Source organism: Bidens hawaiensis, unplaced genomic scaffold (assembly GCF_021521415.1).
Source record: "Bidens hawaiensis isolate Kalapana, Puna unplaced genomic scaffold, B.hawaiensis_p1.1 tig00004551_1, whole genome shotgun sequence".
NCBI classification, from domain to species: Eukaryota; Viridiplantae; Streptophyta; class Magnoliopsida; order Asterales; family Asteraceae; genus Bidens; species Bidens hawaiensis.
Genome location: NW_027491277.1, coordinates 2,172 through 74,260, shown reverse-complemented (window position 1 = coordinate 74,260; position 72,089 = coordinate 2,172). Strand labels below are relative to the sequence as shown.

General features: G+C 36.4%; 3 protein-coding genes and 1 pseudogene across 3 annotated transcripts; 3 read left to right on the top strand and 1 right to left on the bottom strand.

The window, feature by feature from the left end:
• The first annotated feature begins 6,214 nt into the window (after positions 1-6,214).
• LOC143626935 (zinc finger protein 1-like) lies at positions 6,215-7,434 on the top strand. Its single transcript, XM_077096864.1, has one exon. It carries the CDS (start codon positions 6,481-6,483, stop codon positions 7,246-7,248), a length of 768 nt encoding a protein of 255 aa, XP_076952979.1. The 5' UTR covers positions 6,215-6,480; the 3' UTR covers positions 7,249-7,434.
• Positions 7,435-39,800: 32,366 nt separating this feature from the next.
• LOC143626934 (uncharacterized) lies at positions 39,801-40,539 on the top strand. Its single transcript, XM_077096863.1, has 3 exons — positions 39,801-39,874; positions 39,953-40,215; positions 40,300-40,539. Exons 1-3 carry the CDS (start codon positions 39,805-39,807, stop codon positions 40,534-40,536), a joined length of 570 nt encoding a protein of 189 aa, XP_076952978.1. The 5' UTR covers positions 39,801-39,804; the 3' UTR covers positions 40,537-40,539.
• A 3,845-nt stretch (positions 40,540-44,384) lies between these two features.
• Positions 44,385-45,291, top strand: LOC143626963 (uncharacterized; annotated as a pseudogene).
• A 410-nt stretch (positions 45,292-45,701) lies between these two features.
• LOC143626933 (uncharacterized) lies at positions 45,702-55,731 on the bottom strand. The gene is made up of 5 exons (XM_077096862.1): positions 55,526-55,731; positions 55,172-55,434; positions 54,144-54,355; positions 53,719-53,986; positions 45,702-46,164 (listed from the first exon to the last, which is right to left on the bottom strand). Exons 1-5 carry the CDS (start codon positions 55,614-55,616, stop codon positions 45,853-45,855), a joined length of 1,146 nt encoding a protein of 381 aa, XP_076952977.1. The 5' UTR covers positions 55,617-55,731; the 3' UTR covers positions 45,702-45,852.
• Positions 55,732-72,089: the final 16,358 nt, after the last annotated feature.

Below are 72,089 nucleotides of genomic sequence, written 5' to 3'. Positions count from 1 at the left end.
CCGCAATTTCCCTTCTGAAAAGTCTGGTTTTTCTCAATCGAACAAAGCATATAAAATCCCGTTTTCATTTTATTCGAGATTGCTACAACGACGAGGTTAATGTTGAGCACATTAGTGGGAAAGAGTAACGGGCCGATATCTTCACTAAAGCACTCGCAAGAATCAAGTTCACGGAGATGCGCGAGTTACTTAGAGTTTAAGACCTCACGAAATCCGATTCGGAAATTAGTGGGGTGAATGTTGGTAATTAATTAACCAAGTCGGGCCTCGGCCTAAGTATCTCATTAAGTTGTATGGGTTAAGGGGCTTTAGGGTTTAATTAAGATAACGTGTTGGCCAAGTTGGGTTAGCACTATAAATATATCAATCAAGTTAGTGTTATGTATTATGAAAGTTATTGTAATCAAGTTTTTTTGAGTCATATTTTCCTGGTTATAATAAAAGTCAGATCATTCTTCATTGTTCGTTAATTATCGTTTATTAACACTAGAAAGATTGGGTACTAAAGTTTAAAAATCACATGCATGGGTACTAGGGTTTTAATTTTGTAACAATATTAGGTACTAACATTAACTTTCGTTAAATGTTAACCAAATTGACGGGCAATTGAAAAAAGTTAAGGGTATTATTGTCATTACACCTTCTCACTCAAATTGTCGTACTAATCAGAACGCGTATATATTTAGGCCTGAGATTTCATGCAACTTAAACGTGAATATATATTTGTAAAGCAAGAATTGTTTTTTTTTTATCTATTTGTCATCTAAATATGATACTTTTTTTTATCGTACGTGATATCAATTGCCAATAACGTACTAGCACTGTGACTAACATATCCCACGCTTATTTGATGAAAACGTTGAAAATAAACATTTTTTTATCGTAAACAATGCCGAGTACGGGCACCACAACCCCCAACGAGTTCTGTTTGGAATACTGTATTATTTTTAACTCGTAAAATATATTGATTGCCGCCAGCAACAAATCGAGCTTAACCTATACTGGCCGAACAATGTCTATACTGGTTTTTTTGGAACCAGTGCCACATTTGTTTTTATGGATTTCGATCGAAGTAACAAATTTTATTTTTTTTAGATATGTTTTATGACTTTCCGAATATACTTCTTTTTGTTTAAGTTTTTTTAGATATGTTTTAAAACTATTTTTTATATATTTTTTATATGTATTTCAAAAAAATATCGTATGTATTATAATTAGATTTTGATCAATCTTAAACTTTGTGGGCCCAAACAAAATTTTGTTCAAAATCCATTGATTAAAATTTAGGTTATTAGAATGACAAAAACAATAATAAAAAAATTAATAATCAATTAAAAAAGAAAAGAAAACGCTGATTAGCATCAGGCCTTTGGCGACGCTTCGCCGTTCTTGGTCCCCTTCCAAGTTACAACCCTCATTCTTTAGTTCCCTGCCACCAGCCACCACCACTCCAGCAGTCAACCATTGTTGGCGCCACCAAACAGAACACCAGCCACCGCCATACCAACTCAGTGACTCACCAGGGTATGATTTTAAGTTTTAACTATTTGATAATTTTATTTTACGGTTGTTCCGTTATTCGGTCGAACGATTGGATATTTGGATAATATAAACAACGAAGAGGTGATCGAACAATTTGTTGTCAAGAATGTTAGGAGAGTTTACGAATTATTGATTAGCAGTTAGCTATAATTGTATTTGATTTTATTACTATATTTTTGCTATTTTTATTGTTATAACGTTAATGTCGTTTAAAAATTAGCTTATATATTTTTGTTTCTTGTTAGAGTCTACAAGCTTTTTTCTTTTTCTAGCTCAGCCAAGATATTAAAATTCACAAAGAAAACCATAAATGGATGTATTATATTTGTTAGCAAAGAATTTAAATCTCTTTTCTTTCTTCTTTAATTAGACAGGGCTCGACCTCCCATTTCGCATTAACCGAAAGGCAGCCAATTATTGAACTTTAATATTACTGTTCACAGCTTCTTGAAAAAAGGTTACGTTCTCGTTGCCATGATGTATGTCCCATTTTAACCCAGCCTTTTGTTTGAGATCAAGATTTCTGTTGCTTTAAATCTATTCACTAATCTTCTCTAAATACCCCTCTATGTTAACCAATCCCCCCATCTTTAGAATTTGATCTCTATTGTATAACAGTTTCCTTTAAATTTATCTTTATACCCCCACAATTTTGCTAAGAGCCAATTAACTCAAGCCACGTAAAGCTTAATTTTTTGATCAATTTTTAAATATATTTTATTATTTTTTTCCTTTCATAACTCAAAACTCAGTTTTCCTTTTTTTAATCGTGATTTATGCTATTTTAACAGCATTTGGAATTTCCCTAATACCTAAGGGAGCCTTTTTAAGACGAATTCTAATTGTCCATGCTGATTTTAACTCTATAGGCTGAGGGGTGTGGGGCTTCAACGGGGGCGCTAGAGCCCCTCCGCTCGCGCCCCCAGGCTCTAACACCACACCACCGGGGCGCTAGCGGGGGCGCTAACGGGGCGCTAGCGTGAAAAACAATGCAGGCGTGAGCCGGTTAGCAGCTGAAGAGAGAGAGAAACTTGCATTGGGTTTAGAAAAAGAGGCGTTAGGCTCTTAAATATTAAAAAAAAATATTTTCTTAAACTATAAATATATACCTTTATAAAATATACTTCATTTCACAATTATACACCTTTCCTCCTAAAATCCTCTCAAAACTAACACAAAAAAAATGTCGTGGTACTCGTCTGATTCCAACTCCTCCGAAGAGGATGATTTGCTTCTTCATGTAGGGGGAGTTTTGACCGCAACCGTGGTGGATCTCTTACAAAATCAAGCCCATCAACCTCGAGTCTCGAGAGTTAGAGCACCACCTCGTGATCGTGATCGATCGGGTGCTAACGATACTTTGATTAGGCATTATTTTAGCCCTCAACCGGTATACGAGGAGTCGGATTTTCGAACTTGTTTCCGAATGAGCAGACAATTGTTCATGCGTATAGCAAGTGATTTAGAGGCACGGTATCCCTTTTTTCAACAAAGGGAGGATACTAGGGGTCTCCCCGGTTTTACCTCTCTTCAAAAATGCACGGCTGCTATCCGTCAATTAGCGTACGGCATCTCGTCGGACGCTTTGGATGAGTATTTACAGATGTCGAAAAGGGTTGCACGTGAATCCCTTCATTTTTTCTGCCAAGGTAAAAAACATTAATTTTAGTTTTTATTAAATATTTATTACATTTTTTAATATATATTATATGTTTATAGATTATTTTATATACGTAGGAGTCATATCGATTTACTCTCGGAGATATCTGCGTAAACCTACAATGTATGACATCCAACGCATATATGAGGTGTACGCAGAAATACATGGTTTTCCTGGGATGCTAGGTAGCATCGATTGTACGCATGTTGGATGGGCTATGTGTCCAACGGCCTGGCGAGGTCAGTTCCACCGTGGTGATCATGAAGGGCCGACCCTTATACTTGAGGCGGCTGTGTCACAGGATCTTTGGTTTTGGCATGCTTTTTTTTGGTGTTGCTGGGTCAAATAACGACCTTAATGTTATCGATCAGTCATATTTGATCAACGACCTTATCGACGGGGTTGAACCACCTCAATCTTTTGTTGCAAATGGAGAACTCTTCAAGTACGGGTACTATCTGGTCGATGGTATTTACAACGAATGGGCTTTGTTAGTTCAAGCTTTTACAGATCCAATCGCCGATAAACGGAAGTATTTTACGAAGAAGCAAGAGTCTGCTAGAAAAGATATTGAAAGAGCTTTTGGAGTTCTGAAAAAACAATATTATGTGCTGGCGAACCCGATACGTTATTGGACTCGGGAGAGGATAATGGATGTCGTCTACACGTGTCTGATCCTACACAACATGACGTTAGAAGACGAGGGCAAAGCTATCTGCCAAAACTACCAAGGTGACATTCCGCCACAACCGTCCACAATCAGTGATCAACAAAGACTTCATAACATAGCAAATATCAAGAGCCGTGAGATACACGGGAATCTTCGACATGAGTTGGTTGAACATTTGTGGGCGAGGCGACCCGATGATCTTGTATTAGATTAATGTTATTATTAAGTATTATTGTTTGTTTAATTTTTAGTATGTTTTTTTTGTAATTTGAATTTTAGATATTAATGTGTTTTTTTTATTAATGTGTGTTTTTTTAATAATTTATGAGTTTTTTTAATAATACGTTGTTTGAATATATTTATAAAAAAATAAAAAAAAAATTTCGCTGGAGCCCCTCCACACCAGGGGCCAGGGCTCCAACAGGGGCTCCAACAACCCCCTTATCCAGTTTCTCTCTCTGCCACACGTCATAATATTATTGGTTGGAGCCCCCACTAAAGCCCTCATTAAAGCCCCCCACACCCCTCAGCATTCTCCAAAAGTAGTGGCGTGTTCCTTTTTAAGAAAGATGCTCTTCCTTAGATGCCAGTTAACTTGTGATTGGATGTCTTCAAAGTTCCCACCTGCTGTTTTGTTATTTGTCCAATGACAAATGACTAAGAGACAGGTCTTGTCACCATTTTATCTAACTTTAATTATTTTAACTAGATTAATAAAAGAAATCATACCTAATTTACATAGTGGTCTTCAATCTATTTCTTTCACCTTAACGTGTTGGTTTAGTGATACGGTGTTCTATCTGAATATATGAAATTTATAAGCTAGGTTCTTATAGATACAATATGTAAAAAAATATTTTACTATTAAAAAAATGTTTTCTCTCAAACTTTATAAATTACGCCACTATTACATTATATTTCTACTTATCCTTTAAAACACCATTTACATTATATTTCTACTTATCCTTTAAAACACCATTTACATCCTTTTTCAAATATCTTTTATAAAAATAATATATGTTATAAAAATATTGGTTGTGTTTCTTTGCCCCACTCCCCATCTAGAATTCAGGACGAACTCATTGCATGTTAACTAACACCACGTCTACCCCTTAGAGCGATGGAGGTGCTATTAAGAGCATTCGTAACAATCTTGGACATTCTTCGTAGTGAGAGATTATGTGGTGGAAATAAGGAGGCTCAATATTCTTGTTTAAAAATATGGTGTGTGTGGTTGTGAGCGGTCGAGGGAATAGGAGGGAGAATACATTTTGTTAATCTAGTTTTGATCAAAAGAGGAGCAAAGCCTGAACATAAAAACATGCTTATACGATCAATGTTGTTGAGACTGTCGAGAATATTGTAGGTATTCTTACATGATGTATTTCAATACATATATATTTTATGTTTTATAAACTAAATAATTTACGTTTGTCTGTTAACTTCTGACGACGAACGTGACTTAAATCAAAAGAAGCATGCCAAGTAAGGATGCGAAGATATCAAAGATCTCGATTATTATTTGTTAGCTATATAATATTAATAACTTCTTTGTTATACATTTATTTTATATATCTAATAAAAAGGACGTAAACATATTTAATTTCCATTTCTCATGTTACAACGCACGTGTCAGTCATAACATATATACGTTAAATAATATGTTAAACGGAATAGGGTTTTGTGCATTCATCTTTATTGGTGCAATTAATTTATATTATTTTTTAAATAGAAAAGACATTAAATTTTATTTGTATGGATACAATAAAAACAATTCTTTTAGAGCACCACAATAGCAGGCCTCAAACTGAGTTCACGTGGACGCTGTCCAAACTTTTTCACTCAACTTAAACCTGCTTGAGAACATAAGTTTGCTTAAAACCAACATGGCAACATGCATAAAGAGAAATCATGATCCCAAATAGATGATAACGGAAGTGTTTCTGTTGGACCGAGTGTTGTGGAAGGAGGGTTTTTTTATTGAAAGTGCCGTCACGTCACTGCCACACATGCAAATGGGGATTAAGTAAGTAACTGCTCTTTAATGAAAGCATTAGTTTAACCAAAAATTAATTATATTTTTAGTCTTGTTATCTTTCGATAAAAATGTGAGTGAGCTGGTATTTAACCCCCAAAATAATGATATAACAGTTGGTTAATGCTCGTAACACTTTGTCTCTGTAAAACCATCAAATACTTAAGTTTAAAAACATAAAATATAATTGATTATGAAATAGCTTTAGTATATTATGACAAAGCTAGATTAGGGCTATATGTGCCTCAGGTGAAACCTTTTTTTTTTTCCTAGAAGGCTATAATTATGTTGATGCTTCATTTCAAAAGTGATTAAATCTATGTTAGGGTACAACTTTAAAAGCATAGAGTATAAGTGCAATATTCTAACTATTTGTGAGTCAGATGAAAAGCTTTACCTAAAATTATACTGTACTTTAACTCAAATCATGTCTCTTTAGTCTTTATCTAGGAAATCACTTTCACATAGTATTTTTCCACTTAAAGCACAAAGCACTCACTTTCCTCAAAACTATTGTCAATCTCACATGCCCCTTCAAACCAAGAGAGAGGCCCTAAAGCACTGCTTGTGGTGATGGAAATATCATATGAACACCAAGATCATGCCGAACTCCCGAAACCGAAAAAGATTGGCTCTTGCGACGCAGATAACGAAAATGAAGACGGAGACGAAACAAAGATCCAAACTTTAGATGGTGGTGAAGAATCAAAGTTGAATCAAGAACTTAATCTTATAGACAGTTTAAACATGGGTGTTGCATCAGAAAGTACAACTCAACAACAAGCATCAGATTCAACTGAACCTAGGGTTTTCTCTTGCAACTATTGTCAAAGAAAATTCTATAGCTCACAAGCATTAGGGGGTCACCAAAATGCCCACAAAAGAGAAAGAAATCTTGCAAAAAGAAGCCAAAGATTAGGGTTTCTTTCCAACCCTATGATCTCAGCAGCTGCAGCTTTTGGCCACACATATATGCATCAACAACAAAACCATCAAAATTACGGTTCTACCCTTTCTTCACTTCCTCTCCATGGCTATAACTACAACAGCAACAGATCACTTGGAATTCAGGTACACTCAATGATCCACAAACCTGCTAATTCTATGTTTTCAAGTTCTTCATCAGCTGGTTTCAACTTCAAAAGCTTTTATGGACCAAAAGGATGGTCATCAAGACCCCATGTGGATCAACAACCAGCTATAGGAAAGCTTAAAGTATCAACCTATCCCTCAAACCTGGCCGCAGCCCCTCCGTCCCACGGCGGCGGTGGTTTATGGTGGCCGGAGTTGAAGATCAATCAAGATGAGTCCCAGAAACTTGATTTGTCCCTCAAGCTTTAGTCAATTTGATCACGCTTGACTATGCATTCAGTTACATTTATATTTTTTGGCTTCTTAAATGTTTCTGGTTGAGGATCCATGATACTTATGTTTCTTTTCCTTTACTTTTTGTTTAATTTTTTTGAAATTGAAAATAGTGTGTATATTTTAGATCTTGGAAAGATTGTTGCAGATATTGTTCTTTTATGTATTTTGTTGGTTTTCCTATTTCCAACCCACCATATGATGGTAACTGATAAGAAAGAAGCATAGTCCAAACAATCAACCAAACTAGTTTGATGTTTTCATATATTATTCCCCACAAGTCTAGTTTTAAGTTTTTAAAATTCAACTTTTATCTTATACTGGTCCATTTGTTTTTTTTACTTTACATATTGTGTAGTTCTTTTTACTATATATTGTGGCATTGATATAGTATCAATAGTTATTGATTGAACTAAAAAAGTTGTTTTATTTAAGTTCTAAATGAAACCCTAATTTTGATTTTGGCATTGTAGAAAAGATTATCATCTGATATTATTCAGTATAGAATAGAAGGGTTTTTTTAACGAATGAATATTTGGAAGGCCACTAGTGACGGTGGCTCCCGTCTGTAATTCATTGGTGATACCCCGAAAGTAAATATGACGTGGATAATTAGTTTATTGGCGGATTAGAAAAGTGATCACCACGAATGGCTTTAACGAGGATTACTGAATACTATTATGGCGTCAGAATGGAGATGCCTTACGGAAAGATTATCAAAGGCCGTTAACAAGACTGGCATTTACCAACGCGTTGTTTGAGACATTACCGACAAATGTTCTCTCTTTAATTCATTGGTAATATTAAAAAAATATTATATATATAGGGGTGAGTTATTGTACAATAATGACTTATCATACATTACGTACGCGACACTGCTGGTCATCGATTTCAATTTCACGCGGTGACAGTTTGGTAAATAACCCAAACAGTAGTTCGCGATCAAATTCATCAATTTAAAATCGATTCCGATCCAAATTCAGAACTCCTTAATCTATCTCATCCAATATCTAAACTCTAATCACAACTTACAGTATGAAATCTCAAGTCAAAACCCAAAATTGAAAAGAACGTCACTGAACATTAAAAATTTTCAGATTGATCAAAAATTGATGATTTAATCAATCGAATTGATGTGTAAGAGGCTTTAGAATCATCAATCGATTATGAAAATACAGATTAACACACTTAATTGAGCTATGATTAGGGTTTATGTTTACACGTTCTGCTCAAAGTTTAAACGTTCTGACCAAAATAAACACCAAAATGATGATTAAACAATCAAATTGATGTGTAGAAGCATTTAGATTCATCAATCAATTATGGAATTGCAGAAATAACGCACTCAATCGAGCTCTGATTAGGGTTCAAAATATTATGTTTAAACGTTTCGAAACAAAACTGAAGACCTTTAAACGTTCTGACCAAAAAAGAACATCTTTAAACGTTCTAATACATTCAAAGAAGTTTTGGGTTTTAAAAAAACGAAAATCTTTAAGCATTCTAATACATTTTAAGAAGTTCAGGGTGTTTAAAAAAGTATTGAAGTTCTGATAAAGTTTAGAAGTTCTAAGAAGTTTTGGGTGTTCAAACTGGTAAAGTTTAGAAGTTCTAAGAAGTTCTGGGTGTTCAAAACTGATAAAGTTTAGAAGTTCTAAGAAGTTCTGGGTGTTCAGAACTTCTAAAACTAACAAAAAAAAATTAAACACCTGTAAACATGAAATTGAACTTTGAAATCACTTCATATAATCTCATAATCATCAAACAATCGTCAATCGACCGTTAATTTGATCATTGATTCGATCATATGAACAAAATATGGAACGTCTGCAACTGGGTTTACTCAAAACTCAAAATTGATTAACTGAAAGTTCAAATTGATGATTAATTGGATCAATTTCAAAGTTTAATTGATCAATTAGTTCAACAATTTCAATTTCAATTGGTCACTTTTATCAACTGACCTGTGAAAAAGGCGTGACGATGAAGATGGTTGTAAGGCCCCGTTTCCGGTACCTCACATTTGGACGTTGGATTTACTCATAAAAAAAGTTCTTAGAAATCAGAGTTACTTAAAAACATTCGCGTAACATAAAACTTTCATGAAACATTACTTAATTTGTCTTAAACAAACATCTTTGTCTTTTAAAATAAACAAAACATTAAACATAAACCGATAAACGTCTTGAGTCTTCCGATGCCAGTCTCTATTCAATGCACGTGTCCCCCTCAAACGAGCTGCTTCATTCTACTCACTTGCGTGCATACTAAAAGTCAGGTACGCTGAGTGAGTTCTAGTTAATCAGGCAACATACAATTTATTCTCATATATTTCTTAACGTATCCGAAGACATGTATTAATACTTTATCTTTGTATAAATATCCATAAGAGTAACGTCACATAATATCTATTAAAATATCTATTACTATTGCCCATGATATATATTCTCCATAGAGGGAACACTCTACACATATATTATCCATAGAAGGAACACTCTATATATATTATCCATAGAAGGAACACCCTATATACTTTCCATAGAAGGAACACTATACTCTCCATAAAAAGAACACGATACTGTCCATAGAAGGAACACTATACTATCCATAGAAGGAAAATGATACTATCCATAGAAGGAACAATATACTATCCATAGAAGGAACACTATACTATCCATAGAAGGAACATTATACATTATCCATAAAAGAAACTCTATCTATTATTCATATAAGGAACACTGTATATAAGCTATTATTTAATATCCATGTAAGGAACTAACCTCTTCCCTTGGAAATACGTGCAATATCCGAAGATCGTTCACGTACCGACAAGAAATCAATCGTATCTATCACATATATCATACATGGCATACAGTTACCCTTTAAGGTAAGTGTATTAACTGTCACATCGAGTATGCACACAGCCCCGAAAACATAACAAGGAAATGAGGCTAGAAACTCACCTGGATCCTGCTTCTTTCTCCGTTAATCGTTAATCCTTTCTTTATTTGAGCTCTGCTAACTGTTTATAAATCACACGCATTAAAACTCGTCCTATATGATCGTTTGCCAAAATGGCTAAGTCTAGTGTAATCTAATGCTTCGTCTAGATTACATTTACTTAGATTATTTTATTTATTAACTTTTATGGTATTAGTCTTTTAATTATTTAATATTTTTAATTTCTATGTCCGTCTTTTCTTTATCGTTTTCCCGGCATGTGTTTATAAGTTTGTTCGCATTTAGACGTATGTGCGTATATATAGGACACTCGGGTTGTAGTCGGGCTTGGCTAAAGTTTGGGCCGTGTACTAATAGTTAGAATAAAAGGCCCAACCTGTCCAACCCATCTAGTACCCCTTCTGGCCCACTCTTTCAAGCCCAATACTCTCAGCATGTATGCGTATATGAGCAGTCCACTGTATCTGTATTGTATGCGAGTCATGTATGTAACGAGTCAAGGTACAGATCCAAGGTGTAATCGGGTTTCTGCTAGCAAACGACCTGGTAGATGTAATCAATGCTCATTCTAATCGGGTCTCTGTTGTAATCGAGGTTAAGGTGCTCGATTACAGGTTGTAATCGATTAACTACTGTAATCGATGTATGAGTCCGTACATAGTGTAATCGAGCTGCTGTGCGAGTTACAATGAATGTAATCGAACCTTGATTGTAATCGATTCCTGTTTGTAAGCGAAATCTATTGTAATCGAGTCCTCACTGTGATCGATGCTTCTTCTAATCGGGTCTATGTTGTAATCGAATTAAGTGGGTAATCGAGTTTATTGATTGTAATCGATGTACACATTTGTAATCGATTTCATTTATGAATCGATTACAATTGTAATCGAGTCATATGTATGCGACCACTAATGTAATCGAACATAGAGTAATCGAATTCGGATTGTAATCGAATTGTGTGTAATCGAAGTCTGTTTATATTCATTCAAGTACTGTAATCGAATTTCATAGATTTGTATGCGAGATTAATTGTATGTATTGTAATCGAATTGAGATTGTAGCGAATCTGAGATGTATTCGAGTTACTACAGTAATCGAGTTCTGTGAGTAATCGAGTTATCAAAGTGATTGACTCCCATGTGTAAACGGGTCTGGTTGTAAACGAGCTAGCCTATTGTATGCGAATGTATAAAATGAAATTGAACAGGCTGCATATTCTCGAGATACAGTGGCCACGGTTTGGACTTTTAAGTCCACACATATATTATTATTATTATTATTATTATTATATCTATTTTATTTTCTTTAAATCATGAAAACCTTTACTTAAACTATTATTCATTCCGTAAACGTTCCCATGGATATTTTCGGATAAAACGGGACCCGGAAATTCATAAAGTTTGAACCTTAAAACCTTAATTGCTCAAACTAGATCTTAGGGTTTCTTTTAAACGAGCCGTTCATATTTAAGGGTTCATTTCTTTCATTATTAACATCAAGTTCGTTACTTTCCTTCTTGTTTGGACCCGATCCACTTTCCGTTCAAATTTCAAGACTAATCGTTTATTAAAACATAAACTTTAAGATCAAAAACATACCTTTATGGGTTCGTTTGGTTTCGGCTAGCTTGTTTATGAACCTTAAACCTTGGATCTAACTTGTATATTGAAGATCTATTAATGTTTAACGTTCGTTTGACCTTGAATCTTCTTCTTTCTCTTGCCCGTTTATGAATAGTAAGGAAGGTGTGTGTGTTTGGAGTGTGTGTAGAGATTATAGAAAGATGAAATGAGAGTTAGGGTTTTAGGATGGTTTTAAGGGGGTATTTATATCCCTTTAGGCCCATGGACCTAAGGCCCATCCCACCATCTTGATCCATTTTAATTACCCAAGTCCATAATTCTTTCTATATTTAATATTAATTAACTATTAACACTCGTTTATAATTTCATGGACTTTCTTTTATCTTATTATTTTATTCTTTTATTATTTCTCTACTAATTCGAGTAACTATTATGCCATAAATAAATTATATATTTAAATATTATTCTTTGAAAATCCGGGTGTTACAATGGTGTTCACGACGGTACCGTCGACGGTCGCGGCGGTAGATGCAATCACTGGACGGTGACGGTGAAGGCGTACGGAATCAATGGAGCAGTGGAGCAGAGGATCAGAATGGTCGCGTGTTTTTTGAAAATCGATGGTGAAGAAACTCGCGTACGTATTGTATGATAAGGGATTATTGTATTTGATCATTTATCTATCTATATATATATACATATATATATACATAGGATAAAGATTAAATACAAATAAAAAATCTGTACTAAACATACGAACTGAACAATTTCCCCTTCTTCTCCAATAAAACTAATCACCAACCCTGAACAATTTCCTCTTCTTCTCCAACAAAACTAATCACCAACCCCAGACCCCATCTCCATCTTCTTCATCATCCACCACCGAACTCCGATTACTCCACCGCCAACCTCCGCCCCCACTTCTTCAACCACCGCACACTTAAAAAACCGTTATCTCCACTGCTTCGCCACTGGCACTAAGCGTTGTTCCGTATCTACAACGAAGACAAATATTCCGGCGACACTTTAACTCCGGTAGCGGCATCGTCGTCGTTTTCCACTGCAACACACTCGCTCTAGTCAGGGGAAGCGGCGGACGACCATTAGAGCTTATGTATCGTTCCGGTCGGAAGTTAGATATGTGCGTCTCCGGCGAGACCGGATTATTGTGATTATATTAGATAAGTGTATGTTTACAATTTAGCCGATTTGAAACCTGTTACGACATATTGAAACAAGAAAGTGTGCGATTTGCCAATCAATTTGTAATTACAGAGGTGTTTTTGAAGGACGCTATTTGAAGAAGAAGAAGAAGAAGATAATGATTCAATAATTACACTACTCACAAATAGAGTAATAAAATTACTCTAGTTGAAACAACTACTCTATATACAAATAGAGTAATAAAATTACTCTATTTATTAATTACTCTACTTGTAAACTATCTACTTGTAGAGTAATAAAATTACTCTGTTAGTAAATTATAATTACTCTATTTGTAAAATATATAGCGTAATAAAATTACACTACATACATGATTTCCACTTATTTATAAAAATGCCACTGTCTTAAATTTTGTTTTAGTTCGCACGTTTCGTACAAATTTTCTATTTGTATGTTAACCCTACCCTATATACATATATATTTACCAGAAATAAAAAGAAATTATAAATTTAAAAAATAAAAAAAATACAAAAGAAAGCTATATGATAACTTCGTCTTTGAAATAACTATATGTATCAAAATGGTGATGTAGGTCCCTAGATGGATCGGTAACTGGATGGTCACGAGCTTTAAGAGTGCTGAATCCTCATAGTATCCGTTAGCGAGTGTAGTTATGTATTAGAACAAGTATGACAATGAACGGGTGAACACAAAAGCTTCTTGTATTGATTATAACTCAGTAAGTATCAATACAATGCTAATATACAACTTGGAACGAATATTACTGCTATAAAACCCTAAGGCCGACTTAACTTATATTCCCATCAAGTTTGCCTTAGTTATAGACCTAACGAAGTTGACTAACTTCACCACTTCCTGACTTCGTCCCAACATTTTAAAACACAAACTATGAACGTAAACAAACACAAAACATATTGTTTATTGCAGTCATGATCACAACCATAAACATGTGAACTAATGGCACAAACATGCACCGACAGTCTCCTCTTTGGTAGTAACTTCACTTGTTTCTTGTTTGGCTTGCATCAAAACCTATAACATAAACTTTTCATTTTAAACTTCCAGCACTCCACGTCTCACAGAAACCGAGACAACCTTCTTGTACTTCTTCTATTCTGACTTCCATGCATTAATATAGAAAATATTCTTCTCATGAAGCACTCCATGTCTTATCCTCTATCACTGTTTCAACCGTATCACAAGCTACGTACCACCATTTCATGTTTCCCATAACATCCTATATCATAGGCTTCAAAGGAATTTTCTTTAGACACTTAACGAGTTTGTATTTTATCATCATCCATGGTCTCGTGTTTCTTTGACCCCTCTCTTCTTATATTCAACATATTTTCCCACCTGAGGTTTTAGCTGAGTAAACTTTTTGTCTCTCACAACCTCACTCTAGATAATATTGTCAACCCAATACTTTGATCTCACGTTCAGGCAAAGTATTGGAAGATCTCAAAAATTTCTGAAAAGTATTAAACTCCATCATATCTTTTCAGCACAAACAGCTTCAAACTATTATCATACAACCAACATATGCTACCCTTCCTTGTATCACTTACATCATTAATATCATAGATTTTCTTGAATGATGGTGAAATTGCATCGTTAAAAAACATTCTCCACCTTGGTTCCTTTTCCCATTCACTCTCATCAGATTAACCTTCTTGGCAACATCTATAACTTCACTAGGATCATTACCATCACCATCAACCCATGTTTGTTCACGAATCGGAGAAGGCACACATGCTCTACTCCCTCTTCAACAATTGGAGAAGGCAACACATGCTCTACTCCCTCTTCAACAATATCTCATTCTTCTATTGTCTTATCAGTGACAATAAACTCACCTATCAATGAAAACTCTCGAACCTCCACCAGGTTAACTAGACTCCCCTAGGGATGTAGCTTGTTGTAACATCCTAAAAATATCGGTCTATTTTTGACAATATGTGAAAGGTAAATGACCAAAAATATTCTCAAAATAATGGAGAATATGAGATAAGAAAGTGAAAGCATTCCATAGTGAAGAAATAAGAAACTTTATCCCATATTGGAAAAGGAAAAGGTGGAGTTAACCAACATGGGGATAAAAAGAAAAGAGAACTTGTCCCACATTGGTAAAATATAAAAGTTGTGAGATCCTTATAAGGAGATAGATTCAGAATATAAAATTTCTTGTGTGACAAGACACACTTGGTGGTCTTAACGAGGGTGCGAAGCACCCGACGCACACGGGCATGGGCAACGGGCACAATGTGGTGCTTTGATGGCGCACTAAGCACTTCACACGCTCACATCGCCGCCAGCCGCTCTATATTCATTCCACTACGTGACAGACAAACATGAAGCCCGTCGTGATACGAGCTAAAGTTGGGAGAAATCCGAGATTTGGGTGGTGTAGTGCTATGTGATGGACTAACACGAAAGTCCGTCGTGATACACGACGTAACCTCCACAGCGAGGTGACACGTATCCAACCGCGTGTTAACAAGTGACAGCCCACGTGGCATCACCTGAGCGCGCTAAGTCATCGCGCAACGCGATGGTCAACTGAGCGCGTTGAGTCATCGCGATACACGATGGGCGGAGAAATCAACCTATCAGAATGGCATCTCACATTCCACATAACATCACACATTCCATACACACATTTTACATCGTTTTACGTGTCAAGTCTCGTAGTACGTGCCAAACCACGAAGTTCCGACAGTTTAAGCCCCAATACGAAGTGCCGCTCGAACAAGCTTAGGCGTTTAACTCCAAACACATGTTTAAGGTAGTGGTCCGCTTGAGTTATTATTTTTTTATTATATTATGTGGTTTAGACCATAGTCGGGGGTATAGCCCAAACCTTGATCAAATTTAAGCTTTACATATACAAAGGTATTAGTCCAAATATTGTTTCTTCATGATTAAGAAACATAAGCTTTATACTTACAAGTGGTATAATCAAAATAATGTTTTTTCATGATAACGAAACATATGATTTTACATACAAGGATTATAGTCAAAGTGATTTTTGAAGAAGAAACCTATAATAATTATTTCTTTACGAAGAAGAAACATAGCACATGATTGATAAATAAACATAAATACTACATCTCTAAATATTGTATTCAAACAAATAATCTATTAAGATTTAAAGTTATCAAAACCAGACTAAAGGTCTACAGACAGATCAAGAGACAAATAGAGAATTTATGTATACCAATTTATTATAGGTTAAGCATTATACATTTATAAAGGTTTTCAAATGAGATCACCACATCATTTAGAACAGACAATCAAAAGTGAATACGTTAAACCTTTTACAGTCAATTAACAAGGTAAACAGATTGTTTATTTTAAAAAGTCAGTCAATTTTTTATAAGAGATTATGTGATCTCTCATATACAAGATAGAAAATAAAAGCAACTCAGACTGATTACGCATGCGTCTGGATCCAAACATAACTGACCAAGCAGTCATAATCAGTTTCCCAATGGGCATCTGTTCCTGTAGAACCTTTAAATTGTGTGTGTATGGTAAGTGGTATAAATCCTGGGATGGAAAGATATTCTCGCTGAGTTTGTTCAAGAAAACTATCTTGTCAATTAATGATTTGTTTGGTTTTTTTAGAGTTAACGATTGACCAGGATATCGCTGACGTATTTTTCTCGAATATTTTTTGGGAAAACTATCTTGTCAAAAAAAATTGTTAAATGGTTTTTTAGAGTTAACGATTCACCGGATACCGCTAACATATTTTTCCCGATATTTTAGGGAATTAAGTTTAGCACAGGTATCAAGGAATTAGATTCACTCATGAAGTTAGATGTTCGCTATATGAAGATGGCTCTGTTTATAAAATAAATCTTTGTAATAAAAAGAAATAGTATTTTGTAACTCAAATATTTGTATATTTAATTCTCGAGTAAGTTTTCAATATAAAGTAATATTTTAATAAACTAAAGTCTTCCACTAAAAAAAACTCACAACTCTGATATATTTACAAACCATTTTCCAACTATTGAAGAGACTTCTAGGTCCTAGTTCAAGGTATGATAGGTTGGTATCAGAGCTATCAATCTTAACGAATTAGATATTTAATTATACTTAAGCTTTGATAAGAGATATATATCAATTAAACTTATAATAGAACCATTGGTCTCAGCAAAGTTTGGTCTTGATTGAAAGTATCATGTTATAACCAACAAACAATTAAATTGTTACGGATAAGATATAACAGTATGTATAAGATAGGAACACATTCTTATTCCTAATTTAACTCTGCACAGATGTCCTATCATTATTCTACTCAAGTATCAATTCAGCCTCCATCAAGTAAAGGAAAGGGGTATATGGGATCAGCTTTACTCCCCGAACTAGGGCTAGATTCAAATACATTCAATGTTAAAACCCACCAGTTCCAATAAGTACAAACCAGAATGTCCATGGAATAAGATCAAATTGATCCAACTGATGCTGTGAAAAGGAAAAGAAATAATGACACATCTAGAATAATATTCTCAGGGACAAGAATATTTTTCAGCAATCCACGATCCTTACTTTATCACACTCAATTTGAAAGGTCTGAAAACGAACTATAACTTCTTAAAAGGAATGTACAATATGTTTGAGATAATTCAACTCATTTTGAAATCAATCAAATTAGCAGAATCAATGCTTAAGATAAAAGTGGAAACCAAAGAAAAACCAAAAGAAAAGGAGAACAACAAAAACACTACGAAGGATAACAAGATCAAGAAATTGATCGCTAGAAAAAATAGACAATAAAATCTTAACAATTGTAAACAATATAGCTGTAGTAATTTTGTACACTCCTGTATTACAGCATAAATTAAAGATAAGTTTTAATTTTCTCAAAATTGTTAAACTTATCTTTAATTTATGTTAAGAAAAAGAATTACAAGCACTTAGAGCAATTCTTCCAGCAAATCTGAAAATGAAAGAATATCAACAATGAGATTAAGGAAAATCCCAAGACAATATGAAGGTAGAACCCAAAAGATTACTAACTCCCATTTCTTATTTAATCGCAAATCAAAGTCAGCCAAGATCAAGTAAAGGAAGCAAAAACAGACCCAGAAAGAGAACCAGAGAAATTGTTCTCGTGGTCCCCTTGCACAAAAGATATGTACTAGCCATTTAAAGAACATATAATAAGGGAAAATTATTTAAGTCTCTCAAGAACTTCACCCAACAATATCACTAAGATAATCAGAAAATAATATAATAGTGATGAGATATGTGGATATATCAGTTCGTACGATTATCCCAACACCATTCCTCGACCAAAGAACAAACATCTGGATCGTGCCTTACACGAGAGAGATAACCTCAAGAAAAAGTTAGTTGAGTTCAGAGAAAAGAAAAACAAAAGCCAGAAATAAATCCTCTCGAAATAAGGCAGAATCGTTAAACGTTTCATAGACAAATAGATCTCTCATACGTGTATCATTTGTTTCAATGTCACGCAGTTTTTGTGAACACTCTATCAATAGTATATAAATAAAAGTTTCTTTCATACTAAATCAGTTCTATTTTTAGAATGTCACCAAGCAAATAATGTTAAAGCTTCAAGTCGAAGAAGCAACAAGAACATATCAGAACCCACCTAGGAGATTCCTTAGCAGTATTTGGTCAAAATGCAATTAATGACTCGTAACGCAATGACTTCTCTTATCAACGAAATGAAAGGAGAGTCACATAAAAGTAAACCTAGCATGAAAACAATTCTGTTAGAACTCATCCATATCATAATCCTTCTCATCAATTAGTAATCTAAGGTTGTACTTTGAAGAACTTCGAAACCTATGGACCAATATAATTCTATGGCGAAAAAGATGCCATATAAGCTTTACTATGGCTTGAGGAGATCGAGTTCATCGTCATTATCTGTCAATGTACTGAGATTCAAAAGATTCGATACGCATCTCAGAAATTATAAGGTGAAGCCTTAGAGTGGTGGAATACTCTAATCATGTCAAAATGCAAGGAAACCTTGTATCAAATGAAACGATAAGCATTCAAAGAACTTATAATACAAAGTTTTGTCCCATGCATGAAACCGATCTTATTCAAACCAATTTTTTAAATCACAAGGTGGATGAGACAATTCTCAAGGACTACAATACTAAGTTCCAAGAGTATTGTAGACTGGTACAAAATTTGTAACACCTGACTCCAACAAAGTAACCCGTTATATTTGGGGTTTACCTCGGGATATTAGAGACATGGTGAGGTCTCAATTTCCTCTAACCGCTGATTCAGCCATGGAATTGGTCGGTTATCTTATGAATGGTCTTATCAGTTATGTTTGGATCCAGACACATTTGTACTTGGTCTGAGTTGCTTTATTTTATATCTTGTATATGATAGATCACGTAATCTCTTATAAACATTTGACTGACTTTTTAGATAAACCCATTTATCTTATCGATTGATTTTAAAAGGTTTAACGTATTCACATGTGATTGTTTGTTCTGAAAGATTTGGTGATCTCGTTTGAAAACATTTATGAATGAATGATGCTTAACCTACAATAAAATAGGTTTACATAAATACCTGGATCGTCTCTTGATCTGGCTACAGACCTTTAGTCTGGTTTTGATAACTTAAAATCTTAATATATTATTTGTTTAAATAAAATATTTAGACCTGTAGTCTTTCTGTTTATTTACCAATCATGTTCTATGTTTCTTTTTCATGAAGAAACATTTTTGGTAAGTTTCTTCTTCAAAAAGAAACATAAATTTAACTATAATCCTTGAATTCTATGTTTCTTAGTCATGAAGAAAGATTATTTTGACTATACCATTTGAATGTATGTATAAAGCTTATGTTTTTTAATCATAAAGAAACAATATTTTAACTATAGCCTTTTTTTATGTAAAGCTCATGTAAACTTAACTTTGATCAAGGTTTTAGACTATATCCCCGACTAGGGTCTAAGCCATATTATAAAATAATAACTTAAGCGGAACACCTACCTTACACGGGTATTTGGATTTGAATGCCTAAGGTTATACGAGCAACACTTCTATTATACGTCGTGTATTGGGTCTTAAGCCGTCAGAACTTTGAGGCTTAGCATACGCTACGAGGCTCGGCATGCAAAACGAGGCTCTTTGTGTGTGGAATGTGTATTTGTTTTGTGAAATGCGAGATTTTATGCACCCCTTCTATAGACGAATTTCTGAGTTCATCGCTTTTCGCGATGACTTATCATACTCAACGACTGCCACGTTTAGACATGTCGCATGCCACGTGTCACCACGTGGAGGGACACGCATAACCTCGTCATGGAGGTTACGTCACATATTGCGAAATATCTCTAGGGTATTTCATCATGTAGCGTGACACCGTCTAATATCGGGGTTTGTGAGACTTCGTCTCGTATCGCGATGAGCTTTTCCTTTGCCCATCGCGTAGCGTGACTGATTATAAAATTCAAATTCCCATTTTTAGTCCTTCAACTTTCCAAAAATACTAAGGCGGCTCTCGACGATGCGAGCGTGTGAAATGCAAAGTGCGTCATCAAAGCGCCACATTCCACCCATCGCCCAAGCCCAGTCACATGCCCGTGCGCGTCGGGTGCTTCGCACCCTCGCTATGACCACGGAGTGTGCCTAGTCACATAAGAAGTATTATCTTATGATCCGATGTTCTTATAATGTCACACCCCGGCTTACGGCCTAGGCGTTTGACCAACAGTTGGTACCGATTTTGTAAATGTATCAGAGTTTAGCGGAAGTCTTTTAAAAGTATTAATATTTTGAAATATTAATTTACTTATAAAGCTTTAAAAATATTAATATTTCTTTTGAAACATTTTATTAATAAATCTTTATTTTGTAATAATATTTAATTTATTTGAAAAGCTTTTAGGATAATAAATATCCGAGCGTGTTGGTGCATAAATGTCAGTGGTTCATAGTCTAGTGTCTGTAATTGAGTCTGTAATGATTAATTATGTTTTATATGTTTAAGCGAAGTTACTGACAAGTTCGCTGTTTAGGCGAACTTGTTAGTCAAGCGAAGTTATGGACAACTTCGCCTGAACATGCCAGGCGAAGTTGTCGTGTATATATATTCCTAGGTTACGGTTTGTTTAAGGTTGTTCATCGAGTTGTTCAAGTTATCGTATACAGACGTGTGTGAGTCGAGAGACGTGTATTCAGTGATTATATCACGTGTTCGGTTATAATATAACGTGTTTGTTTATTCGTATCGTGTGTTTGTTTGATTCGTGTTCTACACTCGTAACGACCTACACAGGGATTCCGCACCTGTGTAGATTGAGATATCCCGTGCAGATCCATCCAGGGAACCTACAATTGGTATCAGAGCTATTGCTCGATTGTGTGGTTCGGGATATTCACGCGGGTGTAGAAATCGTCCCGTTTCGACTATTCGCGGGACGTGTTTTCTGTGTTTTTGTGTCATTCTTACCTCCTACCATCGTATTCAACCTTTTACACTGTCAAAAACCTCGAAAAATCCAGATTCCAGATCTGCAGAAACTTGGTGTTCATCAGGCGAAGTTGCCGTCACTGTTCGTAGGGTTTCGGCGAAGATATAAGGTTAAGCGAAGTTATCCACAACTTCGCCTACCTTCTCAAGTTCGCCTAACTCAAGCGAAGTTATCTACAACTCCGCCTACCTCCTAAGTTCGCTTACCTCAAGCGAAGTTAAGAATCAGCGAAGTTCTTCAGCGAAGTTAAGACTTAAGCGAAGTTATCCGTAACTTCGCCTACAGTACTTTTCAGAATAATTTTTTTTGTTTTTCGGGTTTCTTAGTTTTCGAGAAAGATGTCGTCAATTAACATCTCTGAGTTAGTAAAGATGAAAGTAGAAGCAGGGTCAGCTACTAAGGCCCCAAAGTTGCTGAAGGGAACCGATTTCGTTGCATGGAAGGATCGGTTCGAACAATATGTCAAGTACCAGGATGCGAAAGTGTGGGTATGCATCCAGGATGGTTATATTCCACCAACTATGGAGTACGAAGGTCGTGATCAGATCAAGAAGTACAGCAAAATGGAAGATGAAGAGAAAAAGATGTATGAGGCCGAGAGCAAGGCTCATGCTGCTATCACTATGGCTCTTCCACAAGAGATCCTTTATACTTTTAGAAAGTACAAGACAGCAAGAGAGCTTTGGGAAGCTCTTGAGAACCGGTTTGAAGGAAATGTGGGAATCCGTGCTTCGAAGATCAAATTGCTCAAAACCCAGTTCTCAGTCTTCAAGTATTTGAAGAATGAATCTCTAGATGATATCATCACCCGATATTATCATCTGATGTCTGAACTGAGCAACTATTCAATTTCTTACCGAGAAGAAGAGATAGTTGAGAAGCTTCTTGATGCTCTCCCACCAAAATGGGAGATGTACACGGTACTGATGAGGGAAGACAAAGACTTTCCCCAATATGATCTGGAAACGGCAGTTAACAAGCTCCGAACCTTTGAGCTTAACATGGTTAGAAAGGAGACACCTACGGATCAGGTTCAAGATCCAGGTATGTATGGTGCTAAAGTCAACTCTAGTTCAGGTTCGAAGACTGAATCAGCTGCCTACTACTCGAAGGGAGAGTCGGGCGACAACTCATCACATGAGGGGCATGTGTCAGTCAACACGAATGGTGATGTTTGCTTTGTAGCAGGTGAATCTAGTGGTTCTAAACCGCAAGCAAGCAAGAGTAGTTGCTCTCCAAGTATTCCTAGCAACAACTACTCTAAGATGCCTATGAGTGTCAAATCTGCTGAAGAGCAGTTTGCTCTCTATGCTTCTTTTATTGCTTCCTATGAGAACTACATTCAGGGGAAGATTGTTGATCCAGCTATGTTGGATGAAGACTATGACCAGATTGATGCTGATGATCTGGAAGAAATGGATCTGCAATGGCAGATGGCTATGATCGTGAGAAGAGTGAAAAGGTTTATGAAAAAGACCGGAAGAAAGTTTGTCGGTGGAAGGCCAGGGTTTGACAAGACGAAGGTAAGATGCTACAATTGTCAGCAAAACGGTCACTTTGCAAAGGAATGCAGGAATGAGCGTGTAGAACGAAGTCAGGGCAGGTCTACACAGCAAAGTGGGGGTTCTAAAGATTATAGTGCCATGATTTCCAGAGAAGATGGTGAATACAACTGGAACCTGCATTCTGAAGAAACTTTCGAACAGGCCAATTTGGCGAAGGTTGAAACTGAAGGAAGTGAGAAAGCTACTGGGGAAGATCAAGCGTTAATGGCAGATGTTAAAGACCAGCTCTCCGAGGTATGTTCTAAACCTACTTGTTCTAAATGTGAAAACTTGTCTGAGCAATTAGCAACTATAACTGATCAGTATGTTATTTTGGATGCTGAGTTTAAAACTCTAAAAAAAGATCATCATTTTACAAAAGCAAGAGAAAATAGCTATAAAGTTAAAATAAAAGCTTGTGAAAAAGATATTAAAAGTCTAAAAGCAAAACTAGCTGAAAAAATACAAGTGATTGATCTAAGCTATGAAGTTTTGGAAGAAAAAACCAAGCTACTAGCTGAAAGAGAAAAACAGATTGCTGATCACCAGGTGAAAGTGGTGGAACTGAATAGAAAACTTGAGCAGTTCAGAAATTCCTCTGCTATTCTTGATCACCTTGTTAGTGATCAAGGTTCTTCTGTTAAGAGGGGAGGAATCGGTTATCATGAGGTTCCACCACCGTATAATCACAACTACACTTTTAATCCTAGTAATCAGAAATCTGTTGACTTTGAGGTTGTTCAGACAGTTCCAATTAAGGTAACTAGTAAAGAACCAGATATTAGTAGAGGCGAAACAAGTCCGCCTGTTTCAAATGTTAAAATTTCTGATCCGAGTCCAGTCTCATCAAGTTCGGATAAGTCATCCGAGCCTGGTAAGGCAAAAGAGGAGGCGGTATTGCCAAATGTTGGAGAGAAAGATAAAACAACTAAAAAGAGTTCTCCGCTAAACCCGTATGTCCCACCTTATGTGAGACAAACGGGCGGTAATAAAGCCTCGACATCTAAAACACCTGTTGATAAAAAGGTTGAACATAGGTGTTGTTTTAGGTGTAATCAATTAGGGCACCTAGTTGCAAATTGCCCTCTGAAGCAGAGATTCAGAGGTGTGAGGCCTACTAAAACTGAGAATAAGCCTAATGGTAATCATAATACTGGTAAAAATGAAAACCATTCAAAATTCAGAAATGTGACTAATTCAGGTTTTCATAGAAACAAATCTCTGTTTTACACTGCTAATAACCAAACCACAAGCTATAATTCTTTTAATTCACAAAGGTTTGGAAGGCCTCACAATCAATCTACAAGGAGGTATCCTAATAGGACTTACAGGAATTATCCAGATACTAACTTTGGAAAGCCAAAGCTCGGGATGTATAGATCCAAGACCAATTGGTCTTGGGTCCCTAGATTCTAATCTTTTGCTTTAATCGTGCAGGAACAGTTGAACAGGGCTGCCAATAATCTTTGGGTTGTGGATAGCGGCTGTTCCCGGCACATGACGGGTAACAAAAACTTGTTACACGATTTGAAACCTGTTCAAGGAGGGAGAGTGAGCTTTGCTGGAGAAAGTGGAGGCAAGATTACAGGAATGGGAACGGTGTCTAATGGAAAGATAACTCTAGAGAAAGTAAACTTTGTCGAAGAATTGAAGCACAATCTGCTGAGTGTGTCGCAGATTTGTGATAAGGAGTACACCGTACATTTTACAAAGAATGAGGCGATTGTGTTGCATCCTGGTTTTCAGATACCAGAGGAGTGGATTGTGATGAAGGCTCCACGTGAGAGGAATACGTATATTATGGATATGAGGTCGACTGAAATGGCCACGGAAGAATCATGCCATATGACAAAAGCGAGCGAATCGGAGTCCAAATTGTGGCATAGGAGAATGGGGCACATTCATCTTCGGAAGATGAACCACATTGTCAAGAATGGACTTGTGCTGGGCGTTCCCTTGAAAAGTTTCAACTTTGAAGACAAATGTCTAGCGTGCAAGAAGGGAAAGCAGCACAAGAAATCCCATCACACCAAGAAGGTCAATTCTATTGTCAGTACTCTAGAATTGCTTCACATGGATCTCTTCGGTCCCGTGAATGCAAAAAGTCTAGGAGGTACTTCTTATTGCTTGGTGATCACTGATGATTACTCACGATATTCGTGGGTATATTTCCTGAAATCAAAAGATGAAACGGCTCAGATGGTGAAGAATTTGATTACCAAAGTTGAGAACGTTATGGATAAAAGGGTTAAGTTCATCAGGAGTGACAATGGAACGGAGTTCAAGAATTTTGAGATGGAGATCTTCTGCCTTCAGAAAGGGATTGAACACCAGTACAGCGCTCCGTATACTCCGCAACAGAATGGAGTGGCTGAAAGGAAGAATAGAACGTTAATTGAAGGAGCCAGAACTATGCTGGCTGATTCGAAGCTTCCTGTGGTGTTTTGGGCTGAAGCTGTTGCTACAGCCTGCTATATCCTTAATAGAGTCTTAACTGTTAAAAGACTTAATAAAACGTGTTATGAGCTTATGCATGGGAGGAAGCCCAACTTGAGTGGTCTTGAACCATTCGGGTCCCCTTGTTCGATTTTAAAGACAAATTCTAAATTTGGTGAAGTAGCCGATGAAGGAATCTTAGTCGGTTATGTTGTTGGGACTCCCAACAGACGTGTCTTTAATACATCGACTAGCAAGGTTGAGGTGGTGTGTAACACCGATATCACAAGTTACAAACCGCCAAAACCAAGCAACGGACCTGCTGAGTTTTTCGACTATGATAGACTTTTTAAGTCTTTTAACATACCGTATTTGGATAGTGCAGAAGAAGAAGAAAGAGTTGCTACGAAGATGATCCTTGATGAGGAAGAAAATCTAGTGCAAAGACAGCTGTTTGATAAATGTCAACCTTCCTCATCAAATGCTATCGATACCCCTGCTGCCTCTCCTGAAGAAGAATTTTTCAATCCGTTTCACTCTCAGCAAGAAACAACCATTGACGAGCTCTCTTCTAACTTGGAAGACAATTTGCATGTCGGTTCGGTTCCGACCACGAGAATTCATAAAGATCACCCTTTGGAGAATGTGATTGGTGATGTGTCCTCCGGTGTACAAACAAGACGTAGCTTGAATGAGCACACCTGTGTTTACACAAGCATTAAGGAGACAGGCATAATCAACGAATGCTTGTACACCTGCTTTATCAGCCAGATTGAACCAAAGAATTATCAAATGGCTCTAAAGGACAGCTCGTGGGTCGAAGCCATGCAAGAAGAGCTGGCTCAATTCAAGAAAATGGAAGTTTGGACTTTGGTTGAAAAACCAAAGAATGTGCATGCGATAGGCACAAAATGGGTTTTTAAGTGCAAGAGAGATGAGAAAGGGATTATTATAAGAAACAAGGCGAGGCTAGTCGTTAAAGGTTTTAATCAACAAGAGGGGATTGATTATAATGAAGTGTTCGCTCCTGTGGCAAGATTGGAAGCCATTAGATTGTTTTTGGCATTTGCTGCTTATAAGAAGATGAAGGTATTTCAGTTAGATGTGAAGAGTGCGTTTCTGAATGGGAAAGTCGATGAGGTAGTGTATGTTGAGCAACCTCCGGGTTTTCCTGACCCAGACTTTCCAGACCACGTGTACAAGTTAAGCAAGGCGTTGTATGGACTACATCAGGCACCTCGTGCCTGGTACTCAACTTTATCAGATTACTTGCTTGAAAATGGGCTTGAAAGAGGGAAGATAGATAGCACGTTGTTCTTCAAGAGAGACGGAAGCGACTTCCTGCTGGTGCAAGTCTACGTGGATGACATTATCTTTGCTGCATCAAAAGTCTCCATGTGTCAGGAGTTTGAGGCCGTCATGAAGAAAAGGTTTGAAATGAGTGCTATGGGTGAACTAACTTTCTTTTTAGGATTGCAGGTTGATCAGAAGAAGGATGGGATGTTCATTCATCAGACCAAGTATGTCCATGATGTGCTCAAACGTTTCAAGATGGAGGACAGCACTCCATTCGATACTCCAATCTGCGTCAATCATAAATTGGGTGCTGAGACAGACAATGACGCAGATGTGGACCCAACTCAGTATCGGGCTATTATAGGTTCTTTAATGTACTTAACTGCTTCTAGGCCTGATATTATGTTTGCAGTTTGTCTTTGTGCTCGTTTTCAGGCAAACCCAAAGGAATCTCACATGAAGGGTGTGAAGAGGATCTTGCGGTATCTCAAAGGCAAACCAAAGCTGGGGTTGTGGTACGCAAAAGGAGGAGACTTGGAGTTGGTCGCTTACACAGATTCTGATTATGGAGGGTGCAATCAGAGTCGGAAGTCAACTACTGGAGGATGTCAGTTTCTAGGAGGCAGATTAGTGTCCTGGCAATGCAAGAAGCAGACATCAGTCGCCATTTCAACATGTGAGGCAGAATACATGGCAGCATCCAACTGCTGCTCCCAGGTTCTATGGATTCAACAACAGTTACGCGACTATGGTCTGAATTTCTCACTTACTCCAATTTGTATTGATAACACTGCTGCGATCACAGTAACTAACAATCCCGTGAAGCACAGTAAAACTAAACATATTGACATACGTCATCATTTTATACGGGATTGTGCTGAGAAAAAACTGATTGTGCTTGAAAAGGTGGACACACTTGATAATTTCGCTGATTTATATACTAAAGCGTTTGACAAATCAAGATTTCAAAACCTTGTTGAGTTGAATGGGATGATCAATCCCGAGTAACCATGCTTTTTGTGCATATTAAAAAAAAAAAAAAAAACGTCACTATCGCTTAGAATTATGTCGGTTGCCTCAGTTTGAAGGACATGTCTTAGGATATGTTTGGTCCTCATTTCTACTTGTAGAATATGAGGATAGCCATTAACCAGATGACTGAAAGTGACCGGGGGGGTTTATGATGAGTTTTCATTCTTTCGCTTAAAAATAGTCGATCATACTTAGTTAGAAGGACACATACTAGTATGTGGTCGGTCCAGCTGATCCATTGGGTCTTCGGGATAGCCGTTGACCTGAAGACTTTGATTTGGTCGGGGCGATAGAAGTTAAAATTTTCTTTTTTTGGGAAATGAAATTATTTTTCAAGTCTACTACTTCGTAAGAAGTTCTGTTTGCTATGTTTTAACAGAAAATTGATCCAACCTTGGAAAATGATACATATACTGATTCTGTGTGCTTAACTAGTGAAGTTATTAGCTTAAAAGGCTTTAGAACAGTCATTGTATGTCATGGTAGCTTTTTATGGTGCGTAAAAGTAGATGTGATACAAACTAAATCTACTGATTTTACGTGGAAACTCCTTAAGAGTTTTGCATGTCTTCATATATATCTTTCCGAATGATAGGCAGAAAAGCGATTACCCAGTCATACACGAGCCCGTAAGTGTTCTGATTCCCGTAAAGATAGTGTGTGAAGAAACTGCAGTGATCCAGATTCGGGACTTGCAGTTGTTTACTACTCTGAAGTCTATGTAAATGTTTATCGTAAAAAAAAAAAAAACAACCTTATGAGTTATTGAAACATTCTAGAGCTGACAATGTCAAGACTTCTCAATCATGGAGTAAGAAAGAGAACGGGAAGCAGATGAAGAGTACTTACAAACTTAATCAGACACTATGGGTCGAGGTCAATTCGTGGTGACTTGGGGAAAGCCAAATACGCTTTGAGAATAGATAGGAGGCATCAAAATCTCTGAGTTGTTGCCCACTTAATTTTTGAGCTTAATTGAACTTAACTCGTATCACAGAAACGATGAAAACCATTTAAGTTATTTACATGCTTACAACCTGTTTCTTTATGTCATAATACAGCTAAACACGGATCTATGTGACAGTCACGTAATAGGAATGATTCCTGTTCGGATCTTTTCTAACACGTAGTAGTCCCTGTCGAGACTGAAATTTGATCCCTTGTACTTTAATTTTTAAAAGTTTTTCCTATTTATGTAGTTGTTGATTTTATACTTGGTTACTTAGTCTTGATCGTGTCATTTAACTCTTTAAGGAAGTTTTAAAACTAAATTGCAAATTGTTCAAATTATAGGGGTTGATTTTGTAAAATTTGATATATCGGCGAACTTGTGAATAACTTCGCCCTAGGCGAAGTTATCCACAACTTCGCCTGTATAACTCTGCCCCTATATAAAGGACTCTAAAGGTCAAACTGTTCATTAATTTTCAAAACAAACGAACTTATTCTCTCCGTATTTTCAGCGAACTTATCCGACTAACCAGCGAACTTGTCTTTCGATTCCATCTTTGTTCTTTTTCTCAGTTTCCGTTACCGATTCAAGGTTCGTAGTGTCGTCATAGCTAATAATCTTTGTCATTGGTGTTTTATCAAAGGTCGTTTAGACCGGTTTCATGACCTCGGTCGGTCGGCCATTATTAACCGTCTTTTCAAACTTGTTTTTACGTGTTTGTGAACAACCTGAACGTCTAGACCATCATAAAATCGAGTTTTACGGAGTCCACAATCGTTAAATTCACCAACTGCACGTCGTTTCGTAAACCTAACAGTCGCCGTTTCAGATTCAGGCGAACTTAAGGATTAGGCGAAGTTATCCGCAACTTCGCCTGAGGTTTAACTTCGCCTGAGGCGATGTTGTGGTGAGGCGAAGTTATCATTAACTTCGCCTGGACCTTTTTACTTATTAGTTATTAGACGAAGTTCAGGTTGAAGCGAAGTTGTTCCCAACTTCGCCCCAACTTTAACTTCGCCTATACAGATTTTATCACAACTTCGCTCATGGTAACAAGCGAACTTGTGTTATGCCTTAACGTTTATCTAACTGGGTTCGTTTGTTGCAGATATGGCTGCTGTTGCTGGTGCTGGAGGTGCTGGTGGCGATGATGGGGGAGATAATCAAAGGCAGTTCTTCCCGGGTCATAATATGTATATTACGTTAGACCCAGATGTGAGTGGTGTGGAAGATTACCGCGAAATCATCACTTTCCTCCTTCGCTCGCGGATATTCCACGCGATCACAACTACTCTGCCGATATCCTTACCCAATATTGAGGATTTTTGGCAGACGGTGGAATACGATTGCCGCGTTGAGCCCCCGGTTATGCGAGCAACCGTCAACAATCAAGAAGTTCAGTTCTCTTCTGAACAAATCCGGGCGGCTTTACGTTTCGGTAATGAGACCAGGGATGACCCGACGGACTTTGTGGCTCCTTTCCGAGATGGAGCGTTTTTACGAATGGGCTATTCTGGTCCGTTGGGCGATACACAAAGAAGGAAGGGTTTCCTACTCGATCAGTGGCGCTTTCTCATGCACGTCATGATTGTTTGTATGTCTGGGAGAAAGGCGGGCACTGACGGGATGGGAGGGACCATGCAGTCGGCGATGACTGCTCTGACTTATAACAAACTTTATAGCTTCAGTCAGATGGTCTTCTATGAGATCGATAGACAAAGACGGGCAGTGGCGCGTGAGAGGTTCATCATGTATCCAAGATTTCTCCAAATGATCTTGAATCATGTTGCTCTCACGTTGCCTCAACGTCGCCCTATCAGATACGTGGAGAGTGTGAACAAGCGTATCTTTGCTCAATATAGAACTTCGAGTGCCAGAAGCAAGCCTGAACTGCGTCCTAGGCATACTCCACTCTTTGGGTACTTAATCAACCCGGAGTATGTGCCTGCTCGTGGGGATGAGTTTAGGGACCCGGCACCACAACAGGCAGGAGCACCTCAAGCTATACCTGCTGCTCCTGTTGTGTCACCGGAGGAGGAAGTGGACCTTGATGCATAATTTGGTGGTCAAGGATTCTTTGATATGGATCGGGTGGATCCAGAGGAGAACGTTCAGGTCCCAGTTGAACGTGCCTCGACTGTGCATGTTACTAGGGCAGCTACAACGGTGGCTGACTCAGATTTTGATGAGGTAATGGATGAGGCAAGACGTATAGTGGTGACTCAAGAGAGGACGTATGGGAAGAGAAAGAGGACAGATGACGATAGTGAGTCAGAAGAAGAAGAAGACATTCATAAGTTGATCAGACGTTCAAGAAGGGACAGGACAGGTGCAGGTATGGGTCCAGGAGCTGGAGAGACTTCAAGGATAGTACGTTTTGCTCCACCCGCCTTGTCCGGTATGACTCTTATTCCTTCTTCACTTCCATTTACAAGTTCAAGCGCCACGGATGTACCTGTGGTGGCTACAACATCATCTGTTGGCCTCCCATCCATCACACTCCAGCTGACGACTCCAGATATTGTATCGTTGCCGCCTCCAACGCTTACTCCGTCGGAGGTTGTTGCATAGGTTATTGAGTCGACAGTGGTTCACACTGCAGGGTTGTCGGTCACGATACCACCTGCGGTTACGTCCACAACTACTTCTGATGTCCCGGTTACATTTGAAATCCCTCCTCAGTATACTCAAGACATATCTCACATGAGGTTCGATTTCGATGCAACCCTATCAGACTCGGAGAGAATAGCTGCACTGGAATGGGTCGTGGCAGAGCAATCTAGGATCAATCTTATCCAGACCCAGGCTATTCAGAGCCTAGTGGCAGAGAATCAGCTACAGTCGTCCCTCCTGGTTGAACATGGAAAAATTATAGATGCTATGAAGGAGTTCTTGGCATCTCAGGGGGAGACGAGCTGTAAAGGCGACGAGCTCAGGACAAAGAAGAAGAATGACAGAGACGATGATCCCAATGCATCGAAAGGTGCAGGTGGTGAGTTGCCAAGAACTACTCAAGCTCTTGGGACTTCCACAGCTCAGGGGGAGTCTGCAGGTGCAGCTGGTGGTGATGAGGTGGTGATGGTAGATGACGAGGAGATGGGAGATGATGTGATCGATGCCTTGAAGGAGTTGGATGATGATATGTTCGATGTTGATGATGTGTGTGATGATGATGTGCTGCCATTAGAAGAAATTGAGAAGATTGGTGCACAGATAGTGATAGAAGATGATGTTGAAGAGGGTGAGATAGTTGATGAGAATGTTGAACACGAGATCCCTGAAGTTGAAAAGTCGAATGTATGTGAAGATACAGTAGTTGATGATACAGAATGGGAGGAGCAGCCTAGATGGAAGGAAGGCTATGCTCATTGGTTTATCAAAACGAAGAAGCCAGTGGTACCTACAATGTTCAAGAAAAGTTATAATATTAAAGTGTACGCTGAGTCAAAGAAAGGCATTATCTGTTGGTTATATGATGAACAGCTAAAAGTGTTCGTGGTGAAAAGATATGACGGGATCCAATACTTTAAGAGGACGTTGAGATCTCTAAATACCTTACCTGAGTGTGAGGTAAAGGATTTGGCCAGATTGGGGTTGATTAATAGAAGTGATGATAATATGGCCAGAGTTATTGGGAAGATCGTGTGGAAAGAAAGTATTAAAGAAAAGAAGTTTGAGTTATTAAAGCCACAGAAAGGAAAGCTAGTGGAAGATAAGGAAAGAGGGATGAGGGCAGATGGCAAACCTTGGATGGTGATGAAGTACAAACCGAATCGATGCATTAAGGAGGTTCCAATGAAGACTATGCCTCAAGATGTGTTGAAAGATCTTAAATGGTGGTATGTGGATTGCCAGACTGCTGAAGCCGTGATGGAAGACGAAGACGAACAAGAAGTGCTAAGAGTGTATGATCCGATGCATCTTGTTAATTTATCGAAAGCTGATCTGCAGGTATTAAATGAAAAGAAGATTTTCTATATTCCGGCTTGAAAAGACGAAGCGAGGAAATATCAGCGAGTAGTCACGGTATGCGTGAGAGAAGGAGTACATGCATGAAGACCAAGAGATTGAAGATTACAAGACACGTGCTTAAAGATCAAGACATGAAGCTACTGCCAAGGGGGAGTCTGTTGGTGCATAAATGTCAGTGGTTCATAGTCTAGTGTATGTAATTGAGTCTGTAATGATTAATTATGTTTTATATGTTTAAGCGAAGTTACTGACAAGTTCGCTGTTTAGGCGAACTTGTTAGTCAAGCGAAGTTATGGACAACTTCGCCTGAACATGCCAGGCGAAGTTGTCGTGTATATATATTCCTAGGTTACGGTTTGTTTAAGGTTGTTCATCGAGTTGTTCAAGTTATCGTATACAGACGTGTGTGAGTCGAGAGACGTGTATTCAGTGATTATATCACGTGTTCGGTTATAATATAACGTGTTTGTTTATTCGTATCGTGTGTTTGTTTGATTCGTGTTCTACACTCGTAACGACCTACACAGGGATTCCGCACCTGTGTAGATTGAGATATCCCGTGCAGATCCATCCAGGGAACCTACAGAGTGTTTTATTTATAAACCTCATTTGATTTTACAAATCATATTTTTATAATCTTTTAAATAATTAAAACAATGAGCCATCTCTACCTTCCGAACATCCACTTTATGAATGGCTCCAATTCTTGATACTTTAATCACCTGAAATGTTAGAAAATACGTCAGCGATATGCTGGTGAATACGCTGACGCTAAAAATATTTTCTTTTACTTTATTACCCCTCGAGACTACGCCTGCCTCGGCCCATCGTGGCTTAGGAATAACAAAGTTAAATAACACATTATAAACTTGAGCCTCTACTCTAGGTCACCTCAGCAAACACCGCAGCGTTCGACTTAGTTAAGTACCCATAAATATACACAAAAGGTCTTACTCCCTGCAGGAGAGTGTCCTACGACCAAGGGTGGTGCGATGTGCCCATTCATCGCGTAGTACCACCAATGTAAGGATCCAGACATACGTATACCACAGCCTGAGGACTAGGTTTATACTCTTATTTATAACGTTTTTAGAAACACATAGTTTCTTGTAATCAATTTTCACATAACATGTTTGACTCGTTTGAAAACAAGTTTATAAAAGTTTGGGGGCGTATTCACCTTTTGATTTGGATCGGCTTCAAACACCGTCCGAGGGTCTTTCCCGTTACTACCTCGTACCTATAGTACGAGTATAGCCTTTTCTTTTGGATCAGCTTCAATACACTGTCCGAGGGTCTTTCCCTCTTCTTTGTTATCTCGCACCTATAGTACGAGTATAACTTTTTGTTTGTCGGATAAGGAACAATGGTGCAAACCGGGGGTAGCGGTGGTAGCAGTCTTACGTCCGATCAAATCGCCACTCAATTGGCAGCCATTGCCGCCAAGCTCGACACCATACTCTCACGGTTGAGGGGTGATGTTGCAGAAATCAAGTCCCAGATGATAAGAGATAGAAACTATTGTGAAAAGGCAGATAAGCTTCGAAAGAACATGGAAACGGAGGACAGTTTAATGGCAGACCAAAGAGGCGAGATGGTTAACTCTTATAACCAGAAAACTCATCATCAGATTTTGAAAATTAAATCTGATGAACCTAATGCCATGAGTTTGGATCTTGAATCCGAGTCTGAAGTTGGCCATATAGAGCCCAACAGAAACCTAGTAGCAACACCTGCCTTCAAACCTAACTTATCGGTTGTTACTCGGTCATCACAATCCACTCCTAAAATCCTTCCACACGTATTTGATTCCGTGAAGCACGAGCGATTTCTAGCATGCAAACTGTTGGGCTCAGGGGAAGAGGAAAAGAATACCGACTCTGAACAACCAACTGAATTACAATTACAGGGGACACCTATGATAAGAAGGAAATCGTTGAAATCAAGTCGTCATCAAGGTCGGGTGTAGATGCAAAAGACAAGGAAATCGCATGGCCTTCACAATATGCTCTAGCTTATGGATGGATAAATGAAGAGGGTCAGCCTATAATTGAATGGTTGATCGCTTGGCACATTAATTCCTTTCTTTTCGACTTGAGGACAAGTCGTGTCTCCCGGTCGGAAGTATAAATGATAGAGTCTAGAATCTGGACTCAAGCAAAAAATTCGATTACTTAGATAAAAGACCCAATTCGAGAAGGGTGGTCTCCATATTAAAATTACAATAGAACTTGATATATTTTCGATAACTTAGACTCAGATACCTAGCTTTATTTATACTAAAAAGGTCATAAGGAGTTTCTCCACTAAATACGCCTCTTGACTTTGACTCCCCTAATTCAGCCCTTGACTCCCCTAATTAAGCAACTTTGACTCCTTATAGATGACTTTGACTAGGTCCAATAAATAGCTTTGACTTTGACCCGACCCTTCTTGTGTGATGGGTTCGTATCAATACTTCCCTCCCGCAGAAACGACTTGTCCCCAAGTCGAGTCGAAAATATTGAGGAGGTTCTTGTAGACCAGGATCAAAAACCTTGAATGATGACACCACCAATGGAGTTGAATTTGGTAACCAAGCATTTGGTGGTAAATGAGCTGTCATGAGCTGCTGAAAGGTAACTAAAACCATCGTCCCCGCTGCTGTCATTTGTAACTTATGAGTTTGGCCGTTAATAAAGAAGACCATGAACATTACCTTCCAATTTGCTTGTATTGGAAAGCACCCACTCCCGATCTCCATGTTGTTCAGCGTACCCTGAAACTTCATTGTTGTGTTTTTTTCACAAAAGAGTGCATGTAGGCTGATTTCAGGGATGTTTTCAGGGTGGTTGATGGGTTCGTCACCTTTTTCAACAATCTGATCTTCTTTCTCAGCAACTTCAAGTGTGAGGGTTTGAAAGTCGGTCTTAGGATGGTGTTTGGTGCCGAAATCAGGGAGTATGTGAGGTGCAGATATGCAGGAGGTGATGATGTTTGGCACAATAGTAGATGGAACCTTGAAAGTGGTAGGTTTGAAGGCAAGTGTTGCTATTGGTTTTCTGTTGGGCTTTGCATGGCCAACTTTGGACTCAGATTCAAGGGTCAAACTTATGGCATTAGGTTCATCAGATTTAATTTTCAAAATCTGATGATGATTTTTCTAGTTATAAGAGTTGACCATCTCGCCTCTTTTGTCGCCCATTAAACTGTCCTTCGCCCCCATGTTCTTTCGATCCTTATCTGCTGTTTCACAATAGTTGCCATCTCTTATCATCTGGGACTTGATTTCTGCAACGTCACCCCTCAATCGTGAGAGTATGGTGTCGAGCTTGGCGGCGATGGCTGCCAATTGAGTGGCGAGTTGATCCGACGTGAGACTGCTACCACCGCTACCCCCAGTTTGCGCCATCGTGCCTTTAATGTTTCCCGACAATGGAACCAAATGATAGGGTCTAGAATCTGGACTCAAGCAAAAGATTCGATTACTTAGATAAAAGACCCAATTCGAGAAGGGTTAGTCTCCATATTAAAATTACAATAGAACTTGATATATTTTCAATAACTTAGGCTCGGAGACCTAGCTTTATTTATACTAAAAAGGTCATAAGGAGTTTCTCCACTAAATACGCCTCTTGACTTTGACTCCCCTAATTCAGCCCTTGACTCCCCTAATTAAGCAACTTTGACTCCTTATAGATGACTTTGACTAGGTCTAATAAATAGCTTTGACTTTGACCCGACCCTTCTTGTGTGATGGGTTCATATCACAATGCTTGTTCGGTCACTTCTCATGTTCCCTTTAATGAGTTAGCTGATTCTAGTCAAAACTTTGTTCACAATCTTGATATTCTACAAGAACCAAAAACATATAAACAAGCTGTTATGCATTCTTCTTGGCGTGATGCAATGGATAAAGAGTTTCAAGCCCTTCAAGACAACCACACCTGGTCAGTGGTTGGTCTTCCATTGGGTAAGAAGCCAATCAAGTGCAAATGGGTCTACAAGATTAAATATAATGCAAATGGTAGTGTGGAAAGATGCAAAGCTCGATTAGTTGTTCGGGGTGATACTCAAAAACCTTGTCTCGATTACAATGAAACGTTCTCACCCGTTGTTAAAATGACTACTATCCGTAGTCTCATTGCCATAGCTACAAAATTACAGTGGCCATTGTACCAATTAGACGTTAACAATGCATTCTTGCATGGTGACCTCGATGAAGAAATTTATATGATTCCCCCTCCTGGTATGGATCTTCCACCTGATCAAGTTTTGAAGTTGCAAAAATCTCTTTATGGCTTAAAACAAGCATCTCGACAATGGTATGGGAAACTGTCAACTGTTCTAAAATCCAAAGGCTATGTTCGATCAAATAATGATTACTCATTATTCATTAAATCAATGGGTAGCTCTATTGTCCATGTTGCAATGTATGTCGATGATATTTTGGTCACCGGGAATGATAATGAAGAAATTTCGGCTCTGAAAGACCATCTTCATTCTACTTTCAAGATTAAGGATCTTGGTTTCTTCAATTATTTTCTTGGAATGGAAATTTTAAAACTTTCTAATGGGGTAATTATGACCCAGAGGAAATTTGTTAATGATTTGTTAGTTGAGTTCAGCGAACATGATCTTCCAACAGTTTCAACTCCTTTACCAGTTCACTTACAACTGAAAGCTAATGATGGGGAGGTAGTTTCAGATCCATTACAATATCGACAGCTGGTGGGAAAATTAAATTACCTAACACATACACGTCCAGATTTGGCTTTTGCTATTCAGTTTCTAAGTCAGTTTATGCAAGATCCTCGGGTTCCTCATTGGAACGCAGCATTACACACTTTAGCCTATGTCAAAAGTTCTGCTTCCCAAGGATTATTTTTAATGATTCCTCTCATTTTGATCTTCATGCTTATTGTGATAGTGACTGGGCTTCATGTCCAAATACACGCAAATCAGTCAGTGGATATTTCATTTCGCTTGGTGGATGCCCAATTTCTTGGAAGTCCAAGAAGCAACCTACTGTTGCTTTGAGTTCAGCCGAGGCAGAATACCGATCAATGAGACGGGTCATGGCTGAATTAGCTTGGTTGACTCGTTTACTGCATGAACTTAATGTACCTAAAGTCACACCTATTCCTGTTAAGTGTGATAGTCAAGCGGCAATTTACATTGCAAAGAATCCGGTTTTTCATGAGCGCACTAAACATATTGAATCGATTGCCATTTTGTGCGAGAAAAGTTACAAGAAGGCTTAATTTCCTTATCGCATACTCGGACTCATGATCAAGTTGCAGATATATTTACTAAGAGTCTTGCTAGCCCACAACACCAAGAATTATTAGACAAGTTGGGTGTTTTAACACCACCAACTTGAAGGGGGGTGTTGACTATTACTTGTTGACTTCACTTACAGATTTCCTTTTTTACCCTTGTATTCAATTAGTTAGTACTAACTGTTATTTAGTTAAACAGTTTGTTAGATGACAGTTAGTGAATATATTAGGGCTTGTACAGCTTCTTTGGTTGAATAATAGAAATCAGTTTCTTTCCCAAATTTCAGAACTTTGAATTCAATAGGTTCTAGTTATATTGACTTTGAATTTGCATATATAATTGTTTATAGGATTACAATGACCGAATTATGACCTTCATCTTATAAGTGCCATCCACATAATTACATTACTTATATCACAGAAGTGAAAAGCCATAATATATCTACTTTTCTTATTCTTAGATCGTCTCCATTGTTTTCCAGGTACAAAATTGTCAATATCTTTATTATTTAGGCTTATATCTCTTTGCAATATTTAGTAAGTTCCATAACTCCATTAACCGGTCTAACTTCATTTCTGATAATCCATGTAGCCCAAAGTTCATGTCCCTTTGGTGATTTATAACTCCGAACGTATCCATAAATTCTCTCAAGTTTAATTATTTTCCGTTTAATTAAAGAGTATATATATTGATTAGAGTACTTCAAATTTGTCCATGTAGAAGGATCTTTCAAAAATCGTAAACTAATGATACCCAAGTGGTAAATAAATTAATAACTTCATTTCGTTGTTATTTTGTGTTTGCTTATAATCCATGTAGAGTATGCATTCACAAAATAAGTATCCACACCTGGTTTCTTCTATTCATTGTTGGGCATTATTCCCAACTCAATTAAATAAGGCGGTTTGGGTTGGATTGAGTTCATAAACAAGCTGGCTGATGAATATAAGCTTAAACAATAGTCCTAGCTAGTTTATAGCAATTTAAATTTTATAGAGATTTGTCTTGTTTTCCAAGCTATGGTCATGTTAGATATGTATATACATATACCAACTCCTGGTGTTGTGTGGGTTGTAATCAAGTTTTAAATCCGTTTCTTGGTTATCAATAAGTGTTTGGGTGTTAGCCAATTTTTGTTAAAGAGGATCAATCGATACCCTGTGATCGACCATGGGCAATATACCACCACCTACCAAGGAACCTAGCGTTAACCCAACATCATTTCAACGCCGGATGTTAACATCTACGATTTACACAATATGGGCTGTATTTGGTTAAAGGCAGTATTTAATGTTCACCAGGTTTTGGATGCAGTAGACCCTGGAATGATCATCGATGCCAAGAAAAACCAAATGGCCAACGCCTTATTATTTCAGGTCGATATCTTGACAAAAGCTCTCGTAAGGATCAAATTTAAGAAGATGCAGAAACTTTTCATGCTTGAACGTGTACCTATTTTGAGTCAGAAATTAAGGAGGTGAATATTGGGCATAAGTCCCGAATAAAACAAGGCGGTTTGGGTTGGGCCGACTTCATAAACAAGTTGGTTGTGAAAAAAAAGATTAAGCAAGTTTCCTAGGGTTAGTGTGTGTACATGCGCACACACACATATGTTATGAGTTCTAATCAAGTTTTGAGTCAGTTTCTTGATTATCTATAAACGTTGTGAGAGTTAGGCAAATATTCATTCTAATCAAGTTTTGAGTCAGTTTCTTGATTATCTATAAACGTTGTGAGAGTTAGGCAAATATTAGTACTAGTCGTGATGCCTGTCATCCCACAGATTTTAATATTATATCATCATTTTGCACATTAGCAGTAAAAATGTCAGAAGCGGTGAACAAAAAGGTTTCGGCGGCACCACCTACAAAACCCAATTCTGATTCCTCTTTCGGTTAGTTCTTGTTTCACATTGAAGGACTTTTATACAATTACCATTATAACTTTTTCTTTTTTATTTATTTGGTTCTAGGAGTCTTGAAGATATTACTACTTATCTTCCTCGTGGGAATCTCTGCATGGGCTTATAAAACAACTCTTCCATCACCTCCCAAAAAGTTAGGATCTCCGGATGGCCTTCCCATTACATCTCCAAGGATACAGCTTCGTGACGGAAGACACTTGTCGTATACAGAATTCGGTGTTTCTAAAGATGTTGCCAAATCTAAGATAATATATGTCCATTGCTCTGGTTGTAACAAGTACCATAATCCTTTTGCAGTCGCAACCTCACCAGTGTGGATTAATTCTTACTCTTAACTTGTTTTCTGCCCGTCCTTTATTTGATAGCTTAATTCTTAGTAATGACCATCTTTACAGGCCATTGTAGAAGAATTAGGGGTATACATCGTTGCAATAGATAGGCCTGGCTATGGAGAGAGTGATCCACACCCTAAGCGAACTGTGAAGAGCTTAGCGTTAGATATCGAGGAGTTTGCTGATCATTTGAACCTAGGACCGAAATTTTATGTGGCTGGATTCTCTTATGGTGGGCAGCTTGTTTGGTCTTGTCTCAAGTACATCCCTCATAGGTATTCTATAATAAAGTATTTTTAATTTTGCTTGATTAATCTTCTAGCACTACTATTAGTTAGCTTTACATTATCTTTTCCATTGCAATATATATCAATTTAAAGTTATTCAATACACACAAAATATTATGAACTAAAAAAGTTTATTCAATTCTTTTTGATCAATTGTTTTAAACAGACTAGCAGGAGCAATTATTTCTCCAACTATCAATTACTGGTGGCGTAACCTACCTTCAAACTTAACCGACAAAGCATACTCTAGGCTACTTCAACAAGATCAATGGTCTTTACGTGTCGCTCACTATCTACCATGGCTGACCTATTGGTGGAACACTCAATCATGGTTTCCAGGTGGTTCGGGTACTAGCAACCCATATTTATCTTCAACAGATATAGAAATTGCGATAAAGCTACTTTCTACCTTGGATCCAAATCTGGTAGGATCTCCCTTTATCATATCAACATTAACTAAAAATTCACATGAATGATCATTATACCTAAAAAACCACATCAATGATTATTTATCGAGGAACATTTTTTCAACAAATATTGGTTGAAGATATTGGACAGTAGGTTCGTCTCTAAAGAGTCCTTCAACTAAAGAGGGAGATATTTTGAGTATATGCACAGATGAAATTAACATGCTAATTGTGATAATCAAGTAGAGTAGTTATATATACAAGTAGGGTAATTATGCATAATTACTCTACTTGTATATATAATTATTCTACTTGATTTTTACAGTTAGCACGTTAATTCATTTTACGTTAACTTTCCCCAATATGCGTGTGTGTGTGTGTATAAAACACCAATATACATATATTTGTACTATGCTACAGTGTTTATTTGTTAATGGAAAATTTGATGGCATTGCAGGCAATACAACAAGGAGCATTCGAGTCGCTCCATCGTGACATGAATATTGGGTTCGGGAACTGGGAATTTGATCCACTCGATCTTGAAAACCCATTTCCAAACAATGACGGATCTGTTCATTTATGGATGGGTGATGAAGACTTGAGTGTGCATGCCACATTGCAAAGTCATATAGCTAAACAACTTGGATGGATCAAGTATCATGAAATCGCTGGTGGGCACTTGTTTGCGTTTAAGGATGGGATGGGCGATACTATTCTTAAAGAGATTTTACATAAAAAGAATTTGCCTTAAAAGGATGCTGACCTGAAAGATTACTATGTGGTTTGAATATCATAACTGTTTGTTTCCGAAGTTTTATGAGTATTGTATCTACATCTTAATAAGAATTATGACAATTGTCATCTTTAGAAATTTTGGATCACTTGAGTAGTGCTTAATCAAGTTCTACTATATTCATATCACAAATTAATTGAGTTTTGAGAGAGGTGTTAGATGATGACATGGTATACGATGGACAAATTAACTATATATGTTACCTACGTGATATGGTGAAAAAAGAAAGAGAAAGAATGTGAAAAGTGGAGAGGGTGTGTAAAAACGCTGTAACAACTCACGTTCACAAAATATAACGAAGAAACTGTTTATATTAAGCGTAGAACTTCAATTAGCAAAGAAGCATGGCTATTTGTTATGCACACATGTACATGTCCGACAAAACTGCTACGCACATGTTGAGTGGCAAAAAAAGAACTCCGTTTCAAAAATTATTGACAAGTGTTTCTGTCAAATGGGCTATCCCAATAGTGTTTTATGTAAGGCTAGAGATTATGGGGGCTTTGATTCAATTAGCAGAAAAAGGGCACCATGGTGTAAGAAATTTTGTGTCAGTGAGTGACTGAGTGGTGGTTATTGGCTGCAACAAATGGGCTGAATCAATGTGTGATGGACCCACAGAAAAAAAAGTTTGGTATTGGGACCCCTAAGCCCAAGTTTTGTGTCACATCCTAAGCCCTACCATCCTAATATGTACCACGCTTTTTATGATGTTTTCTCGGTTTAGAATAAGCTTCCCTTTTTTTAGGGATATTGGTTTTTAATACTCTCAACTTTTACCCGTTGGTTGATATCATTTCCAACTTTCAATTTGTTACCCATCACTCCCAACTTTCACTTTATTTGTTTATGGCACTCCCGAACTTAACGGACCCTAACTCCGCTAGTTTTTCTTGCTGACGTGGCATTTTTTGATGACCTGGCATGAATAGGTGGCATTTTTTTATTCTTTTCTTAATCCATTATACCCAGCCCACTTTCCACCTACCTCATCAACCCTAAAATCCAGAAATCATCATATATTCATCCCCTCCTATCAACCCTAAAATCTAGTAATCATCATCTACTCATCCCCTTCTTCCACCGACCACCATATCTGCCTCATAACCACCATCTCTACTCAAGATGAGCCTAGAATCATAATCCCCCAAATCTGGACCCCAAAAAAAACTTTGCATCGGGAGCCTCACCCTCGACTTTTAGATTAGGGCTTCACTCAACAGTCGGGCTTCAATCAACAGCCATAAACAGAGAAGTTGACTTCATCCATGGTATCTTTCTCGATCCATCTATTTCATTTGGTTGAAGGTTATCATATACCTCCTTTTTCCGGTGTTGAAACCTAGATCTTGTGGAGACACTTGTGGTAGAAAACGATTGAAGGATGAGATGCGTTGTGGTGGGGCCGCTGGAGGTGATGTCGAGGTTCGTACTGGGGTGCATAGTGGTAATCAGAACTAAATATTGGTGGTGATTTATTGAGTGGGGGTAGCGATTTCATGGTGGTGGAAGTTAACCTAACGTGCTAGAAGAGAGGTAAAAGTTTGTGACCGGAAATTCATAGGGAAAGGTGGGTAGTGGTGGTGGTGGTGGAGCTGGGTGGTGGTGGTCAGTGGTGGTAGAGGCTGGTGGATTTGAGTTGGAAAGAGTTAGAGAGAGAGTCTTGATATATTATATTATATTTTGTTTTTATTTTAGGCTTTTTAATTTTTAATAATGAAGTGGTGATGTAGGACCAGATTTTCATAATAAAAACGCCACCAATGCATGCCACGTCAGCAAAAAATGCCACCTCAGCAAAAACACTAACTGGGTTAGGAACCGTTAAGTTCGGGAGTGGTGGAAGAAAATAAGTTGAAAGTTTGGAGTAGTGGATAACAAATCGAAAGTTGGAAGTGGTATCATCAAATATGTGAAAATTGGGAGTATTGGAAACCAATACTCCCTTTTTATATTATATGACATTTTGCTATTCAATTGTATCAATAGCAGCTCCCTTTCATATACATACATAATGTTCAATTAAAAAAACATAATACATTTGAGAACAATAAATGTTGTTACATATAAACAAACAAATTATATAGGTTATTAGAATTTGAATCTAATAGAAAATAAAAAACTTGTTCGGAATTCAAAATCTAGATCGAATTGAATGCTAATCAAATTTGAATTAAGCTTCAAGTTTTTCAAGTGCAATTGCCATATTTAAGTTTCTATTTTGATTCTTCAACAACCATTAGATCAAACTCTGACTCACCCAAGTATCTTCATTACATTCTTATGTTGAAATCCATCATAGATAAAATAATCCACTGAGAATGCTTGGAAATATTTAAGTTGAAACCCCCTATTTGTTGTCATATGCAAGACTCAAACCTAAGACCTCCGCTTCTCAAAAATAAGTTTTTCGAATACCTCACATCGCATTTAAACCGGGGATGATTGGAGACATTTAAGTTATTAAATTCGAAGTTTTCATAATTCATAGTGAACCATAACAACGAATTAGAAAGGCTATTTCTGCATCACATCCAAACTTCAGGCACCAAATATGTAACTTCCTCCAAAACAACATCGTATAGACCGAACCGAGATACAACCTTCACAAATAAGCCAAAAAATCCATGGCAAATTATTCCCAATCCGACCCATCAAACCATGGCAAACCCTAGAAGAACATCAACCCAGAAATCCCAATCCTCAAGAACCCTAGAATCAAGACTAAAACTTTTCTTGAAAAAACCCCAAGCCTTCCCATTACTCCTTTCAATCTTCCTTTTACTCACATGGGTTTTCCTCAGAATCCATCAACAAACCCTCAAACTCCCAAATTTCTCAATCAACAATGATCAAGATCAAGAGGCTAATATTATCCGGTTCAAGTCCGGCAATTACAAAAGACACCCGGGGGTGGATGCTGGACCCGGTTTCAATGGCATTGGGCTCCGGGGTATCGGGTGGGGCGGGTAATTGTAATTCGATACATGTCGGTGAGATTAAACCGGGCGGGTTGAGGGGTAACCATAGACACCATGATTGCAATGAGACTTTTTTGATTTGGGGGGCTAAGGTTGTGTTTAGGTTGGAGAATGTGGGGAGTGAGAAGGGGTTTGCGCAAGTGACGATTGCGCCGGATGATGTGGCGGTGGCGGTTAGCCCGGCGGGACGGGCTCATGCGTTGGTGAATGTTGATTCGGTCAGGACCGCGTTTATTATCGGGTGCCAGGATAGAGTAGGGAGTTATAATAAGTCTAGTTCGGATTTTAAGGTTTGGGATGATCTTAATTCATAGCATGGTTTTATTATTGGTTTAGGTAGATTTTACATGTTATGTGAATTCTATGGTTCTTTTTATGACATTTATGGTTAGTTTAAAACTTTATACATGAATTTGGTATATTTATGTGTTGTTTGTTGCATTTTAGAATATGTTTTTTTTACTGGTGTATGCTTAATGTTCATCACAGTTTTCCTGCAATTTACTAGCTAGGGGTGTTGTTAATTGGTCATGTTCGTGATTGGCGGGTTAAACCTGAAAATTTGACACGAAACCGAACACAACACTGGTACAAAATACAAGGTTTCATGTTTAACCTGAAATTTTCATTTTGTTATTATTCTAATGTGTACTGATACTCTAGTATTACAAATTTCCAATAAAAAATACAGAGGTTTATAACATAGTTAAGTTTGATTGATGTTTTATCTTCTATTTTTAACATAAGGTATATCTTTTTAAAAGTTAAATAAAAATAAATAGGTTAAACGAGTCAACATGTGAATCTACCGAGTTGACCTGATTATATCCCGCTTAGCTAAACGTGTTTGCTGATTTGATCTAGTTTACAGGCTAAATGGGTCAGCATGTGGCCTATCGGGCTAACTTGTTCAGTTAAACGTGTTCGTTGGTTTGAACCCAAAATGGCCCAAATTATTTAGACGAGGCCCAAACCCACAAATTTCAAGTTAAATTCATGCCCTTATAATTTCACATGCTTCACTAAATTATTAAATGAAAAGCTTTTCTACAATAATATCCATTTTCAATATAGTTCAAACTTTTATTATGTCCATACCAACATGGCATCAAACAAAGACCAGATTTATTAACCAGGTGTAAACAAGGCTAATTCTGATCTTTAAAAAGGGTTGTAAGAATCTCATCAATCACACCATCAGCATAAGGAAGCATGTGTCCGGTGCCGGCGAGCTCATGATAATTGACCCATTTGACTTGTTGAGCTATATACCGTTGCAATGTCACAGGCACGATCAGATCTTCATCCCCCATCCATATATGAACTGATCTATCGTTGTTCGGAAATGGGTTTTCAATATCCATTGGATCAAAATCCCATTTACCGAATCTAATATTCAAGTCGCGGTGCAATGACTCATATTCACCTTGTTGTTTTGGGTGTGATCTGAGTATTTCCAACTGTAACACAACAAAAATAGTAGGATAGGTGTGTTGTATAAATTTCAAATGCTTAATTGTATCTTAAATTTTTGTAATAAATACACTGAATTTAATGACATGGTGTACAAATATCTCAATTCTTACTGGCAAAACTGTAAAAATTAAATAGGGTTGTATACGAGTCATGTTCATGGGTTTGGGCCTTTGGGGGTCGAACCGGACACGGATAAGAAGATTGTGTCACACATGAATCGTGTTAGGTTGGTGGGTTGACGGGTTGATGTGTTTTGTGTTGGCGGGTTAGCGTGTTGAGATTCTTCAACTGTAATCCAACCCATATATTTATTCGTGTCGACCATTGACCCATTTAAATCGTTTTGTGTTCACGTTGTGTTTCGGGTCAACCCATTTTACATTCATTTACGAATATGAATAATAACTAGTGACTTAGTAACAATTTAAACAATTAATTACACTTATTCATATAAAACATATTAGCAATTTGTGATACATCTAATTGTTTTTGTGGATTTATCTCTCAATCTTAATTAACAAACTTGGATTTACATATTTAGCTCGAGATAAGATCAAACGAATGAAAATAATCAGAGAATAGATCGTTAAAAATAATAAAATAAAAATGTTGGAAGTGAGGAGTAGATAAAAGTAGTTTAAAAAAGAAATTTGTTATACTTTTAAAAGTTAATAAATATATGAAAAATTAAAAATATAAGTATTAACTTAAAAATTTATCTCTAAAATCAAGAAATTAACTTCTCTAAAAAACTTAAATGGGTTAGCACGTTAACTCACTTTTTAATGGGTCGTGTTCGAGTTGACGTGTTTTTCAAACGGGTTGTGCTCGGGTTAACATGTTTAAAAGAACGGGTTATGCACCCGACTCGAAACCTATATTTTTAGTTTCGGGTCATGTTAGAAATTACCACATCTAAATGCCAACATAAATAGCCATGTGTATTCCAGAATTGATATGAACACAGTCGGGTTACCCAAAAGAAAATTACTTTTTTATTTTTTGTTTTTATACAACACTTTGTCCTTACATATTTCAACAAAAAAACATATTAACAGAAGCACGTATAAATAATTACGTCTAAATTATAAAACTTTATGACAAAGTATCTTAACTCTTAAATCATAGCATAAAATATAGGCAACTAGTTTAAGTTAACATAAAACACATTTTAGAAAATATTATAAAATAAAAGGGTTAATGCTACAAAGTTGACCGACACTCTATTTTGTAAGGATCCATCACATAAGGTTTATTTAGAAAAATATTCTATAAAAGCAATGATAAATTTTGTATAAATATGAATAGAGCAAGAAACTAAGGGAAAAAAATGTATACAAAAGATATCCAAAATGATATAGAAATCTATATCCTATCCTTAGTTTTAATTTCATTAGTTTAATTGAATTTTGTTTAATTAGAGTAAAGTTCCTTAAAAACTCTGTCAAATTCTATGAGTGATGACGAGATCGACCTGAAATAAACCAAAATTCGTTTAAACTAAACCCAAACTTTGTGTATTGTGCTTAGGTTAGTATATACTTTTCGTGTTTATCCATGAGATTTGATGTTTAATCCATGGTTAATTTGATGTTCAATCCATGCATGGAAAATGAAATTTATGATCTCTTTCTGAAGCAACTGAAATAATTCGGATAGGTGCTTAATTTTAAATAAAAGCAAACATCTAACTATACTATTAAAGCAATAGGCTTTATGTCAAAATCCTCCATTCCTATTGGTTGTTCACTGGAGTTTCCACGTATATCAATAGCTTCTCTATTTTTCATCTTAATAAATCAATAATAAATTAAAATAAGATTAATCAATTCTCTTAAAGTATTCTCTTTCATCTTTCATTTAATGTTTAATTTTGAATTTGAATTCTGAATCTTTTTTAATTATGTTTCTACTTAATAATTATAATTAATTACGATTTATTTATTATGTATACTATAAGTATAAATATGTTTTGAAACTAATTTTATGCTATTATTTTTGATTGATGATTGATTTTATTCGCACTATTTGTTTCTTCTCAGCAGGTTTAATGATTTTTAGATAATATATAATTTAGATAATTAATATATATTTCATCAATAAGATTCAATATAGAGAGAATATGAATTTAAATTTAGTATAATTGGTTCTACTATTATATTTAAAAAAATTTATCAAATTAAACGGTTTGTACCATTATCGTAAAATTTAGGAAAGAATCACCCCTTTGGTGAAGGAAATTGTATAATTATGGAATTTCTATATTTGAATTAATTATTGTAGCTTATTTGATTATTTGATTAAGTATATGATTTAGCATCATTAATTTTTACTATAATTACGGATGATCAGTCAATCGGTTAACTAATCATTATTTTACATAAATTTTACATAAATATAAAATTAGAACTAATAAATTTTACATAAATATAAAATTAGAACTAATAAAAACAAAATTAATAATTTCTTTTTACACACCTTATATGAATTACATATATAATTAAATGTTGATTATTTTTATAACTTTCAATCATATGATTCAGTACTTCATTATATAAAAATTTATTGTAATTTTATATATTATAGACATTGTTATTTTATAATTTACATATACGGTGTTATAATTGATGATTAATTATATTTTGTAAATATATAAATTACTAATTTATATTTTTACATTAATAAGTTTATTTCCGTTTGTTTAAATATAGTCAACAGTTAAATTTAAATTAAATAATATTATATTTATAATAATCTAAATTTGGAACATTACATTTTAATAAATTCAAAATTTGAAAATCCATTAATCCTAATTCCTTACTTATCATTCTTACTTTAAGTTTTTTTAAATTTTTTGGAATTCCCTAATTTTTGTTTCTAATCAATTCCCTGTATATCTTCCTTCTATAATTTAGTCAACCAAATTCAATCCGTATAAATAGTTAAGTTTCATACGGTAATTCATATACCTTCAAACTCTCTTTAGCAAACACCATTAGCTTTGTGTCTAAGGTTTTAATTTTGTGTTATTTTTATATCATCCATTTTTGTATTCTTTTTTGGTTTAAAAGTGTTATTGTTCCTAAATGAATTTTTTGTTTTTTTTTTGAATTTTTCACCTCTAAAAAGAAGATCTCAATTTTTGAATTAGTAATTTATATTTCTACATTAATAAGTTTAATTCCGTATTCAAATATAGTCTAGATTTAAATATAGTGTAGATTTAATTTATGAACATTACATTTAGTAATTGAAATTTTAAAAAATAATTAATCATAATTCCCTAATTTTCGTCCTTATTTTAAGTTAATTGAGTTTCCCTAATTTTTTGTTTCTAATTACAATAGGAAATTCGTGTATAAATACCTAACATTCATACGGTAATTCTTACACTAACAAATCCCTAACCATTTTAATCTCTCTCTCTCTCGGCTTATTCCTCAACCGTCTCCGATATTCCGGTAATGGCCAATTTTTTTATACGTTCCGGTAAGTTTCTATTGTTTCCGGTAAGATTTCCGGTAATGTTTTATAATTATTTTAATTGCTATATAATTTTTTTATAATCTCTTTAGGTTGTAAATCAAAATCCAAGATTGAATTAATATGTTGAAGTTATTACGGTTTTCCGGTAACGTTTTGCGGTAAGGTTTTATATTTATTTTAATTTTTATATTACTTTGTTATAATATTTTTAGATTCTATATCAAAATCCAATATTAAACTAATAATTTTCCGTTTTTGTTTGTATTTGTATTAATATTTATATGATTATTCTTATAATATTTTTAGGTTATAAATCAAAATCGAAGATTCAATAGGGATCTTCACTATTTCGTTTTTCCGGTAACGCGATTCAAATTTTTCGGTTGTAAGTTATAACATCAATTTTACATTTTTTTCACATGATTTAAATCTTCCATAATTTGTAATATATTTATTATGTGATATTAATATTAATATTTAATTTTATCATTTCAGGTTATTGTCCCCAACTTGGTATAACTAATTTCATGGATTAAGAATTGTTTGATAAGATGTCTTTTATTTTTGTTTATTATTGATTTATATTTATGTTAGTATTAATGTATTTATTTATTTTTCACAATTTATGTAATTTAATTGATTATTATATAATCCCGAAATGAAATTTAGTTGATTATTCTATGATACATTAAATTATCTATAGTAAGATAATTAATCTTATATTGTTGTTGGTCAAAGTCCAATTATATTGAATATGTTTAAATAACATTTACATATTTGATTATATTGAATAGGTTTAAATAACAACAATTTGAATAAATTATCGATTTGACTCAATTTGACCATTTATATTGAATATGTTAAAATAAAATTTACATATTTAAACATAATTGTCATTCCGAATTTGACTAATTTTTTTCAACCCTTTTTATTTTTTTTAATATCATCCATAAGTATAAAGTCATTTCATAATTATTCAATATTCATGCATTAAATAAAAAAAATATTAGTTTCTTCTAAATATTTCAAGTTATTGTGAATTTAATGTCAATTTCAACTAAATTCCTTAAGTGAATAATAAAAATTATTTATTTGAACCATTTTGAAATTCGAATTCTTGGCCACTTACAAAAATAGGTTATATAGTTAATAATTCGATGCTCACGTACATTATAGAATCTTTAATGCATTTGACCAATTTAATATGTCTTTATTATAATTTTTTAATTACCGTGTTTTAATTAAGGTAACCAATAAATTATTATTGTTAATTAATTAATGTATTTACATTTCTATAAAGATTGTTATAATACGTGTTTTAGTTAGGTTAGGTGATATAATGTTTTAAACATGATTAATTACAATATAATTAAAATTGATATGCTTAACTCTACACCATATTTCAAGCTAGAGCATAAAATTAGTAATGTACAAGAATAAGTTAATAATTGATATTTATTACCATTAATATAATTAATCATATCAATTAAACGAATTATGGTAACTGGTATGAATTGTCAATTCCATACATCTAAAATTAGACCGAGTTAACAATAACATAAATAATTAAGCCTAGAATATAACTTTGTTTAGCTTTATAAAAAAAATAATGTATACTAATTAAGCCTATATATTAAAATAAATTTTACTAGAGATGGGATATGAAATTGAAAATTTTAATTGAGTCAACTAATTAGAAATAAATCTATAAACTAACTTCAAAGGATGTTTATTATACGGGATATGATACAATTAATTATGCCTATGTATATACTATATTTCTTTATTAAAATGATGTTTACTAAAGAAGAGATAATTTACTTTATGATAAATTATTTAATAGTTTTCTTAATTTACTTTATGATAGTCATTTATCAAAATTAATTACTTTCTATAATAAAAGTGGTGAGACTAACTTTTCTAATATCATTAAATATCCCAAAATTCAAAATCATTTGAATAACCGGATAAAATCACATTTAATTACCAAAACCACATGTCATTCAATTTACCATAATTATGCAAAATCATCAGTTTATGAGTTAATTGTAATTAAAATATTTAATTATTCTCTATATAAATGGGAAATTGTGTAGACTTTTTTAATTTTAAGAAACTAAGAGATTTAGTTTCATAACATTTGGTACCAAGCTTAATAACATATTTTCATATTTAATTTATTTATTATGTATACTTAAATTTATATCATTGACTTTTGTAAAAATTATTAAAAGCTTTTTTGAGGCGGTTTTATGGTGATGACACCCCATGTGAAGGTATAATGATTAGGATGAATAATACTATTATACAATAGTAAGCTTCAATTACTACTAAATATTTAAGAACGACTAAAAACTATTTTATTCACATTTTGTATGTATTAAAAAATGAATACATTATTAGTATCTTATTAATGGAAAATAAGATATCAAAAGGCTATATAAACTATCATCTCATGCTCAATCTCTAATCGGGTGTTGGGTAGAAACCTCAATTTATTTGGTGTTTGTTGTATAAGGTTTTTTACTTTATTTATCGAAAGCTTTATAAACTATTTTTTTTATTATAATTACATATCAGGAGCTTGACAGTGGAATTTGAATACAAGGTAATTTCTTACTTTATATTCATCACTTGCATGGTTAATTTAATTTTGGCATTTAAAGTGATTAATTACAAATTAAAGTATAAACCTTATATACAAGGAAGTATTTAGGGAGTTGCAGATACTAAATTTATGATACTTTTGTTATGTAAATAGTTAAATTGTATAGAATTTTCTTCATGTTTATTTTAAATTACACTTTAAGTAGTTCTTCCTACACCTTGTAAAAGCACAATGTACTTAAACTATCAAAAACACACGAGGCTCACAGTTAGATGTCAATCCTTACATGTTGAAGAGATAAAATAATTTACGAATTGACTATTGGATATAGGTGAAGGGAATGTTTTTTTTTGAGGGGGGGGGGGTGTTTCAAATGACGACAGATGAATGTATAAATTCCGATGATCTTCTAATTAACAATTCATTATATCCAATATCTGATTTAATAGACTTTGTCTATCCTTCGAATTTAGATAAGTTCTATTAACTTACTTTCGAGGACGGGAAATATTGTCGTTGAAAATTATATGTGTTTATTAGACGATTTCTATATTTCCACCCGTGACGCCCACGGGACAATAACCTAGTGAGCATATAACCTTCGCATCCTTTCCTCTATCTTCATAACTAAGGTTATACTAAAACTCAGCATATTTTCTTTCTTCTTTTCTATTAACTTTTTAAATATACAGAAATATCATTACCTTTTCTATATAACTCCACTAACACTCTAAACTACTTCCTATATTATAAAATATCACTCACAAAATATGTTATATTGGATGTGAAGGTGGTTATGATATTAGAGCCTTCACAACAGGTTCTCTAAATTGTGTGAGTGTATACTCTATTATTTAGAGTGTAGTTATAAGTAATTATGAATGATAGAAATAGAAAATGAAATTATAAATAATATAAAAATATTATTTAATTAAAAATTACAAAGGAAAAACAATAATTTTTAATTTAATCATAAAAATGGAGACAAGGTACCTAACGGAGATGCTCTTGGACATGGCATGATACACGAAGACAAACATCGAAATTAAAAACGAAAATAAGAAGACAAATGATGTCTTTTTTTCCTCAGGTCAAATGTCGTTGTACCGAATTAAAAAAAATGCAATAAGAAATTTCTACTCAATTTTCCACAAGTATACGAGTCATCATTTTGTTCTGACTCTATCTTCAACAATTGAATATCATAATATATTATCAAGCCAATTTTGACCAACTTCAAATGATAAACCAAGTAATGACTCAAACTGACTTGATCATGCAAAAATAATGAACAATAAATAAATTAAGAATATGCATTTTACTACTACTATTATACCAGACATTTGCGACCGTATATAGTATTGTGACATGATTCTTTTGCGAAAACTAAATCTTGTTTATGGGTATAACGTTATGTAATTTAAAAAAGAAAAAAGCCTAGTACCTGAAGTGGATCTGCTGTTGAAATTAGTTTTGCAATAACTTTTTTATCTGGAGGAGACATTACAGCGAGGTTTCCATGGATTAAAGCAAAACAAGGAAACCATTTTTGAGTGTTCCACCAGTAGGTCAACCAAGGCAAGTGGTAAGCAACCCAGTAAGCCCATTGATCTTGTTTAACTTGTCGAGAAAATGCTTCGTTGGTTAAGTTTGATGGTAAATTTGACCACCAATAATTGATCCCTGGAGAAAGAAGAACAGCTCCAGCAAGCCTGTAATCATCACATAATTATCTTATGGATTGGTTAAATCATAAATGCACCCCAACCCCCTAAGAAGGTACAAGAACTGAGAGTGTAACAAAACCTTCTTATATAAACCATACTTTAAAAATAACAAGGTTCAGTAAATTTTTTATTTGAGGCACACCTGTGAGGAATATACTTGAGACAAGACCATATGACCTGCCCACCCATAGAGTATCCAACCCCATAAAACTTTGGTCCGAGGTTCAGTTGATCAGCGAACTCCTCGATATCAAATGCCAAGCTTTTCACAGTTTGTTTAGGGTCTGGGTCACTCTCACCATAACCGGGACGATCTATTGCAACAACGTACACCCCTAGCTCTTCAACAAGCGCCTACGAAAATGAGATTTTTTTATGAAAGCAGACATAAAAATATCAGACAAAAAAAGAATAATCTATGGTGATAAAATAGCGCAAACCATTCATATTTCGTTATGTAAAATAGAATATGAAACAAACCAAAGTTTTCCTTTTGCATAGCTCTGACAGATAATTATCAAATAAAAATTTCATATTTCAGTATGAACCAACAAAAGTCAAATTAAATACAAAGAGAGAACATAAATAAACGAATTTTATGATGTTTACTTTCCAAAAATAAACGAATTTTAAAAATAGCATAGAGGGAATATTTTAATATATAAAACTGGATATGCAATAACTAATATGGACTGGGTTCAAAAGTGGTCAAAAGCCATCGATCAGTGTGCTCTTTTTTGTCCCCCATTCAACACAAAAATGCCCAAAATGTCCCAAATTGTGATGAAATTATAAAACAAATAAATAAATATCATTTCTTACATGCATTTTGTGGCTTACGGAGGCCTATTCAGCCTATCAACACGGTAAATCCGCACTGAATAGAACCAAGACCAGTATATTTAGATTAAACCTTTACTGTTAAACATGTCACCAACCCTGATAGCGAACTCCATAGAATTCCACTAAACCTAACAAGTTTTTCAACAAATTCTATGGAGTTCGCTTGCCAACCAAGTAAACTCATTCTGTTCAGTAACAGAATTAACAAATTGCCTAAAAGTACAATAACGTTACAAAAAACCTAAAAAATACCAATTGGGTTCTCAAACTGATACAATAAATAAATATATAATCATGATTAATAAGAAACTAGCAAGAAAACCATACCGGTGAGGCTACGGCGGCAAAAGGATGAAGATACTTGCTATTGCCGAAGCCATGAACGTATATTAGTTTACACTTGGCTGTATCTTTTGGAACACCGAATTCTTCATAAGCTATATGTCTTCCATCACGAAGCTTTATCCTTGGGGAAGTAATTGCAGGTCCATTTGGTGATCCTAGTGTTCTTGGAGGCGGTGGACGAATAGTTTTATAAGCCCATGCTAACAATCCCACGATGATCACAAGCAGTATTTTGTTAAAGATTGCTAGAAAATAGAAACAAGAAAAAGATTCATTGTTAGTCTTGTAATGATTTAAAAGATGATGAAGAGATGGAATTTAACAAATGAAACTCACTTGGGGAGGAAATGGATTTGGACATGTTGTGGTTAGTCGGAGATGGTAAAGAGTAAAGACTCAATGGTGTGGGGGGAAACTTATTGGCCATGGCATATGAATATATGATTGCTTAATAATTGAAGTACATTTTGATCGTGTGGTTGATAATTGTCTGAAAATATAGACGAAATTTCTTATTTAAGATATACTTTTAAAAGACATGAACTAGTGATGTGTTTGTTTGGTTTTTATAGTTGTTGGATGAATTGAAATTTGTTAATGAATGAGACATGAAGAAAGTTAAATTTGAAATTAGTCTCCAAAACCCAAATCAATTTTAGACTCCTTTAAACCGTCATTTGAGCAGTCACGTTATAGTTTAAACATATTCAAAAGATATAATTGTAGTTATGGTTTATTTGGTGAAACCTAAAACCTCGCTTTCAACCCTATGGTGATTTTTTCACAGTTATGATCCTCGTGGTGGTCTTTTTTGCAATTGGATTTTCGTTAAATCTACGTTAATGATTTCTTTTAAACTAAAGGGTAAATCGGCCTTTTTGATCAATATCCCTTCCCTTGTCGATATTAACCCCCCTTCCCCCTCCCCAAGTTAACAACTTCCAACCCTAGCGGTCATCCTCTTTAACCACCATCTTCAGTTCAGTCTTTGGCGTCAATCATCATCATCATCAACTCAATGGCATGGACACTGGACTTGTTTGTGGACACTATCGCACTCTCAGGTGACTGTCATTTTCATAATCGTTGGTTGATTCTTGAATTCAAAGTTATTAATGGAAAACTACGACCATTTATCATTTTGTAGCGACGATTTGGGTTAACGCCTCCTGGACCCGATTCTGGGTAGTTTTGGTCGTGTTGATTAAGCCATACCCAAACCGGATCTACACCATCCACTTTTCTACAGAAGGCCTTAATCAATTAGAGTAGCTTTTAATTAGTTTCAAGTTGCTTTTAAGTATTATTAATAACTAGGTATTTGTATATAGGTATTATAAAAACTTCATAACTACTAATTGGGTGTTTTGTATTATGTTAACTAGTTTTAAAATTCTATGAACTAGTAACTTTGTAAATATATGTTTTTGGTATTAATGTTAAGCTACATCTTAAACATGAGAACGTATGAAATAATACTAATTTATAAAAAAAATGAGAACGTAATAAACAATATCAACTACAATACCAATCTACATAAACATTGATTTATAATAACAAAGAAAAAACCTAAAAATTACAATAAAAGAATCAAAATCAAGAACAAAGTAATAACAGCAAATACCAGCAAATACTTATAACAATAAAAGAAAAAAAACTAATAATAACAACAAACTATAAATCAGCAAATACTTATAACGTCTCATAATCGAAAATTAACAAATAAGAACAAAACATAACAGAAAACACCTATAAAAATAAACCTAATGATAACAGCAAATTGGTTGACATTGTTTACATGCTAAAAATAAAATGTATTTGATCATGTTTCCATACATACATACATACATATACATATACAGGGTTGGAATCAAATACAAATACAAATAACATGTTAACTGTGAGAATCAAATAGAGTAATTGTATATACAAGTAAAGTAATTATGTAATTACATCATAGAGTAATTATCACAATTAGCACGTTAATTTCATTTGTACGTTAACTTTCCCATACACACACACATACATATACATATATGGCATGTATAGAATGAAAACTCAAATGAGTTGTGAAAACCCGTGAAAACCTATATAAAATCATTTTTTAACACATGTAATATATGTTGTTACATTTAATACAAAACATCGAAAAATGAGAAAAGTAATTGTGTGGACCATGAGATCCAAACTTTAATTAAAAACATGTAGTTGAGAATCAGGTTCTAGAGTTTTCTCAACTCAGGTGAGTTTTTATTTTATCCTAACCTTATATATATATATATATATATATATATATGTATTGGATCATTTCAGAAGTGTTTTTACAGCGAGAAGTGCGAGAAGTGAAGGTGTAACTCCATTAATCCCTAATTTCACTCCCTTTCTTATGTGTAGGCGCGTTGTGTAGGTGCATATGTATGTGTGTAGGTACGTATGTTTGTATATGTGTACGTATGTTTGTATATGTGTATAAATGTTTGTATGTGTGTAGGTACATAGCTTTGAATGTGGCTCGGTACATCTGTAAGGCCCCGAACCCGGTGGCCCTAATTTAGCGTCGGATTTACTCATAAACACAGTTCTTCAAATCAGAGTTTATTAAAACCTTTCGCGGAATATAAAACATCAATCATTTGTTACAAAACATTAAATCTTTTCTTTGATACCATAACACAAAACTTCATATTTAAAACATTTTTACTTCTTTCTTCGGATGCCAGCCGTTCAATCCATGCCGTGTGTCATCCTCATGCTAACTCTATAATCAGCTCACCTGCGTGCATACTAAAAGTCAGCTACGCTGACTGAGTTCTAGTTCATCGAACGCCATACAATACATACACATACATACATATCCGTAGATACATATCCATACTTCACTAGTTACCCTTCTGTTCTACATACATACTTGCTACCATACATACGTACATATCTACAATCACTAACCTCAGTCTACCGAGAGTACGTTCATAGTTCACCGTCTATACCTGTACTCAAGGTCGTGAACACGTACAAGGTTCGCAGTCCTTACCTATGTTCACCATTTATGGTACGTACAAGGATCGCGGTCCTTCCCTATACCATAGTACATCCACAACACGTACAAGGTTCGCAGTCCTTCCCTATGTTGCAACCTAATTCATAGCACGTACGAGGTTCGCAGTCCTCCCCTATGCTACAAAATCAGCACGTATAAGGTTCACAGTCCTTTCCTATGCTGAAATACATCCACAACACGTACAAGGTTCGCAGTCCTTCCCAATGTTGCAACCTAATTCATAGCACGTACGAGGTTCGCAGTCCTCCCCTATGCTACAAAATCAGCACGTATAAGGTTCACAGTCCTTTCCTATGCTGAAATACATCCACAACACGTACAAGGTTAACAGTCCTTCCCTATGTCGCAACCTAATTCATAGCACGTACGAGGTTCGCAGTCCTCCCCTATGCTACAAATACAGCACGTATAAGGTTCACAGTCCTTTCCTATGCTGAAATACATCCACAACACGTACAAGGTTCGCAGTCCTTCCCTATGTTGCAACCTAATCCATAGCACGTACGAGGTTCGCAGTCCTCCCCTATGCTACAAATACAGCACGTATAAGGTTCACAGTCCTTTCCTATGCTGACGCCTATCTACATTACGTATAAGGTTCGCAGTCCTTATCTACGTTTACATATATCATCTACTTCACGTATAAGGCTCGCAGTCCTTAACTACGCCATCACCAGCCGAGTCTATGTCCGACAGAAGCTAGAGGGATTTGCCATCCTAACTTACTATGTCGAACGTAGAACTCACATGCCATTCGTGTACCTATATACACATACTTACATTATAACATAAGAACACTCTAGGCATTCCTTACCTCATTCATTTAACAACCATACCCCTTGTCGTTACATGCAATATCCGAAGATCGTTCACGCCCCGACAAGTATTCATTTGAAATATTCATACATCTTCGATATATAATATTCGTACCTTTATTTTTAACCTGACAGTACGCGCAATATCCGAAGATCGTTCGCGTACCGACAAACAATCATTCATATCTATCACACATATCACATATGACATACACTTATCACTTAGGATAAATGTATTAACAACACATCGAGTATGCACACAGCCCCGAAAACATAACAAGGAATAGGGCTAGAAACTCACCTGAATTCTGCTTCTTTTTCTGATAGCTGTAAATCCCTTCTCTAAGTGAGCTCGGCTGACTGTACAAGTTACACGTATCAATACTCGTCTGATCTAATCTGGTGGCCTAGTATTAGCTTACTTTAACTTCTCGCTTTTTAATTTATTTTCTAATCAAACTTAGCTCTAGGCGAAGTTAACCTTAGGCGAACTTAGCTGTAGGCGAAGTTACCAGCTAGGCGAACTTAGCTTTACAGCGAAGTTGCCATCAGGCGAACTTGGCTTCAGGCGAAGTTGTCATCAGGCGAACTTGGCTTCAGGCGAAGTTACCAGTTAGGCGAACTTAACTTTACAGCGAAGTTGCCATCAGGCGAACTTAGCTTGCAGGCAAAGTTCATCAGGCGAACTTAGCTTGCAGGCGAAGTTCATCGCGTTGAAGGCGAAGTTGCCCAGATGAAGGCGAAGTTACCCAGACAGCCGCTGTTCGGTTTCTTTTCAGCATTTTAAGCGATTTTAACACCCTTGCTATGGTTCAATATCACCCACTACGCTTCCCGACCATTTTTGGTCGCTTATACACTAAAAAGCTTGGATCTTTAAACCTTAAAGGTCAAGAATCATACCTTTTTGAGCTTGTTTGGATCTCGTTTACTTGCTTATCACCACTAATCGCTCTCTCTCTCACTCGGGTCTGCCGGATCTGCCCGGATCTGCCTTCGGTCCGGCGGCGGTATCTGTGTGGTGTGTGTTAGGGAGTTTGGTGAAAATGAAGATATTTTGGGATTTTGGGGGTATTTATATCCCTGAAATCCCATTCTCATTTAACCCATCTCAATTAATCCAAATCCATAACCAACGTCCATTACCCGACACTAGCCCGACCCATACCAACCCCTATTCTTTTATTTATTTCCTGATAACCCGAGTAAACTTTCCCTCTATTATTAAGTAATATAGTTAATATTATCTTGAAATTTCGGGATGTTACAAGTCTTCCCTCCTTAAAGAGGTTTCGTCCCCGAAACCTAACTTATTCCCTATAAAAGGAAAACTTCTTATATTTACATCCTTTATTGAATCGCCTTTGTTTTCTGAGTTACCCTTCTTACTTCCGACCTTGCAGTCATCAAATGGTGGTCATATGTATTAGCCATTTAAGGTATCTTGTTCATGAGGCCCTCAATGTACCAAGTCTCGTTTCGATCTTTAAGAGGCTTTGTCTTATATCATATTAATGCTAAAGCCTAAGTCGACACTCTATCACAACACGTCAATTTATCATGACTAACATGCATTCAGACAATTCGTACCATAATTAGTAAACACCAGTCTAAATTTCAACATAAAACAACACGCATCGAGTCATCAATAAGTTACACATAGATTTAATACTTATGGCTAGCATCTAGCTTTCTTGAATGGCTTCTCTAAGCATACGGAGGAATCTGTTAAACCTCAAGCACTCTTCTCTCCTTCATGTCCTCCCTTTGGCTTCTTGCAATCCCTTGCTAGGTGCCCACGTCCTCCACAGTTGTGACACCTATGGTAATCATTACATTCCCAAGAGGAATGTCCTGCTCTTCCACACCTGTAGCAAACACCTAATCCCTTTCTGCACTCTCCGGGGTGTCTCTTCCCACATTTTTCACAAGCAGTGAACCCCTCTTGCCTTGCCTTCTTTTTGCGTGGATCCACCTCATTGGCTTCCTCTGGTTTTGGGGTTGGGTTCTTTTTCTTCAGTTCCATCTTCTCCCCTTCACAGTTGGCAAGGTCCTCATAAATCATCTCGGCCAATTCCACGGCCGGGTCAAATGTTGCGGGCTTACTAGACTTAACCAAAGTGCGAACATTCCGTGGAAGTCCCCTTACGTAACACTTGATCCTTTTAGCTTCGGTGTTCACCATGTCAGGTACCAACCTAGACATGCGGTTGAATTCAGTAGTATACTCCCGTTGTGTCATCTCTCCCGCTTTCAAATTCAGAAACTTCATCTCCACTCTTTCAACTTCTGTATCAGCGCAGAACCTCTTCATCACCATGTCCTTTAGGTCATTCCAACTCATCGCCTTGATCTCTTCACGGGTCTTCCACTGCTCCACACTCTCCCAACAATACATAGCCTCATCTTCAAAAGATTGAGTGGCATAACCGACAGCTTGGTCAGGACGGCACTCGCTAATGCGGATAACCTTATCCATGGCGGTTATCCACTGAAGAGTAGCGATTGCGTCTCCTAAACCAGTCAGCTTAGGCGGGTCACAACCTTTGAAGGACTTATAGTTGCAACCGTCTCGGCCCCTCTTCCTATCATCATCTTTCACAGTCCTTACCTCACTTGAGTCACCCCTTTCCCTCTCGTCATCCTTTCTATTATTACCACCTGCCCCTTCAACAGTTCGTTCACGGCTTCCAGCAGATCCTTCGGGATTCAGGTTCTTCACAGCAGCAACTACAGCTTGAACAATGGCTGCTTGAACTGCAGGGCTAAGTTGAACTTCTTCGTTGTTGTTCTGGTCTCCTCCAGCGGCGCTCCCTTCATCTTCGGTGTGGGAAGCTTCTTCTACCGAGGGTTGCCGGACAAGACGAGGCCTGCCACGACGTCCAGTGCGACCCCCAGTTCCCACAACTTCTCCAGCTCTAGCCATCAGTATTCTTAAAGGGATAACACAAACATCATCACTCAAGGAACTATTTAGTACAAGGATAGCAAGGCTAACAGGTAATAACAGTGGCCAGCTGTGACTACCCTATCACGTTGCTTTCCGTGTCCTATTCGCTTCCCTTTATGAGTCTATTTGTGCTGGTTCTACTTAAGCAGTTAGTCAAATCAAACAATCAATTACTTCTATCCTTATCGTTCACGTATCTTTTCTTTCTCATTAACATATATCATTTAATCATACACCTTACCTTTACTGATTTTTGCTTGAGCGACACATGACATTCTTGAACTGGCATCTTCTTTCCTTTCTTACTTAAATCACATTCTCTGTTCGAGTCTAAGCATGTAGGATGCTTAAATCTCTCGAACTTATGCTCTGATACCAACTTGTAAGGCCCCGAACCCGGTGGCCCTAATTTAGCGTCGGATTTACTCATAAACACAGTTCTTCAAATCAGAGTTTATTAAAACCTTTCGCGGAATATAAAACATCAATCATTTGTTACAAAACATTAAATCTTTTCTTTGATACCATAACACAAAACTTCATATTTAAAACATTTTTACTTCTTTCTTCGGATGCCAGCCGTTCAATCCATGCCGTGTGTCATCCTCATGCTAACTCTATAATCAGCTCACCTGCGTGCATACTAAAAGTCAGCTACGCTGAGTGAGTTCTAGTTAATCGAACGCCATACAATACATACACATACATACATATCCGTAGATACATATCCATACTTCACTAGTTACCCTTCTGTTCTACATACATACTTGCTACCATACATACGTACATATCTACAATTGTGACACCCGGTAATTTCCCAATCCTATAAACTAAGTAATCAACCTAATAATTAGGTGATTGTGAATATTATGCGCGCTATATAAGAATCAGCGCGGGCATGTGTTATGTGCGCCGTGCGCGAGCGCGCTATATTAGAATCAGCGCGGGCATGTGTTATGTGCGCCGTGCGCGAGCGCGCTATATTAGAATCAGCGCGGGCATGTGTTATGTGCGCCCTGCGCGAGCGCGCTATGTTAGAGTCAGCGCGGGCACGTTATGTGCGCCCTGCGCGAGCGCGCGATGTAAGAACCAGCGTGGGCATATGTTATATGCGCCATGCGCGAATGTTTTGGCTTTATGTTTTCATGTAACTTAACTTTATGTTGTCTAATGGGTTGACCGTCCCGCATGATGCTAAGGCGGGTGCATCCCAAATCGTTTATGCGCGTGCAGAAGGGGAACTAACCTCCCCGCATGGCGGGAACATTGAGAGTTAGTTTGTCTGAAGCTCCAAGATGGAATTGACTTCAACATAACTGATCACTATGTTGAAATACCAAGACCACCTGGAGAATCTACAAATGAAACTCAATGTCCCTGACTGCGAGAAGGTTACGAACCTACCCGCAGCAAAGAAATGTCCTTCACGCAGAAAGCTATGCGCACAAAGTTATACGCGCAGAACACTTAGTCTATTCTCCAGATGTAAGGAGATTATTCCCGCCCAAAAGGAAACAGTAGCGTGTTTCAGAGATTTCCACTTTTTAACTGTACACTGACAAAAGCATCTGAAAAAGCATACTGTAACATGAAAAGTCAACTGTCAGCCACCCTACTCTCACCAACCACAGACCTGCATGTCCTGTCCAAATCAAATCAGAATCCACTCCTCCACTTTTAAATAAATAATAATAATTTCCATACTTTATCATCATTACACCTAGATATGAAAAGATTACAATCCCCTAAAGCAAGGGATTGTGTTCCCTGAATCTTGCCTATAAATATGTAACCCAAATTATCACCCAAACACACTTCAAACTTCTCTCTTAAGAACTGCAACCTTGCACTAATCATCTCCCAAGCATCCGTTGTTTTCATTTCCGATCCTGTTACTAGGTAAGCCGAGATTATGACCTTGAGATCTACTTTCCAACCCTTATATTCTCCTATTTCTTGATCTTAATATATATACTTCTTGTTATTTAATCGTATTCTAGACCTTCAATTCCGAGGCCAACACCAAGAAAACCCGAATCTCGATTAATCCCTTAACAAAAACCACAGGTGAGTCTCACAGCCCCTATTTTCACTATTTTCACTGTTTTTAAACTGTTTTCGGGGCGAGGGACACGTACTTAAATTACGATTTATCATGGTATACTTACAAGTTATGCGAACGATTGTGTTTAAATTATGTTTCATGATGAGCAATGCAAACGGTTATCTATGGTTTACGATGTATGTGCGCCAGAATTCGAGTAAGTGATCACTTTACCATTGGAACTCTAAGGATAGGGACTGCTGGTTTGATCAACCCACTCGTAGGGGTCGCACCTCTTTGCATGGACGAGTGCCTAGTATGGTCATGGGGCAGTACTACGGGATTGAGCCCGCTCGTAGGGGTCGCACCTCTTTGCATGGACGAGCGCCTTGTTTTCCGGCACAACGTCCGCGCGTAACCCGCGGGACGGTATTATTGATTAGCTCGTAGGGGCAACGCCTCTTTGCATAGACGAGCACGGTTTTTCAGAAATGTCCACGCGCAACCCGCGGGACGGTATTACATTATTTTAGCTCGTAGTGGCAGCGCCACTTTGCATGGACGAGCACGTCCTCCAGAAACGTTCGCGCGTAACCCGCGGAACGGTTCTATCAGAAATATGTTGTCAGATCTATGTTTTCATACGGTTTATCAAGCATATGTTTAGACATAAAATCAGAAATGTGTTTCAATATGATTTTTCGCCAAGACAATGATGTAATACGATTTATCAAGTTACTAAAACTTGTGAACTCACTCAGTTTATACTGATTCAAATGTTTTACGTGTCTCTCAGGAGATAACTAGGTAGCGCATGGAGTCACACTTAGAGCACCTCACGCTGAACATCTAAAACTAGCTTTTTGGAAGATTTTAGTTCTATCCCTTCGATGCGCGTGGTTGTTCCCGCCGCGCAAGGGGATATGGCGTGGAAATCTTCAACAGTTTCTATACTTGGATGTTTTTTTTTAAACAATGTAATGTATTTGTATTAAACATTTCATGCGCAATGAAAATCTTACTTTGAATGTTTGCAATGGCCCGTGCTTAATTATCAATCCCCACTCGCGCGCGCCCGGCTGTTTCCGCCGTTCAGGGCCGGGTGTGACAACAATCACTAACCTCAGTCTACCGAGAGTACGTTCATAGTTCACCGTCTATACCTGTACTCAAGGTCGTGAACACGTACAAGGTTCGCAGTCCTTACCTATGTTCACCATTTATGGTACGTACAAGGATCGCGGTCCTTCCCTATACCATAGTACATCCACAACACATACAAGGTTCGCAGTCCTTCCCTATGTTGCAACCTAATTCATAGCACGTACGAGGTTCGCAGTCCTCCCCTATGCTACAAAATCAGCACGTATAAGGTTCACAGTCCTTTCCTATGCTGAAATACATCCACAACACGTACAAGGTTCGCAGTCCTTCCCTATGTTGTAACCTAATTCATAGCACGTACGAGGTTCGCAGTCCTCCCCTATGCTACAAAATCAGCACGTATAAGGTTCACAGTCCTTTCCTATGCTGAAGTACATCCACAACACGTACAAGGTTCGCAGTCCTTCCCTATGTTGCAACCTAATTCATAGCACGTACGAGGTTCGCAGTCCTCCCCTATGCTACAAATACAGCACGTATAAGGTTCACAGTCCTTTCCTATGCTGAAATACATCCACAACACGTACAAGGTTCGCAGTCCTTCCCTATGTTGTAACCTAATTCATAGCACGTACGAGGTTCGCAGTCCTCCCCTATGCTACAAATACAGCACGTATAAGGTTCACAGTCCTTTCCTATGCTGACGCCTATCTACATTACGTATAAGGTTCGCAGTCCTTATCTACGTTTACATATATCATCTACTTCACGTATAAGGCTCACAGTCCTTAACTACGCCATCACCAGCCGAGTCTATGTCCGACAGAAGCTAGAGGGATTTGCCATCCTAACTTACTATGTCGAACGTAGAACTCACATGCCATTCGTGTACCTATATACACATACTTACATTATAACATAAGAACACTCTAGGCATTCCTTACCTCATTCATTTAACAACCATACCCCTTGTCGTTACGTGCAATATCCGAAGATCGTTCACGCCCCGACAAGTATTCATTTGAAATATTCATACATCTTCGATATATAATATTCGTACCTTTATTTTTAACATGACAGTACGCGCAATATCCGAAGATCGTTCGCGTACCGACAAACAATCATTCATATCTATCACACATATCACATATGACATACACTTATCACTTAGGATAAATGTATTAACAACACATCTAGTATGCACACAGCCCCGAAAACATAACAAGGAATGGGGCTAGAAACTCACCTGAATTCTGCTTCTTTTTCTGATAGCTGTAAATCCCTTCTCTAACTGAGCTCGGCTGACTGTACAAGTTACACGTATCAATACTCGTCTGATCTAATCTGGTGGCCTAGTATTAGCTTACTTTAACTTCTCGCTTTTTAATTTATTTTCTAATCAAACTTAGCTCTAGGCGAAGTTAACCTTAGGCGAACTTAGCTGTAGGCGAAGTTACCAGCTAGGCGAACTTAGCTTTACAGCGAAGTTGCCATCAGGCGAACTTGGCTTCAGGCGAAGTTGTCATCAGGCGAACTTGGCTTCAGGCGAAGTTACCAGTTAGGCGAACTTAACTTTACAGCGAAGTTGCCATCAGGCGAACTTAGCTTGCAGGCGAAGTTCATCAGGCGAACTTAGCTTGCAGGCGAAGTTCATCGCGTTGAAGGCGAAGTTGCCCAGATGAAGGCGAAGTTACCCAGACAGCCGCTGTTCGGTTTCTTTTCAGCATTTTAAGCTATTTTAACACCCTTGCTATGGTTCAATATCACCCACTACGCTTCCCGACCATTTTTGGTCGCTTATACACTAAAAAGCTTGGATCTTTAAACCTTAAAGGTCAAGAATCATACCTTTTTGAGCTTGTTTGGATCTCGTTTACTTGCTTATCACCACTAATCGCTCTCTCTCTCACTCGGGTCTGCCGGATCTGCCCGGATCTGCCTTCGGTCCGGCGGCGGTATCTGTGTGGTGTGTGTTAGGGAGTTTGGTGAAAATGAAGATATTTTGGGATTTTGGGGGTATTTATATCCCTGAAATCCCATTCTCATTTAACCCATCTCAATTAATCCAAATCCATAACCAACGTCCATTACCCGACACTAGCCCGACCCATACCAACCCCTATTCTTTTATTTATTTCCTGATAACCCGAGTAAACTTTCCCTCTATTATTAAGTAATATAGTTAATATTATCTTGAAATTTCGGGATGTTACAACATCTATATGTTTGTAGGTAGGTTTGAATGTGTAATTATAACTTAAATACAACCAACCTACATATATGTATGTAACATCATATAAAAGGGAGTGAAATTAGGGATTAATGGAGTTATACATTCACTTCTCGCACTTCTCGCTGTAATATCACTTCTCGCAAGATCCATCCCCTATATATATATACATATATATAACTATATATATACATATATATAACTGTAATGGTTTGTATGACAATGTGATATGCATGTATGTGTATAGGTCGATTATGAATCTGAATGATCTATTTGACTTTTGTAGTATAAAATACATGGTTATACATATACATCGTATGTATAATCCAGTGTGTGTATTTAAAATGAACATCTATGAATAATTATTAAGCATTTGTGCTGGGGCATAAAAGTCATTTCACATTAGTGTTTGTGTAAGCATTTGTGTTTGTGATATATATGTATGTGTCTGTGTAAGGCCCCGTTACCGGTGCCTCACTTTTGGACGTTGGATTTACTCATTCACATAGTTCTAGTCATCAGAGTTATTAAAACATTCGCGGAATATAAAAACTTTCATAAACATTACATTAATCCATAACTTGTCTTAGAATAAATACATTGTCTTTCAAAATAACATAATATTAAACATAAACGTCTTTCGATGTCAGCCTCTTACTCAATGTCACGTGTTCCCCCTCAAGAGAACTGTCTCATTCTACTCACCTGTGTGCATACTAAAAGTCAGCTACGCTGAGTGAGTTCTAGTTAATAACATACCATACTTTACATACATACATACATATATACGTACTTCCATTCATACTTTCATAATTCAAATTATACTTTACTCTATTCTATTCTGCCTCGGATATTATTAGGGTCCGGTCCCTTTTTCTGCCTTGGATATTATTAGGGTCCAGTCCCTTTTCTGCCTCGAAAGTTATCAGGGTCCGGTCCCATTTCTGCCTCGAGATTATTAAAGGGCTCGGTCCCTTTTCTGCCTTGGATATTATTATGGTCCAGTCCCCTCTCTACCTTTCTATCTCTTACATTCATAACATACATACATATCATTTACATTTCATACATAGCATCACCACTTGACAGCATGTGCAATATCCGAAGATCGTTCACGTACCGACAAGCAATCGTTCTTACAATTCACATAATCACATAAGGCATACACTTATCACTTAGGATAAATGTATTAACAATCACATCGAGTATGCACACAACCCCGAAAACATAACACATAAATGGGGCTAGAAACTCACCTGAACGCGGTTACGTTCACTGTTAATAGTTATTCCCTTCTTGAGCTATGCACGGCTAACTGTATAATATTTACATGTACCAATTAACTATTACTACACATATCGTATTTCTATCTTTATTTAACCCTCAATAAACGGGGGTCCGGGGGCAGCGCCCCTGGCAGCGGGGTTCTAGGCGCAACCCCTAGCGGGGTCCAAGGGGCAGAGCCCCTGGCTGGGGTTAAGACATTAACTGTCTTAACACATTTTCCATTAACATTTTAAGTTATTTTCTAAGTCGGGTTTGTCTAGTTAAGCTCCAAGATAATGGCTAGTTTGTCTAAATTGGATATGGGCTTAGTTGATTCAGGCCCAACTGTCCATTATGGTATCTGAGCCCAACTGGACTCAGGCCCAAATCCAAACAGAGTTGGCCGAGAACACTGATCTGACCGAGAACTCAGGTTTGACCGAGATCTCATGATGACCGAGAACCTAGGTCTCCGAGAACTCTCGTTGACCGAGAACTCCTGTTGACCGAGATCCCGAATCTGGCCGAGGACATGGGTTGGCCGAGAACCCTCAATCTTGGCCGAGAACACCCAGTTCAGCTCATCTTTCCATTTTTATGCTTCTACCATGCTCAGTTACTGTTCTAAGGTTCGATTCATGAACTTTTAACCCCTTTTTGCCATCATTCAAAACTGTTTTACACCCGTTACCACCACGGCTTCAAGATCTAACCCGTTTTAGACATAAAGCTCAAACCTTTATAGGGTTAAAATGTTCTAAGCTAGATCTTGGGTTTCCTTTATGAACCGTTTAAACCTATGAGTCCATTTTGTCCATTTTGATCATCAAGTTTGTATTTTTATGAAACATCTAGACCCGATCTATCCTAGGGTCAAGTTTCATGGCAAAACATTCATAAAAATGTAACCTTTAAGCTTAAAACGTACCTTTGGAATTCTCTCCGAACCGTGTTTAGCTTGGTACGTGATCTAGGACTTGTTAGTTTACTTGTATGATCGAAGATTCAATATTACAAAGCTTGGTTTTGGGTTCGGATGGTGGCCGACGGCTATAGAGGTGTTTTAGGCTTAAGTGTGTGTTTTATGGTGTAGGCAAGAGTGTAGAATGGATGGAAATAAAAATATTTAGGGTTTAAGGGGTATTTATACTCCCTTAAGCCCATGGACCTAAGGTCCATCTTTCCTTTTTAGTCCATGATGAATTCCCTTAATTAGCATACTTATCTTTCCTTCATTATTTTATTATATCTTTACCAAATCAAATGGACTCGATTATTATAAGAAATAATATTATTACTTGAAATTTTAGGATGTTACAGTCTGTGTATACATGTATGCATATGTGTGTGCACATATGTATGTATTTATGTATGCATATATATATATATATATATATGTGTGTGTGTGTGTGTACATGTGTATGTATGTATTTATGTATATATTCGTACTTATAATCTATAATAAGTATTAATAAGGTCTTTTGATGAACTAGTTACAATGTTTAGTTATTTTTATAAGTGCAATGTCACGCTTTATGTTTAAAGAACAATGCATGTGTTTGTGTGAGTGTGCATTGTGTTTATCTCTTTATGTATGTGTGTGTGTGTCTATTTATGTATTTGTGTCTGTGTCTGTGTATTTATGTGTATTAAATAATCAAATGTTGGGCATAGTTGTCTATTATATATGTGTTTTCAAGGGCAAAATTTTCTATTAGCAGTCAGATGTGATTGGGTGTATATATATATATATATATGTAATATGTATCTTGGCATCTATATGCATGCATTTGTGTGTGTGTATGTGTTTGTGTGTTTGCATATCTGCATTTGTGTGTATATGCATGTATGTATTATGTGTGTATGTGTGTGTATGTGTATGTGTGTGTGTGTATCTGTGTATGTGTTGTATGCATTTGAGAATATTAGGCAGCTTCATTTGTTGAAAGGCACAATTTGACTTAGGAAAGTCAAATCATGTGTTTCAATTGGTTAATGTTGTGCAAAGTCACAATTTGACTTAGGAAACTCGAACTTTGTGTTTCAAGAGTATTAATGCCGTTTTGCCACGTGGACCATCACAACGAAAAAACACCATAGGGTTGAAAGTTATGTTTGACAAAACTAGCTGCTAGCTGTAGCTGGTAGCTGTAGCTCTTTATATATATTTAGATGTTTGGCAGAGTAGCTGGAGTTTTTAATAAAATGTATAAAATTACAAAAATGGGCATAACTAAAAACAATAATAGTAAATATATTTATTTTGGAATGTTATTTAAGTAAATTAAAATACTACAAGATTGTAGCTCTTTCTAAATGTTATTAGTAGAAGCTATAAGCTTTTTTTCCTAACAATATTAAAGCTTCAGGCTCCTTGAATTAAACAAATCTTTTAATTAAGTATGAGTTTTTTCTTTAAAACTTGATGCTAGAAGCTTCTATAAAAGCTCATAAAAGCTTCCTACCAATTTTACCCTAAGTCTATATAGAAAAACTCAGTTTTCTTACTACAACAAAATTCCAAAACTCATTAACAATATCATAAAATTTCCAAACTTCCTAAACATTCAACTCAACTGTCACATATAATTTTTAAACTTACTTTCAAAGCACTCATTTCTCTCACAAAACTAAAAGTTTTAGAACCCATTAAAAATATTAAAATATTAATCTGATGTGTGCGGGTATGTAGGATAAGGTTAAAATAGAAAGGGCCATAAAAATGAGAAGTACGAGAATTAAACCAGTCTATTGATCTTATATTTGAATTGTTTTGATTAATTTAAGTGAAAACAAATAATGAAAAGAGTATAAAAGGAATAACTCGCATTTGTTGACGTTTTCATACATGCAAAGCACGTGTCTATTCCTCTATCATTTAAAAACATCCATAACTTTTTCATACGACAGTTAAAAAAAAACAATTCACCATAATAATAAACATTTTTTATCATTAATATGAGTATCGTATTGTTATATAAAAATTAGTGGGTTTTATACATTTTTTCAATTGAGTTTCTATGCATTCTATTATAGGTTGGTCATTGTATTTTTTTAATTGATACTCATAAAAGATAAAAATTAAAACAAAAGTTATGTCATTATGTCCCTTTGTTCATCATTGTGTCTTTTTCCTGATATTTTTTTAGTTCGTCTTTAGTCTTTCTACTCATCATTGTGTTTTAGTCATTGTGTATTACGTTCATTGTCTTTTATTGGGGATTGACACGTGATATTCAATTAATTTGAGAAAAAAAGTATTACATTCATTATGTATTCCATTGTGTTTTACGTTTCAGGCCATTGTGTAATATGTATTCAGTATTGTGTTTTACATTTCAAATATTATGTAATATGTATTCATCATTGTGTTTTATGTATTTGATAATTTGTTGTTATTTTATTATTATATTTACATATTAGGATTACACAA

Excerpts from the sequence above, each read along its gene's own strand:
- LOC143626935 (XM_077096864.1), top strand. The coding sequence starts at position 6,481 with ATGGAAATATCATATGAACACCAAGATCATGCCGAACTCCCGAAACCG.
- LOC143626934 (XM_077096863.1), top strand. The coding sequence starts at position 39,805 with ATGTCAGAAGCGGTGAACAAAAAGGTTTCGGCGGCACCACCTACAAAA. Across the intron at positions 39,875-39,952 it reads CAATTCTGATTCCTCTTTCG|GAGTCTTGAAGATATTACTA; the intron begins GTTAGTTCTTGT and ends ATTTGGTTCTAG. Across the intron at positions 40,216-40,299 it reads TTGCAGTCGCAACCTCACCA|GCCATTGTAGAAGAATTAGG; the intron begins GTGTGGATTAAT and ends CCATCTTTACAG.
- LOC143626933 (XM_077096862.1), bottom strand. The coding sequence starts at position 55,616 with ATGGCCAATAAGTTTCCCCCCACACCATTGAGTCTTTACTCTTTACCA. Across the intron at positions 53,987-54,143 it reads CTCAAGTATATTCCTCACAG|GCTTGCTGGAGCTGTTCTTC; the intron begins GTGTGCCTCAAA and ends TGATGATTACAG. Across the intron at positions 46,165-53,718 it reads CAACAGCAGATCCACTTCAG|TTGGAAATACTCAGATCACA; the intron begins GTACTAGGCTTT and ends GTTGTGTTACAG.